Source organism: Oncorhynchus mykiss, chromosome 5 (genome assembly GCF_057628025.1).
Source record: "Oncorhynchus mykiss isolate SJ-2025 chromosome 5, ASM5762802v1, whole genome shotgun sequence".
NCBI classification, from domain to species: domain Eukaryota; kingdom Metazoa; phylum Chordata; class Actinopteri; order Salmoniformes; family Salmonidae; genus Oncorhynchus; species Oncorhynchus mykiss.
The window spans coordinates 9,988,422-10,060,510 of NC_143026.1; the positions used below are offsets into that span (position 1 = coordinate 9,988,422).

General features: G+C 42.0%; 3 protein-coding genes and 2 non-coding genes across 6 annotated transcripts in view; all 5 read left to right on the top strand.

Moving 5' to 3' along the window:
* Positions 1–5,568, top strand: part of st8sia4 (ST8 alpha-N-acetyl-neuraminide alpha-2,8-sialyltransferase 4) — a 17,676-nt gene extending 12,108 nt beyond the window's left edge. Inside the window, 2 exon segments of the mRNA NM_001124216.1 lie at positions 1,263–1,556; positions 5,289–5,568. Of these exon segments, the coding sequence (NP_001117688.1) occupies positions 1,263–1,556; positions 5,289–5,568 (574 nt within the window).
* A 12,964-nt stretch (positions 5,569–18,532) lies between these two features.
* LOC110522837 (transmembrane protein 217) lies at positions 18,533–20,344 on the top strand. Its single transcript, XM_021601309.3, has 2 exons — positions 18,533–18,675; positions 19,204–20,344. Exon 2 carries the CDS (start codon positions 19,494–19,496, stop codon positions 20,058–20,060), a length of 567 nt encoding a protein of 188 aa, XP_021456984.1. The 5' UTR covers positions 18,533–18,675; positions 19,204–19,493; the 3' UTR covers positions 20,061–20,344.
* Positions 20,345–22,153: 1,809 nt separating this feature from the next.
* On the top strand, positions 22,154–59,181 carry chd1 (chromodomain helicase DNA binding protein 1). 2 transcript variants are annotated; one of them, XM_036976723.2, is made up of 37 exons: positions 22,154–22,521; positions 24,098–24,232; positions 30,402–30,585; positions 30,963–31,070; positions 31,336–31,388; positions 31,498–31,644; positions 32,208–32,482; positions 33,243–33,468; positions 33,650–33,750; positions 33,958–34,136; positions 34,899–35,023; positions 35,414–35,630; positions 36,340–36,429; positions 37,025–37,215; positions 38,034–38,222; positions 40,483–40,645; positions 41,956–42,108; positions 42,589–42,660; positions 42,889–43,038; positions 44,940–45,088; positions 45,757–45,853; positions 46,282–46,377; positions 46,712–46,888; positions 47,177–47,337; positions 47,552–47,593; positions 47,690–47,823; positions 48,383–48,521; positions 49,539–49,689; positions 51,057–51,179; positions 53,126–53,263; positions 53,697–53,948; positions 54,822–54,950; positions 55,057–55,235; positions 56,339–56,438; positions 56,616–56,667; positions 56,863–57,103; positions 57,356–59,181. In XM_036976723.2, exons 2-37 carry the CDS (start codon positions 24,180–24,182, stop codon positions 57,720–57,722), a joined length of 5,403 nt encoding a protein of 1,800 aa, XP_036832618.1. In that variant the 5' UTR covers positions 22,154–22,521; positions 24,098–24,179; the 3' UTR covers positions 57,723–59,181. The 2 variants fall into 2 exon arrangements, with proteins under 2 accessions (XP_036832618.1, XP_090089793.1); XM_090233667.1 differs by having other exon boundaries at positions 22,198–23,862.
* Positions 39,811–40,029, top strand: LOC118964774 (small nucleolar RNA SNORA53). The gene has a single exon (XR_005051967.1). It is a non-coding gene; the product is annotated as a small nucleolar RNA SNORA53 (small nucleolar RNA).
* LOC118964779 (small nucleolar RNA ACA64) lies at positions 53,494–53,621 on the top strand. Its single transcript, XR_005051972.1, has one exon. It is a non-coding gene; the product is annotated as a small nucleolar RNA ACA64 (small nucleolar RNA).
* Positions 59,182–72,089: the final 12,908 nt, after the last annotated feature.

The window sequence follows — 72,089 nt, forward strand, 5'->3', positions numbered from 1 at the left end:
TGTGGTTAACACCTCCAGAATGTATATATGTTCATAGAAAACACTCAAGGTAATGACAATATTAGCTGTCATTATCTGATGGATAGAAGTCACATATTGGATCAACACTTAAGGAGATTGGCTCTTAGCCAGAAGCTTGGTCAATTTATTCCCCCGTCTGCATTTAATGAGGGGTTCTTGGGTTTATGTGCCCATGCGGGCCACATTAAATTAAATCAGAAAAATAGCATCACTCTTCTCTTGTCTCGTGTTTGGCTTTGCCTACAGCGTAGTGATGCTTACATAAAAAAATGACTAGATGATACGAATTTAAATTACCTGAGTATTTATAACAGTTAGGTTCATATGTCATATTGCATGACATGACATTGATAAGAAGATTGTTATGTTGTGAATATTAAATAGACAAAGCCAGAAGCACATACTGTCAGTGTGGATCAAATATGCTACTTCTGAATAGTCTGACTCATGATACGATACCACAACCTGTTGTGTGAGAAAAGCACAGTAAAGAGGAAGGAAATACCTTCCACCAATATTTCCATTGTGCCATCAGCCCAGTTCAGACATAATGATGTCGTCCCAAATGGAGCCCTATCCCTGACAGTGCCCTACCAAGCAAAAAAGACAGTACCGGTAACTGCTCAATTGGTCTAAAATGAGTTAATGTCATTTTTGCTACATTAAATACATGCTTAATCATGTGGACAAGAATCCTGCCTCTATTGTGTTTTGGAGAAAATGGGGGTCATGTTAGCAGTAACTGTATAAAGTTACTGTGAATCAAAGATAAATAAAAGCATTTTTTTTTCTCAGTTCCACATTCTGAGCAGTTACTGTCTTTTTGCTTGGTAGGGTAGTAACAGTAGTGCACTACTTTCGACCAGGGCCCAAAGCTATTGTCTGCAGAGTATTGAGTGGTGTACAATCCTAGCCTCTCTAGAACATTACTCTTCATTCCTGGTCCTGGAAAGCTACAGGGTGTACACAAGGTTTTGTTTCAGCCCAGCACTAACACGCCTGATACAAATAATAATATAAATAAATCATATAAATAAATAAGGTTAGCGTGTAAGTGCAGGGCTGGGACAAAAACTAGAATTAACACTTAGCTTCTCCAGGACCCAGGAGTGAAGACTGAAGTTTGACCGCCCTTACAAAGAACAACATTTATTCCCCCTCTCTTTAAGCTTATTGGTATTGTGAAAGATCCACGCTGTTCGAGGTTGTACCCTTTCTCAAATGACTCGTTGTTGATTTAGCTGTAACCTGCCGCCGCTGTCCGAGTTCGCCGAGGACGTTGGGCTGCGGTCCGACTTCACCACCATGAACCCCTCTGTCATCCAGAGGGCGTATGGCGGCCTGAAGAACGCCACGGACACGGAGAGGTTTGTCCAGCGCCTGCGGGGGCTCAACGACAGCGTTCTGTGGATCCCGGCCTTCATGGTGAAGGGAGGAGAGAGGCACGTGGAGAGTGTCAACGAGCTAATCGTCAAGAGGAAGCTGAGGGTGAGGACGGCCTACCCGTCACTGAGGCTCATCCACGTGGTGAGAGGGTGAGTTGAGTTTTGCCACACGTGTACTACACTACTGGTCAAAAGTTTTAGAACACTCCAGGGTTTTTCTTTATTTTTACTATTTTCTACATTGTAGAATAATAGTGAAGACATCAAAACTATGAAATAACACACATGGAATCATGTAGTAACCAAAACACTTGTAGGTTTTCTAAAACATTTGACTGGTAGTGTATATGCATGCACACATTGACACACATTCTCACATACGGTATACACTACAGTGTGTTCACACACACACACACACACATACCCAAACACACAGTCAGGTAGCTGTTTATAAAGATATGTGGGCCATTAAATGCTTGCCTATTATACAATTGGTTGCATCTTACAGCAGTATAAAGTAAGCCATGCACACCCTATTCCCTGGTCAAAAGTAGTGCACTATGTAAGGAATAGGGGACCAGCCCTGGTCTAAAGTAGTGCACTATGTAAGGAATAGGGGACCAGCCCTGGTCTAAAGTAGTGCACTATGTAAGGAATAGGGGACCAGCCCTGGTCTAAAGTAGTGCACTATGTAAGGAATAGGGGACCAGCCCTGGTCTAAAGTAGTGCACTATGTAAGGAATAGGGGACCAGCCCTGGTCTAAAGTAGTGCACTATGTAAGGAATAGGGGACCAGCCCTGGTCTAAAGTAGTGCACTATGTAAGGAATAGGGGACCAGCCCTGGTCTAAAGTAGTGCACTATGTAGGGAATAAGGGACTATATGGGAAGAACCCTAGAGGTCTGAGGTCTGGAGGATTAATGCATTCTATCAATGTGTCATTAATTGCAAATTATGTTGGGAGAGAACCATTTTAAATTGTTGCCTGATCCCAGGTCTGTTTGTGCTGTATTACAAAAACACCTATGGTCACTGTCACACATGTTGTCATGACAGTTGGCAAGACGGCACAAACAGATTGTAGACCAGACTAGACTGAAGTACTGCCCCTCTAAATCTTTAACATTACACCTAGAGAAAGACCAGTGATGTCATTCTCTGTTTGTTTTTATCTCATTGGAACCCACATTTTTCCAAAGGGAAATATTAATGAATTTCAATCTGATGTCCAAATCCCCATGAATCTGGTGTTCAAATCCCCATGAATCTGGTGTTCAAATCCCCATGAATCTGGTGTCCAAATCCCCATGAATCTGGTGTCCAAATCCCCATGAATCTGGTGTTCAAATCCCCATGAATCTGGTGTCCAAATCCCCATGAATCTGGTGTCCAAATCCCCATGATACTGGTGTCCTAAACCCCATGAATCTGGCCGTACTGCCTAGAAAGGGAGGCTACTTCCCAAATGTCACCTTATTCCCTATATAGTGCACTACTTTTGACCAGGGCTGGTCCCCTATTCCTTACATAGTGCACTACTTTTGACCAGGGGCCATTGGGGTGACTACATAGAAACTGCCCACCAATGCTGACATCCAGCATCAAAGGGGGTGTAGAGCTAGGAGGAGCTACCTGCAGTGACCTCTAAAGGGAGCGTGGAGCTAGGAGCTAGCTACCTGGGGTGACCTCTAAAGGGGGCGTGGAGCTAGGAGCTAGCTACCTGCGGTGACCTCTAAAGGGGGCGTGGAGCTAGGAGCTAGCTACCTGGGGTGACCTCTAAAGGGGGCATGGAGCTAGTTACCTGTGGTGCGTTGTGTTAGTGTGTGCCGCTTCACGCAGCATGGTATAGTGATCGGCGGGTTGCCCGGTTACATCTCCCCATGCCACAATCAGCATGCCATTCCACATGCCTTCTCGGCAGGCTACATTTTCATCTGTGCTCATGTCTTCATACGCAGATAGATTGCTAGGTATAAGACAATGTCAAATAGGATTGGCTTCAATTCAATTCCAATTTAGAACTCTGCGAGCCGTGGAGGAAAGGATAGAGGCAGTGAAAGAAGTGATGAGAAAAACGTCTTTGAATGGAGAAAGTGTGTGAGACCTTATTATGGAAAAACGTCTTTGAAAGGAGAAAGTGTGTGAGACCTTATTATGAAAAAAAGTATTTGATAGGAGAACGTGTGTGAGACCTTATTTTGAAACATTGTTATTATCATGAACATACGGCTTATGAGCTCGAGCTTCTCCATAGGAGTTAAAGAGAGGGTCATTGTGATGCTTGTCATTTCCCCCCAGGACAAATTCACAGCAGTGTATTAATTGTCCAATTGACTGGCTGATTAGTTAATTGTTTTGTGGGTTGATCGTTAGCTGTGGGTTGATCGTTAGTTCCCCCAGGGGCACGGGTTGTGACTGTCTGATTTTATGGGCACATTCGATGTCCTTGTGAGTTGCCATAGCAGCCAAGCACTGTGTTCTTTCTGTTCTGTCTATCTGCTGCCCTGCCTCGCTGCTAAATATAGTTTGGTTGAAGGAGGGACATGGCTAACAGGTCCATGGGACAGACCAATCTCAGTAGTCTTCATTTGAAGGCCCAACCTGTCGTAGGTACAGCCATTTTTGATTGTTTAAATCAATGACATATATACTATGTGTATATACACTGAGTGATTCTAGAAGAATATTACTTATGGATTTTTATAGTTCAATTGTGTCTATCATGACACAAAACAATAAGGTTATTTTTCTCAATTGTCTATGTAAACAAATAATGTGTATAGCTTCAAAATGTGGTTTAATAAACTATCATGTTGACCTCATGGACTGTCCGTTACATTTCTCAAGCCGCATCTCCCAGCTTTATAGCAAACCCAGTCTATAGCAGACTGCCGTTGACTGAAAAATAAAGATTGTGCAAAACAAATATATACGTTTAGGATGGCACTGGCCTTTATTATTACCATTATCGGTGATCATTTGGGTGGGATCAAGTGTTAGCCACTCAGATAGCACACAAACCTCAACGTAGGTACGACGTGTACAGGATACATCAGGAATATGTTGTTTTGACATCTTTTTAACACTGGCAAGAGTATTGGCGATGTATTTCAAATGTCTACGTTCTAAAATCTATTTTAATATCTCTGTGATGTCTCTCCAATGTGCAAACGCTCTCCACATTACGTATGTCAGCTGAGCCAGACGTGTACATGTTTACTGGGCACTGACACACTGCAAATAATATTGTTATCCTGTACACTTCAGGCTCAATATTCAGTTAACTGGACAGTGCATTGTGTTATTGTAAAAATATCAAATGCAGAGGCAAATAATAATCTAGGTAAGTCGGTTTATTTGGTCTATAGTAATAAGGACTTGGATTTGTTTCCCCAGCATGAGAACGTGCTATTTTTTTTCATCCAATCCAAATGATCATTCTCCTCGACACACACATCTGTCTTGGGAATTGAAAACTGTCGGTTGTTCTTTAATTCATCAGTCGTTGGGAGTCTCTCCCCCCAAATTTCCCTTTTCTGTTTCGAATCCATTGATGTGTTGAAGCCTCCGAGGATGCAGCCCATAAGCCTTCGACGTGAATATAACTTGGAGTACGGAGGAGCTGTCATTCCATTCAATTAGTAGTCTGAGCTGTTATTCTATCACAAAACAACATTGCCGCCAGCATTATTTAGGCTACTGCAGAGAATTGGGTCCATTTTGAGTGTTTTAGGGAATACGTACCTGACACTCTGCTGTTGTATGGTGGATTACTAGAGATAATAGCAGTGAGATGTTTGAAGCCATCTGTATCAGTGATGGAATCATGTTTACTGTAAGTCTGAGCGAGGCTTAGTAAAACAATTTGTTCTTGTTTTCCAGGTACTGGCTGACAAACAAGATCAATATCAAACGGCCCAGCACCGGATTGTTGATGTACACTTTGGCCACGCGCTTCTGCGACGAGATTCACCTGTATGGATTCTGGCCCTTTCCGCGGGACGCACATGGAAATATGGTGAAGTACCATTACTACGACATGCTCAAGTATCGATACTTCTCCAACGCAGGCCCTCACAGGATGCCACTTGAGTTCAAAACGCTGAAAATGCTGCACAGCAAAGGAGCTCTGAAGCTGACGACTTCGAAGTGCGAATCTTAAAGTGCTCTTCCTCGACAGAGTGCCAGTTCGTGACATACACTGACACTTTGTTTGCGTTGCTAGAAAGCACACCAGGTTGTAAGACTGCTGAGTTGATTATGAATCATTGCAAAAGTAGGAAGTAAAAGTGAGCGTGCCTTTTTTTAAACTAACGATGTAAAGGTACAAAACAAAGAATGTAATTGAAAAATGATTAGTCTATCTAAATGTCAGGTTTGGCATTGTAAGCATCATGGCTGAGAAATCAGGAAATCAATCCTTTGGATGGAGCATCAGAGACAACCAGATTGATTACAATTCCATGGATTTCTACATTGGTCATTACAGTAGTTGTCTAGTAGACAAAGCACAAAGACCAACTGCTAAAAGCAGCGATGGACGCAGTGTGTTAGCGATCACCTGCTGGGTGTCGACCAATGGTGGGGATTCAACATGCGGAATCGTCAGAAAATGACAGTCCAAGGGGATATTCTGGTCAGAGGCAATAGGACGGCCCCCAGCAAACATTAAACCCATTGGCCCCATGTGGGTATTCGATGGGCAAGCCCACATCGGCCCGAAACGGGCTAGCCCACAACAAGTCCAACACAGGCTACCCCACACAAAGCCCACATCAGCTCAACACAGGCCAGCCCAACGCAGGGCTTTCCCACACCAGCCCAACGCAGGACTAGCCCATACCAGTCTACCTGATCTTGGACACTGCCAATGAGCAAGTTTTAAAATAAAAACTTAAATGAGTGACATGAGAAACTTGTGTTTCTGATGTAATGTAGCAAGTTCCCTAAATACCTTTTTAAGGCTTGAAATTGATCAAATGTATGCATTGAGTTGAATTGTAATAAATATATAATACAATAATAATAATAATGAACATTTAAATAATAGAATAAACTGATAAATTGGCATAGGACCAATACCATGAGCTCATAATGGGCAGCTGATCCAAAGGGAATGCTTATTTCAGGCTAAGTGAGGGTTGCCTTCACCAGATGTGGTCTGCCCGTAATGGGCCACACTGGGCCAATGCCTTGGGAGCCAGCAAAGGTGTATCGGCCCAATGTGGGCAGCCAACATGGGGCCAATATTTTTGCCCACATCATGCCAATGTGGGTATGGTCGCTGGGCCACCGCTGGTTTCAACCGTTTTCGTCGTCATGGCGTGTTTTGTCAGTAGGAAAAAGCAGAGAATACAGGTTATGCTCAGTAAATTAGATTTTGGGATATAAAAAAATATAAAAAAGAATGTGCCCAGAGAAGTTGATTCCAAAGATCCCATGCCAATTTATTTGCCCTCACTACAAAACAAGGTTATGTTCTTCACAGCTGAACTTTCTAGGAATTAGAAGCCTCAGGGCAAAATTATTTTTATATTTGTCTAGATGTCAGATTAATTTATACATTTTAAATATGTATGCTGTTTCTAAGTGATTCATCTCATGTTATCTGAACACACCTTTTGTAAACTTGCATGTTAAAGGGGAGTGGAAACGTACCTTGAGTTAGGCCTTTTTAGACAATTGTTATTCATTTGTATGCATTATTGGACTGTATACAACAGGTGGGTCTAATCCTGAATGCTGATTGATTGAAACCGCATTCCAGTCGGTGTCTTTTCCACAAATTATCACCGGCTAAATCTATGACGTTAAAATGCCTATTTATTCTGTTCCATCTGACTGCGCAATCCACTGTCTCATCAGCCCAGCCAGGCAATTTATAACCTTGATCTCCACTATAAAAAGCATCTAGACATTGTCTCACATTTCTTGTAGACTAACATTTAGTTTTCAACAAAGGCAATTTGTATAAACCTCGCTGTCTGTGTCTTCGACATTTGCAACATTGTTTCAGTATTCATATTCGATCTCCAGCTGTCCAAAAGTAATGAACGTGTCGGGAGTCGATTCAAGAAAGACAGGCAGCGTTTCTCAGCCAGTCGATATCTTGAATAAGCTGGCATAATTTTCATGGATTTATATACAAAGAAATGTAAATTGAAAAAAGGTCAAACGAAAGGAAGTGCAGCTAGTTTGCAGTCTTTCCAGCTTCAGTTTGAAGTGATTGTGTTAGCTGTGTTGTTGGCTAGCTCCTCTGAACAACAGTGTCCTGACAAGTGAGCACATTTTCTGTGCCAGGTGAAATCGCGCCTCATTTGCTCATTGTTATGGATGTATCCAAATAAATGTCACTAGAAAACAGTTAAACAAATGCAATTGCTGCTACTTTGCTGTTATTCTGGCTGCACTGTTTGACGTGACTGTAAGTTAGCCGTAGTTGGCTAGCTAGCAAGCAAGGGATAAGAACATTACCAGCCAGTATGGCAATGGAACATTTAGAACGATTGTCCATAGATAGAGAACAAAAAGACTGAACGACTGGGTCGCGTCTCTGGCAACCGATAGAACGAACAACCAGCCGGCCTGGGTAGCAACCCCTAGATTTGTGTCGGGACTATTTCTTGTAAAAGGATGAAATAGTATGAATAAATCAATCAAAATAATGTTTTTAATGAAAATATGTTAAATCATTATTTGAATATGTTGGTAACCTGTTGTATAAAAGTGATAATGCCCTCGAAGCCGGTGTTTGGAGGATATATTGAAGAAGTCTCGGGCGTAACAGCACCCGTGCCAATATATCCTCCAAACACTGGCTTCTCTGACATTATCACTTAAGCAAAGTATTGCACCTTGGTGGATTGTGAGGTTACAATGCGGTGGCTGAGCCTCTACAGAGGACCCCCGGGGGAGTATAAATAGCCACTGACTGATTCATCTGATCCAGTTCATTAAACGTTACCATTCCCCTTTAAACAGCTGAATGTAAACACAGCCTAATACCATTGGAATTAATTGGTCTATGTAGCCACTGCAAATCTAAAAATGTATAAGAAAAAAAGATGACAGGAAAGATGTGGAGGTATGGAATGTTATGTTACACTATGAATTATTCATTAGCAATCAGATCTTTCTGTGATTGTTCTTAGTAACAGGATTGTTCTTAGTAACAGGATTCAACATCAGTCTGTTTCACTGTTGAATCTCTTTCATATCTCACACAGAAGTACCTCTTAGATATTTGATATATTTGAACTGCTGCATGCTCATGCTATCCTGTACTAACTTCAACTTCCTGTATTTACATAATGTCAAGACACCCTACCCTTTTTCAGTTTCTTTAATAGGCTTGAATGTAAATGCATTTATCTCACAATATGGATGATGTCATGCAACTGCTAACGAATGTTCAAAAATATCTGCCTCGAGGAGACATTGTATGCTCAAGGAATTCTTAATTACATTTTCTTTACATACCAATTTAATTTTTTAGTTTTTTTTAGTTTTTTACTCTCAGTATTAAGAAAGTCCAGTTGCTTACAGCTAAAAGATTGTATGTATCTAAGGGGCCTATATATGAAAGTCTGGGACCGTGTTCATAAATCTTCCCACAGAAGTCGTGCTAGTCTGGGACCAAACTGATCCTAGATCAGCACTCCTACTCTGAGCTGCTTTATGAATAGAGGCCCTGGACACCAGTGGAGACTGGAGCCCATCCTCCTAACTTCTCCTTCCACCAGCCTCCACTGTAAGACACCAACTTCTGGTATATGGTGGCATAAATTATGTAAAATGTCCAAAAAAACGTTGCTTTGTAATGAATAATACTGATGTAATTGGGTTTGTGGCAGGTCATTTGTAAATGATCCACTGTCAATGACGACCTAGATAGAATATGGAAATGTACATACATGGTAACATTGAATAAGGAGAACAATGAATGTTAATTAATATATGGTAGGCTAACCATTATAACGAGACATAAGGTTGAATAACTTTTTTCAATACTGCCACAAGCCTTTGAAATGACTGAAATTGTTATGTCTCGTTTGCTTTGTTACACCATGTGTCTGTTTTTGACCGTTCATAACTCTGTAATTTATACAATTCTTGTTTGATGTTCAATATGTAACACCTGTAGTTTGAGTCAATCCGATCAGGTGCTGAATGTCGTGGTAGATTTTCATCCTTTTTTGGTAAAATTTGATACCATTTTGTTTTACAGCTTCTTTTTTTATGTCAGTTTTCTATGTTTGTGAAAATGCGTTTTAGAAAAGTTAATAAACTTGTAAATTGAAGTAATCATTTGATAGGTTAATTATTCATGGGTGTTTAATCATCCATCTAGGGCCCTGTGTTTTGGCCTATCATGTCACATGACCTAGATTTTAAACTTTATTTTAATCCTTTTCAAGAAATTAGAATTACACCAAGAATGAAAGCAATTGACTGAGGATGGTGCTAGACCACTTGACATAAAAAGAAAAGAGGACAGTTTTGATGAAAAAGCTTTAAATAAAGGTTACAATTCAGGTCAAGTGACATGATTGTCCAAATCACAAGGCCATAATAACAAATGCCTTATACACAAAGATGATAGCCACAGTCTCTAACATTACCAGTGTAACCCAGTGTATGTGGGCGTTGCCCTGCCTCTGCCCAGAGACCGGCACGGTTCAAGTCCCTGTTGCAGCTCCCTTTCTCCTGCTACACTGATGGCAGTGGTGGGCTCACTCCAGTGGTCTCACGTGGAGTTGGGAAAGCGTGCTCTCTCTCTCTCTCTCTCTTTCTCTACGCTTTTGTGGCTTGGTGAGGATGCTGCTTGAGAGAAAGAGAATACTGTAACACTGCATTTGTCAGCATTGCAATGTCTGTCCTAAGGCCTGTGCTTTTGTGGCAGTCTGTTTGACGCTCGTCTATGCACGGTAGGAGCCACAGTTTGATCCCCCGTTGCAGCTCTGCCTTTCTCAATTACACCAGTAATTTCTATTAGTCAAAATTACACCCAGATTGTAACCAATTAGTTTTAAGGCAATAGCCTAATAACCTGCAACATATTACCTGATTATTAAACAAAAATATAATGTAGATTCTAATTATTAAAAAAAAAAATAGGCCCTAATGTAATGTTGTTTTTTATGGAATGTAATTCCTAGAGCACTAAGCCTACCATTAGAAATCAATGGGATGTAGGCTACACTTCCTTCAATGTTGTTTAGCCTACCTTTGTTGGTGGTCCACTCTTTGATGGTAAGAACATTATAGAGTATATAATTGACTCATTAAGATAAATGAATATTTTACATACTCAGGAGGAAGAAGTAGGTACATGCACAGTGATCAGGTGCAATGTCCTTGAAGGCGCAGACTTAGTGATTTGGAGGCCCCAGGTAGAGGCCAGTATTTTTAATGTGTTATATAGTAAAGATGTCATTTAACTTTACAAATGTATTACCTTTTAATGTGCCATGAACACGACCAATCATTATGTTTTTATCTGATTGTCAAACAAATCACTTAAAAAAGTAGGTTACCTTCGCATATTCATCCAAAAATAATTGCAGCATCTGAACAGTGCACTGTGCACCTGCCAACTTTCCTTAAATTCATAAGTGGCTGAAACTATCTCACCAGAGAAAGCATCTGAGCGAGCGAAACAGCTCCCCTCTGTCTTACTATATGTAGATAATGTATCTGATGCTGTCTGGCCAAAAAGAGTATGACATGCCATACTCTTTTTGGCCAGACAGCATCAGGCACATGGGCTACACATACATGTCCTCTGTCTCCACGACGTTGGCAGTATTAAAAACAGTATTGTATTCCCATAGAGCCTAAGGGTCCGGGGCTGGGTTTCTACTAAGCTAGCCTCGTTCGAGGACCAGGCTTCCCTAATACGGTAAGCCTGGGGAAGTTAATGGCAGAAAAATAGCTTGATATCAAATCAAAGTTTATTTGTCACTTGTGATGACTACAACAGGTGTTTAGATGTTTACTTACAGGCTCTAACGAACAGTGCAATTTCTAAGTTAAAAAAAAGTTATTAGGTGAACAATAGATAAGTAAAGAAATAAAAACAGTGAAAAAGACAGTGAAAAATAACAGTAGCGAGGCCATATACAGGCTATAACAGTAGAGATGCTATATACAGGCTATAACAATAGCGAGGCTATATACAGGCTATAACAGTAGCAAGGCTATATACAGGCTATAACAGTAGCAATGCCATATACAGGCTATAACAGTAGCGAGGCTATATACAGGCTATAACAGTAGCAATGCCATATACAGGCTATAACAGTAGCGAGGCTATATACAGGCTATAACAGTAGCGAGGCTATATACAGGCTATAACAGTAGCGAGGCTATATACAGGCTATAACAGTAGCGATGCTATATACAGGCTATAACAGTAGCGAGGCTATATACAGGCTATAACAGTAGCGAGGCTATATACAGGCTATAACAGCAGAGAGGCTATATACAGGCTATAACAGTAGCGAGGCTATATACAGGCTATAACAGTAGCGAGGCTATATACAGGCTATAACAGCAGCGAGGCTATATACAGGCTATAATAGTAGCGAGGCTATATACAGGCACTGGTTAGTCAGGGTGATTGAGAGGGTATGTACATGTAGGTATGGTTAAAGTGACAATGCATATACACTGCTCAAAAAAATAAAGGGAACACTTAAACAACACAATGTAACTCCAAGTCAATCACACTTCTGTGAAATCAAACTGTCCACTTAGGAAGCAACACTGATTGACAATAAATTTCACATGGTGTTGTGCAAATGGAATAGACAACAGGTGGAAATTATAGGCAATTAGCAAGACACCCTCAATAAAGGAGTGGTTCTACATGTGGTGACCACAGACCACTTCTCAGTTCCTATGCTTCCTGGCTGATGTTTTGGTCTCTTTTGAATGCTGGCGGTGCTTTCACTCTAGTGGTAGCATGAGACGGAGTCTACAACCCACACAAGTGGCTCAGGTAGTGCAGCTCATCCAGGATGGCACATCAATGCGAGCTGTGGCAAGAAGGTTTGCTGTGCCTGTCAGCGTAGTGTCCAGAGCATGGAGGTGCTACCAGGAGACAGGCCAGTACATCAGGAGACGTGGAGGAGGCCGTAGGAGGGCAACAACCCAGCAGCAGGAGGAGCAGGAGGAGCACTGCCAGAGCCCTGAAAAATGACCTCCAGCAGGCCACAAATGTGCATGTGTCTGCTCATACGGTCAGAAACAGACTCCATGAGGGTGGTATGAGGGCCCGACGTCCACAGGTGGGGGTTGTGCTTACAGCCTAACACCGTGCAGGACGTTTGGCATTTGCCAGAGAACACCAAGGTTGGCAAATTCGCCACTGGCGCCCTGTGCTCTTCACAGATGAAAGCAGGTTCACACTGAACACGTGACAGACGTGACAGAGTCTGGAGACGCCGTGGGGAACGTTCTGCTGCCTGCAACATCCTCCAGCGTGACCGGTTTGGCGGTGGGTCAGTCATAGTGTGGGGTGGCATTTCTTTGGGGGGCCGCACAGCCCTCCATGTGCTCGCCAGAGGTAGCCTGACTGCCATTAGGTACCGAGATGAGATCCTCAGACCCCTTGTGAGACCATACGCTGGTGCGGTTGACCCTGGGTTCCTCCTAATGCAAGACAATGCTAGACCTCATGTGGCTGGAGTGTGTCAGCAGTTCCTGCAAGAGGAAGGCATTGATGCTATGGACTGGCCCGCCCGTTCCCCAGACCTGAATCCAATTGAGCACATCTGGGACATCATGTCTCGCTCCATCCACCAACGCCACGTTGCACCACAGACTGTCCAGGAGTTGGCGGATGCTTTAGTCCAGGTCTGGGAGGAGATCCCTCAGGAGACCATACGCCCCACCTCATCAGGAGCATGCCCAGGCGATGTAAGGAGGTCATACAGGCACATGGAGGCCACACACACTACTGAGCCTCATTTTGACTTGTTTTTAAGGACATTACATCAAAGTTGGATCAGCCTGTAGTTTTCCACTTTAATTTTGAGTGTGACTCCAAATCCAGACCTCCATGGGTTGATACATTTGATTTCCATTGATAATTTGTGTGTGATTTTGTTGTCAGCACATTCAACTATGTAAAAAAAAAAAATTTAATAAGAATATTTAATTCCTTCAGATCTAGGATGTGTTATTTTAGTGTTCCCTTTATTTTTTAGAGCACTGTATGATAAAGAGAGAGTAGCAGTAGCTTAAAAGAAGGGTAGGCGGGTGGCGGGACACCGGTTGGTAGGGCTAATTGAGGTAGTATGCACATGGATGTATAGTTAAAGTGACTATGCATATATGATAAACCGAGAGTAGCAGCATAAAAGAGGGGTTGGGTTGGAGGGGGCACAATACAAATAGTCCGGGTAGCCATTTGATTGCCTGTACAGGAAGGAGTCTTATGGCTTGGGGGTAAAAATTGTTGAGAAGCCTTTTGGTCCTAGACTTGGTACTCTGGTACCCCTTGCCATGCGGTAGTAGAGCAAACAGTCTATGACTAGGGTGGCTGGTGTCTTTGACAATTTTTAGGGCCTTCCTCTGACACGGACTGGTGTAGAGGTCCTGGATGGCAGGCAGCTTAGCTCCAGTGATGTACTGGGCCGTACGCACTATCCTCTGTAGTGCCTTGCAGTCGGAGGCCGAGCAGTTGCCGTAACAGGCAGTGATGCAACCAGTCAGTCAGAGGCTCTCGATGGTGCAGCTGTAGAACCTTTTGAGGAATTGAGGACCAATGCCAAATATTTTTTGTTTCCTGAGGGGGAATAGGCTTTGTCGTGCCCTCTTCACGACTGTCTTGGTCTGTTTGGACCATTCTAGTTTGTTGCTGATGTGGACACCAAGGAACTTGAAGCTCTCCATCTGCTCCACTACAGCCCCGTCATTGAGATTGGAGGCTTGCTCGGTCCTCCTTTTCCTGTAGTCCACAATCATCTCCTTAGTCTTGGTTACGTTGAGGGATAGGTTGTTATTCTGGCACCACCCGGCCAGGTCTCTAACCTCCTCCAACGTCTCGTTGTTGTCGGTGATCAGGTCTACCACTGTTGTGTCGTCTGCGAACTTAATGATGGTGTTGGAGGCGTGCCTGGCCATGCAGTCGTGGGTGATTGGGGAATACAGGAGGGGACTGAGCACGCACCCCTGAGGGGCTCCAGTGTTGAGGATCAGAGTGGCAGATCTGTTGCTACCTACCCTCACCACCTGGGGGGCGGCCCGTCAGGAAGTCCAGGATCCAGTTGCAGAGGGAGGTGTTTAGTCCCAGGATCCTTAGCTTAGTGATGAGCTTTGAGGGTACTATGGTGTTGAACGCTGAGCTGTAGTCAATGAATAGCCTTCTCACATAAGTGTTCCTTTTGTCCAGGTGGCAAAAGGCAGTGTGGAGTGCAATGGAGATTGCATCATCTGTGGATCTGTTTGGGCGGTAAGCAAATTGGAGTGGGTCTAGGGTTTCTGGGATAATGGTGTTGATGTGAGCCATTACCAATCATTCGAAGCACTTCATGGCTACGGACGTGAGTGCTACCGTTTAGTCATTTAGGCAGGTTGCCTTAATAGGGGTGGAGACCACTTGTAAATCAGTGACGACTTGCTACACGTCAAACCAATCAAATGCCTGGCTTTGGCGGAGCTCCAATAGGGCTTTCTAGATTAGTGTTGTGGGTGCAACAGTGCGTGACTATTCTTTTTAGATCTGGGTAAGGGTACCAAAACATTTCTGCATCATTGAAGGTCCCCAAGAACACAGTGGCCTCCATGATTTTTAAATGTAAGAAGTTTGGAACCAACAAGGCTCTTCCTAGAGCTGGCTGCCTGGCCAAACTGAGCAATCGGGGGAGAAGGGCCTGGTCAGGGAGGTGGCCAAGAACCTGATGGTCACTCTGACAGAGCTCTAGAGTTCCTCTGTGGAGATGGAAGAAACTTCCAGAAGGACAACCATCTCTACAGCACTCCACCAATCAGGCCTTTATGGTAGCCTGTCCAGATGGAAGCCACTCCTCAGTAAAAGGCACATCTGGAGGAAACCTGGCACCATCCTTACGGAGCTGGTGGTGGCATCATCATGCTGTGGGGATGTTTTTCAGCGGCAGGGACTGGGAGACTAGTCAGGATCGAGCCAAAGATGAACGGAGCAAAATACAGAGAGTTCCTTGATGAAAACCTACTCCAAAGTGCTCAGGACCTCAGACTGGGGGCGAGGTTCACCTTCCAACAGGACAACGACCCATGGCATACAGCCAAGACAACGCAAGGCTGGCTTCGGGACAAGTCTCTGAATGTCCTTGAGTGGCCCAGCAAGAGCTTGGACTTCAACCCGATCGAACATCTCTGGAGAGACCTGAAAATAGCTGTGCAGGAAGAGGATCTGCAGAGAAGAATGGGAGAAACTTCACAAATACAGGTGTGCCAAGCTTGTAGCGTCATACCCAAGAAGACTCAATGCTGTAATCCCTGCCAAAGGTGCTTCAACAAAGTACTGAGTAAAGGGTCTGAATATTTACGTAAATGTGATATTTCCATTTTTTTATTGTAATAAATTTGCAAAAATGATTTGTCATTATGGGGTATGTGTGTGTAGATTGATGAGGATTGATGAGATTGTGTAGATTGATGAGGAAAAATAACAATTTCATAAATTTATAATAGGGGTCAGAATACTTTCCAAAGGCACTATATACAGTACCATTCAAAAGTTTGGACACACCTACCCATTCAAAGGTTTTTCTTTATTTGTACTATTTTCTACATTGTAGAATAATAGTGAAGACATCAAAACCATGAAATAACACATATGGAATCATGTAGTAACCAAAAAAGTGTTAAATAACTCAAAATATATTTTATATTGAGATTCTTCAAAGTAGCCACCCTTTGCCTTGATGACAGCTTTCCACACTCTTGGCATTATCTCAACCAGCGTCATGAGGTAGTCACCTGGAATGCACCTGGAATGCATTTCAATGAACAATTCCTTTGAGCCAATCAGTTGTGTTGTGACACGGTAGGGTTAGTATAGAGAGATAGACCTTTTTGGTAAAAGACCAAGTCCATATTATGGCAAGAACAACTCAAATAAGTATAGAGAAATGACAGTCCATCATTACTTTAAGACATGAAGGTCAGTCAATCTGGAAAATGTCAAGAACTTTTAAAGTTTATTCAAGTATAGTCGCAAAAACATCAAGCTCTATGATAAAACTGGCTCTCATGTGGACCACCACAGGAAAGGATGACCTCTGCTGCAGAGGACAAGTTCATTAGAGTTACCAGCCTCAGAAATTGAAGCCCAAATAAATGCTTCACAGAGTTCATGTAAAAGACACATCTTATCACCAACTGTTCAGATGAGATTGTGTGAATCAAACCTTCATTGTCGAATTGCTGCAAAGAACCACTACTAAAGGACACCAATAAGAAGAGGAGACTTGCTTGTGCCAAGAAACACGAGCAATGGACATTAGACTGTTGGAAATCTGTCCTTTGGTCTGATGAGTCCAAATTTGAGATTTTTGCTTCTAACTGCCTTTTCTTTGTGAGACGCAGAGTAGGTGAACAGATGATCTCTGCATCTGTGGTTCCCACCCTGAAGCATGGAGGAGATGGTGTGGGAGTGCTTTGCTGGTGACAGTGTTAGTGATTTATTTAGAATTCAAGTCACACTTAACCAGCATGGCTACCACAGCATTCTGCAGTGATACGCCATCCCATCTGGTTTGCGCTTAATGGGACTATCATTTGTTTTTCAACACCTCCAGGCTGTGTAAAGGCTATTTGACCAAGAAGGAGAGTGATGGAGTGCTGCATGAGATGACCTCAACACAATTGAGATTGTTTGGGATGAGTTGGACCACAGAGTGAAGGAAAAGCAGCCAAAAAGTGCTCAGCATATGTGGAAACTCCTTCAAGACTGTTGGAAAAGCATTCCAGGTGAAGCTGGTTGAGAGAATGCCAAGAGTGTGCAAAGAGGTCATCAATGCAAAGGGTGGCTACTTTGAAGAATCTAAAACCTAAAATGTATTTTGGTTACTACATGATTGCACATGTGCTATTTCATAGTTTTGTTTTTACTATGTAGAAAATAGTAAAAAATAAAGAACAACCCTTGAATGAGTAGGTTTGTCCAAACTTTTGACTGGTACTGTATATAAAAACATTATTTGATATAACATTTAATTTGGACTTCTATTTGCCCATAGGAACACATTGAATAACAGATTCATACATGGAAAAACAGTCAAACATTTAATCAAAAGGTAGATATAAGAAAGCTCACGTTACCTTCAGACCAGTCCTGTGACACTGGTATGGGGCTGTAGAGCAAAACGGAGAACACTGTGTCCGTGAGAGTCTCATCTTTCCATAGAGGGGTCATATTAGTTTGAAGGCCAAGATGCCAGTGGTGTAAAGTACCCTAAGTAAAAAATACTTGAAAGTACTACTTGAGTAGTGTTTTGGGGTATCTGTACTTTACTATTTCTATTTTTGACAACTTTGATACTTAAGTATATTTTAGCAATTACATTTACTTTTGATAATTAAGTTTATTTAAAACCAAATACTGTTAGACTTTTACTCAAGTAGTTTTTTACTGGGTGACTTTCACTTTTAATTGAGTCATTTTCTATTAAGGTATCTTTACTTTTACTCAAGTAGGACTATTGGGTACTATTGGGTATTAGGTCCACTGTCGGACGCTACAGAAGTTTTCGTGAGAAGACCGATTTTCGAGACGTATCCTGGTCTGCCAAACACCGTTGTAGCTCTGCTCTCGTTGTGCTCTCAATGGTGGATTGAGACGCATGCAGAAAAATATATTTTACAGACAGATTTTGATGGGGATTTTTTAAATGTATATATTGTATTTATTATGGCTCAAGCGGAGAAAGAGTTGTAATATGTTGTATTAATTTTTAATGTATTAATGTATTTTTGCTCAGCTCATGAGGCTGTGAGGCCAAGACAAAGAATTGTAATATGTTGTATTTATTTATTTTTGCTCAGCTCATGAGACCATGATAAAGAATTGCAATATGTTGTATTTATTTATTTGTCGTGCGCGCGCGGCTTCACTAGGGGGTTTCAACGGTTGCTGGCCTCGCGCTCATCACCTGGACCGCAACGCCAACGGATGAACCTGTTAATTGCTCTACTAACTAGCAATTTTTTAGTGTGAAAAAATAACAAGAAGGTGTGAATACAAAGTGCCCAATTCCAACAAATGTCCCGCCAGCAAGTGAGTCGAGCCACACAGCTAATATTTATGGTTGTGAAAAATATATATATTTTCGCGTCACCTTTGTTAGAAAGCAGTGTATATATATCGACTGATGTAACATTAGAAACGAACTTATTATTAACGTTAAATTAGCTAATGTTACTGTAGTTAACGTTAGCTGGGCCTGGGCTGTTTGTGATTTTTAGTTTTTTTTCTGTTGACGTTGACACATTCATCACATATTTTTATACAGTTGGATAAAATATTGGTCTCTATGTGTTATCAGATAGCAAGATAACATTACAGACCGTTTTCAATTTAATAACAGACAGGCCTTTCTTAAACACAGTCATCCTCATGACAGCTGATTTCTCTCCCAGCAGTTTTCAATTACAGTTTTATCCTGTAGCTACAGTAGCTACTGTTACCTGTCCTATGTTTGGTGTCAGTGTGAGATCAGTTTTATTGCAATAATAATCTATTATCATACCAGTCTCCAATATTTTGTTTTCAAACATAATGCAGTCTTCTGATTCTTCCCTTCAGGTGCTGTTGTGGATTTCCCTCTCTTCCAGGAGTGAACAGATTGTTCTGCATAGTCTCAGCCGTCCACTGTGAATATTAAGCGAGAAGAGTTCTGACCTCTTTCAGTGAGACATTGTGATGGAATGATAACAAATCTGACTGACTCTTCGCCGCTGTGTTTTTAAATATTTATTTTCCAATTCTGCCTCTCAACCACTACAACTCCTTTACCCTTTCACCATCTGTCTCCTTGTTTTCATCTATTCTCTCCATCTCACTCTCCTCTGTCCCATTGGACTGTGATTGTCACCATGAAGCTACTTCTGTCTTCAGGCCTGTGTGGCATGACCCCTTACCAGGGCTCCATAGTAGGAGGACTCTATTTTTTGATGGTGGGCGTCATGCAAATGGTCTTTGAGTTTGGCCATCTGCGCACAGCCAAGGAAAGCACAAACAACACCACAGGCTCCCAGCTTCTGCCCCAGGTGTGCTTTGGTTACTACTACTCTCTGCTTATCCTGGGTGGCATCACCCTACTGCTGACCCTGTGCATGCTCGGAGCAGTTTGGGCCCACCAGCATGTGGGCATCCTGGGCTTTGCAGTCTGGCTGACGCTGTACGACGTGATTCTGTTGGTGGTCACTTGCCTGCTCCAGAGGCAGATGCAGGCACTGGGCTTGGAGCTGAGTGTACTGGAGTGGTACGGAGTGATATGCAGGGTCATGGGAGACCCCTTCTGGCTGGCCCTCGTAATCACACACGGTTTGGAAGTGCAGATTGAGAGGCATCGGCTTGGGACACGACAACGCAAAGGCGGGATTCCAAAGGAGGGGACGCAGCTCAAACTGAAATTTAAGGCCTTTGACAGTAGTGTTTGAAATGGAGACCCTAATAGACACCGGTATGTGAACATGACCAACTGACTTGTTACAGTGCTTCCAGATGCTGGTTTATATTTCAGTCTTAATTAACGTCATTTATTATTTTTGTTTCTCACAGGTCTCTTCAGATACGAAAATAAAAACGTTTTTTGGATTTTTACTTACACGCAGAAAGTATAATATGAGTATTTTTAATGTTGTTTTTTTTTGTTTTACTTTGATGTTCTCTGTGTTACGTATGTATCCTCCAAATCTAAAATTATACAGTTTTTTCATTGCAATAATGCGTCTGTTCAGTCATTAATGTTTACTGTCTACTTTTTGTTTTGATTACATAATGATTACACAGTAATAAGAATTTGTAGCTTCTTCTAGCGTAAAATAATAATTGAACATATGGCTGGCTACCACTGGTCAAGTGAATATATGTTTATGGTATTTTATCACCCAAATGTGTTAAAGGTACTGTGTTCAGAAACCTAAGTAGACAGTTTTGGAAATTCAACAACATCTCTGCATACTTCCCTTTGAAAAGAGAACTGCTTTATTCATAAAAGCATTAGCTTCATGTTGATGTATTTGCATTACCAAAATGTAGCATTAAAACTCAACTTAATGTCTTGGAGGCCATTGTAGCACTGTGCTGCTTTGTGTGTGGGGCTTAACTCCCTGGTTCAATCAACCTACATCTGTGTACACTTCAAATATGGAAACTCTAGTCAATGCCAAAGTTCAGTGAATGTATTAGCAATTCCCCAAAAGTACCAGACCTACCTGTTACTCCATATTGATGACTAGAACATGAAAGTAATTCAAAACTAAATGGACTTTCTAAAGATTCCCCCAGAGGGCAATACACAAAAGCCGCTACAGACATCCAACTAAAGGGGAGCTGAGGGAGCACTAAGAAATCTAGGTCATGTCACGTGACCTGTTGTCTGAATAACAATAGTGGATGGAGGCCCCAAGATAATATGCCCCACAGTTGTGCTGATCATCTTTGTTCGTTAATTTTCCTCTATCGTTTTAGTTACCGCCAGACCTAAATTAGGTTTGACAGCCATTGGGCCTAGCCTTTTAGTCCTTTAGGTCCGTATAGAAGCACACCAGTTGTATTACCACTAGTGATGGGAGGGGGGTTCAATACAGTTACATATCGTGATATTATTTTTGACGATATATCGTAATCGCTTTGACAATATCCCAAGACTCATTTTGCACTAGTTGGTACCTAGACCAAAACTCCAGTATTTTTCCTTCATAGCTTGTTCTCCATCTTCTTTTTAAATAGGGAGTCAATTTGTTTTCAGCACTTTTATTTCCATGACTGATCAAAACTTGTTTTATCATGGCACTCTTTTGTCCCTCTGCAGCTGACATGGTGAGCAATATGTTTGGACCATGGAATCGCAATAAAATCACTGTATTGAATCGCAATACATATAGAATCGTGAGAATCACAAAACATATCGTATCTGCACCGAAGTATCGTGATAATATCGTAACGTGAGGTCCCTGGCAACCCCCCCCCCCCCCCCCCTAATAACCACCACAGTTGAATTTTTACCACCTATCTCATGTTACTCTGCTAGATATCCCTGACCATAACCTGTTGAAATCGGCACTCATTTAAATTCCATAACCATTCAATATATAGAAATTTTTACTTTGTGCTGACAAATTGTTAGTTTGCATTTGTCATTTTTATTGAGATTCAGGAGGCTTGATTTACCAAATAATATATTTATCCTCTGGCAGAGGGAGTTCTAGAAACAGTTACATCATCTACATAAAACATGTGGTGATGAGGACCATTATAAGAGATGTAGAGGGTAATTTTAAGTATTTGTCCAAATAGATAAATTGGGATTCAATTATTTGAAGCAGGTTAATGATTGGTCGAAGCAAGCATTGCAGTGAAGGGTGTCAAAATAACCAGCACTCAACCAAATGCTATTTAATTCTCACGTGGACTACTAGCTACCTATTTTATAATTACAACTATATTTCACATAATAGGTCGACGACTACCATCACCTTTCGTCTGTTGTAGTTTGCAGTTGTAAGAGACTGCAAAAAACATCTTCGTTACGTCACTACCCGGGGTTTCCACACTCAACATCGCTAATGTTACAGAGTGAACTCGACGGCGTCATGGCGGAGACCGGCTGTAGTAGGACCCGCAGCTGAAATGTTATCTACAATCGCTGTCAATTAAATCATATATTGTTTCGAATTCAAAACGGAAAATTAAAAGTGAAACATATTTTTACACTTCTGGAGGAAGAAATCAAGAAACTTGGCTCGAATTCTAGTAAGATCCGTTGGGGCTGCTCACCCCGGCCCGGGAGCTAGCTAGCTGTCTTTAGCTGCTAGTTCGCTAGCCAAAGAAAATAAGAAAAAAGGACCACTGAAGTCGGACGGCAGAATCAGACTGGCAGTTCGCCGTAGCTTCAAGGTAGCCTAAAATACTAAACAAACCCCGATTGATTTTTTTTTGCGTTTATATGGTGTTATTGCTTAGTTTAGTTAAATAACTCCATAGTAAGCAAGGAGCCTGTCACCTAGCTATATTTTTTTGGGAAGTAAGCGACCTGATAAACACTCTTGTTAGCTATTAGCAACGAGGGAGCTAGCTTAGGAGTGCGGGAAAAGGGTGATTATAAAACGTGATGAGTATGTGAATGTGTTTGAGGTCATGGGAATTTGCATATATTGATTAGAGCACTGTTAGAAACAATGGTACAATCACAATTGGCTACAAGTTTTATGTAGTAAACCTACCTAACACTTTCCCCATGACCTGGTTTGTTAGATTAGCTAACTTGTCAGCTAAGCTACAGTACCTAGCTAGTTTGTTTGCTAAAATGTGACTGTTAAGCTAGCTAGTAAGCTAACTAGGTCATTCAGATGTCCACATATGAAAAAATAAAGGATAACTGGGTAAATAATTGCCACAAGTGGAAAATATTTTGTTAAACGTCCATAACTTACTATTGTTAGCTAAATATTGTTTCACGTGGCTTAAGGTTAGTTGCTTTTTCCTCTTTCAAGGCCAGTGTGCTAGCTAGTTAATGGTCTTGAGTTCAGTTTACTGTTTAGCTAGAACATCAGCTAGCAACTAGCTAGGTTAGCAAACAACTTTTCAGAGCTAGAGGAAAAAATGTGGATTTAAATGTAGTACGCTTATAGACGGATTGCTATATATTAGTTTATAGCTGGGCAGTTAGCATCAGTGTAATTCCGCCAAAAGCTAGCAGCTGAAATGATGCGTTTAATGCTAAACATCTCAGAAATAAATCTGTCTTCTGCACACAGCCAGAGCTTGGTTTGCCATTGCTAGTTTTCTGGCTTGCTGCGCAACTCTGTTTTGTCGATGTATGCGAGAGAAGAATACTGTAGGCGTGGTACTATCTTGCTTCGGGCCTCCTGCGAAAGAGATCTGGAGTGCGGCGCATTGTCCAGGACAGTGCGCGAAACTCACATGCTGTGCAGGCCTCACAACAGGCCTGTGCGGTCGGAAAAGCGCTGGCTTGGTAACTTACCGCTATCGTTTGCATTCAGACGTAATGTGACAGGGATGAAAACAAACCAGCAGGCTTTGTGTGTTAGCTAATTTGCTCTATAGTTCAATGTAGCTAGCTACTAACTAGCTAACGTCATATAAGGCTAAACAAGTTTAGAATAGCTAGATGGCTATAAACAACACACCGGGTTTATAGAATACTGTTTTCTTGTAGCTATCTTACATGGGAAGCAGTGCAGGGCAAACACTAGGAAGCAGTCAAACCATAATCAGGTAACGTTTATATTAATATAAGGATAAAACAATGAATGTGTTTGTTTAGCAAATTACTTGTTTCTCAGTTTGTACAAGGTTATGAATCTAGAACAGTCACGGTTGTGAACCTAAAACACATGCAGCTATTAAAAGTTAGACTATTGACAAAATGCCTATCTCGTTTAAATACACTGAATGTACATAATTCAAAATTGTATTTTATTTTTTATTTTTGTGGCTTTTGATTTTACAGGTGAACTGCATCCAACACGTAAACCAGGGCAGCTTGGATTATAACATTTTCTCAGAAGCTCATATATCTGGGACTCTAAGAGATGGCTGGAAGAAGTGAAGATGAGGGTGTGAGCAACAGCAGTGGAGAGTCAAGGTAATGTGTCTCCATCTGTTTGGGGAATATGACAGTGATGTGACCACCAACTGGTCCAGGGTGTATTCATTAGTGCAAACCATAGCTAAACAATTTGCAATGGAAACAAAAGTTTCTTATTGGACACGTTCAGGTAGATCCGAGTCCCAGTCCCATTTCAGCCCGCTTGCTTCTGTTTGGTTCCTATAGAATAGAGAACATCCCTTGTTTGATCTTCATTGAGGACAAACTTTTACATTGGAGCTTGCTAATTGATGATTATGTGTTTACGCTTTTATTATATATATATATATATAACACAACAGTTACAGTTCAAATAAGGAAATCAAGAAATTAGGTTCCATTCTATAGATTTCGCATGACTGGGCACGGGCGCAGCCATGGGTGGGCCTGGGAGGGCATAGGATCTTTTATTTCAGCTCACGAAACATGGGAGCAACACTACATGTTGCGTTTTATATTTTTGTTCTGTATATATACTGGATGCAAAGGTGTGTGTGTGTGTGGACTAGCCGATATGTTGATGACAAGTTAGCGACAAAACAATCACTCTACTGGATGCTCCAAGTGAATAAGCAAGTTGTTTCGTATCCTTGTTGAAATGAACATAAAATGAGACCACTATGTGCTTATAGATAATACCTGGAAGTTGGCAAACCATAGTTGTGTTTGTCATTTTTAATGCTGGCACTATATTACATTTGAAATTTAACCATTGTTTGACCAGGCAAGTCAATTAAGAACAATTTCTTATTTATAATGAGGGCAAATGCCTCCTGTGGGGAGGGGGCTGGGTTAAAAACAATGCAAGACAAATCGGATAACACAGATAAGACATTGGCAAAAGCACAAATACAACAGCAAACAGTTTGTGTGTGTGACGTAAAACAACATGCTTCCTTATGACATAGCTTTTGAGTCGTCATGCTTTTCTTGTTTCACATCGTCAGTGTCAATCCATTGGCTACCACTGTCTTCTAATGAATGTTTTTCTGTTTTGTTGTGATATCTCACACCCTGATGTTTGATGAGTTTTACTGCACAACGCAGTCACTAAAGCCAAAGTAATGAAGAAATATTTGATAGGATTTATATATACTACTGAACAAAAATAAACGCAACATGTAAAGTGTTGGTCCCATTTTTCATGAGCTGAAAAAAAAGGTCCCAGAAATGTTCCATACGCTCAGAAATATTATTTCTCTCAAATGTTGTGCACAAATTAGTTTACATCCCTGTTAGTGAGAATTTCTCCTTTGCCAAGATTATCCATCCACCTGACAGGCGTGGCATATCAAGAAGCTATTTAAACAGCTTGATCATTACACAGGTGCTCCTTGTGCTGGGGACGAGGCCATTCTAAAATGAGCAGTTTTGCCACAACACAATGCTGCAGATGTCTCAAGTTTTGAGGGAGCGTGCAATTGGCATGGTGACTGCAAGAATGTCCACCAGAGCTGTTGCCAGATAATTTTAACGTTAATTTCTCTACCATAAGCCGCTTCCAATGTTTTAGAGAATTTGGCAGTACGTCCAACCGACCTCACAACCGCACACCATGTGTATGGTGTCGTATGGGCAAGCGGTTTGCTGATGTCAATGTTGTGAACAGTGCCCTATGATGGGGATCTGGTATGGCATAAGCTTTGAACACAATTGCATTTTATTGATGTCAATTTGAATGCACTAATATACCGTGACGAGATCCTGAGGCCCATTGTCGTGCCGTTCATCTGATGCAGTCACCTCATGTTTCAGCATGATAATGCACAGCCCAATGTCGCAAGGATCTGTACAGAATTCCTGGAAGCTGAAAATGTCCCGGTTCTTCCATGGTCTTCATACTCACCAGACATGGGATGCTCTGGATCAACGTGTATGACCGCGTCTTCCAGTTTCCGCCAATATCCACGGCATTTAATCATGGCAAGGTGACTGGGAATATGGCAGAATACAAACAGTGTAGTTATTCCCTCCGCAAGGCAATCAAACAGGCAAAGTGTAGTCGCAATTCAACGGATCAGACACGAGACATATGTGGCAGGGTCAACAGATAATCACGGACTACAAAAGGAAAACCAGCCATGACGCGGACACCGTCTTGCTTCCGGACAAGCTAAACACCTTCGCCCGCTTTGAGGATAACACAGTGCCACCGACGCGGCCTGGTATCAAGGACTGTGGCCTCTCCTCCTCCGTGGCCAACGTGAGTAAGACATTTTAAGCACGTTAACCCTCGCAAGGCTGCCGGCCAAGACGGCATCCCAAGCTGCATCCTTAGCATGCACAGACTAGCTGGCTGGTGTGTTTACGGACATATTCAATCTCACCCTATCCCAGTCAGCTGTCCCTACATGCTTCAAGATGGCCACCATTGTTCCTTTACCCAAGAAAGCAAAGGGAACTGGACTAAATGACTATCGCCCTGTAGCACTCACTTCTGTCGTCATGAAGTGCTTTGAGAGACTACTCAAGGATCATATATCACCTCTACCCTTGTCTGTCACCCTAGACCCACTTCAATTTGCTTGCTGCGCCAATAGGTCCACGGACAATGCAATCACCATCACACTGCCCTATCCCATCTGGAGAAGAGGAATACCTGTGTAAGAATGCTGTTCATTGACTATAGCTCAGCATTCAACTCTGAGCTCAACATTAAGTTCGAGGCCCTGGGTCTGAACCCCGCCCTGTGAAACTTGGTCCTGAACTTCCTGACAGCCGCCCCTAGGTGCTGAAGGTAGGAAACAACACCTCCACTTCGCTGATCCTCAACATGTGGGTCCAACAAGGGTGTGTGCTCAGCCCCCTCTACTCCCGGTTCACCCATGACTGTGTGACCAAGAACGCCACCAACTCAATCATCAAGTTTGCAGACGACACAACAGTAGTAGGCTTGATTACCAACAATGACAAGACAGCCTACATTGAGGAGGTAAGGGCTCTTGGAGTGGTGCCAGGAAAATAACCTCTCACTCAACATCGTCAAAACAAAGGAGATGATTGTGGACTTCAGGAAACAGCAGAGGGAACACCCCACTATCCACATCGACGGGACCGCAGTGGAGAAGGTGGAAAGTTTTAAGTTCCTCGGCATACACATCACTGACAAACTGAAATAGTCCACCCACACAGACAGTGTGGTGAAGGCGCAATAGTGCCTGTTCAACCTCAGGAGGCTGAATAAATGTGTCTTGGCACCTAAAACCCTCACAAACTTTTAAAGGTGCACAATTGAGAGCATCCTGTCGGGCTATATCACTGACTGGTACGACAACTGCACCGCCTGCAACCGCAGGGCTTTCCAGAGGGTGGTGTGGTCTGTCCAACGCATCACCAGGGGCATACTACCTGTCCTCCAGGACACCTACAGGACCCGATGTTACAGGAAGGCCAAAAATATCATCAAGGACATCAATCACCTGAGCCACTACCTGTTCACCCTGCTATCATCCAGAAGGCATGCTCAGTACAGGTGCATCAAAGCTGGGACTGAGGGACTGAAAAACAGCTTCTATCTCAAGGCCATCAGACTGCTATAGCGGTCGACTGATTTAATTGTTATGGCCGATTTCAAGTTTTCATAACAATCGGTAATTGCCATTTTTGGAGGCCGATTACATTGCAATCCACAAGGAGACCGTGTGCAGGCTGATCACCTGTTACACGAGTGCAGCAAGGAGCCAAGGTAAGTTGCTAGCTAGCATTAAACTTATCTCATAAAAAAACAATCAATCTTAACATAATCACTAGTTAACTACACTTGGTTGATATTACTAGGTGAACTAGCTTGTCCTGCGTTGCATATAATCATTGCGGTGCCTGTTAATTTATCATCGAATCACAGCCTACTTCGCCAAACAGGTGATGATTTAACAAAAGCTAATTCGGGGGAAAAAAGCACAATTGTTGCACCAATGTACCTAACCATGAACATCAATGCCTTTCTTTAAATCAACACACAAGTGTGTATATATGTTTTAACGTGTATATTTAGTTAAAATAAATGCATGTTAGCAGGCAATATTAACTAAGGAAATTGTGTTGCTTCTCTTGCGTTCAGTGCAAGCAGAGTCAGGGTATATGCTGCAGTTTGGGCTGCCTAGCTTGTGAACTGTGTGAAGATAATTTCTTCCTAACAAAGACCATAATTAAGTTGCCAGAATTTTACATAATTATGACATAACTTTGAAGGTTGTGCAATGTAACAGCAATATTTAGACTTAGGGTTGCCGCCCATTCAGTAAAATATGGAATGGTTCCATATTTCCCTGAAAGAATAAACGTGTTGTTTTCGAAATGATCGTTTCCGGATTTGACCATATTAATGAACTAAGGCTTGTATTTCTGTGTGTTTATTATATTATAATTAAGTCTATGATTTGATAGAGCAGTCTGACTGAGCGGAGGTAGACAGCAGCAGGCCCGTAAACATTCATTCAAACAGCACTTTCCTGCGTTTGCCAGCAGCACTTCGCAATGCTTGAAGCACAGATCTGTTTATGACTTCAAGCCTATCGACTCCTGAGATTTGGCTGACAATACTATAGAGTCTATAAGAACATCCAATAGTCAAAGGTATATTAAATAGTCCTATGATAACTACAACCTAAAACTTCATAACTGGGAATATTGAAGACTCATGTTTAAAAGGAACTACCAGCTTTTATATGTTCTCATGTTCTGAGCAAGGAACTTAAACGGTAGCTTTTTTTACATGGCACATATTGCACTTTTACTTTCTTCTCCAACACTGTGTGTTTGCATTATTTAAATATTACATATTTTATATATATAGTCCTCCAATAATTGGTGTTGAAAAATCATAATCGGTTGACCCCTAGACTGTTAATTAGCCATCGCTAGCACATTAGAGGATGTTGCCTGTGTACATTGTCTTGAAATCACTGGCCACTTTAATAATGGAACACTAGCCACTTTAATAATGTTTACATATCTTGCTTTACTCATCTCTTATGTATATACTGTTTTCTATACTATTCTACTGTATCTTAGTCTGCCACTCTGACATTGCTCATCCATATATATATTTATATATATTATTAATTACATTCCTTTACTTAGATTTGTGTGTATTGGGTATATGTTGTGAAATTGTTAGTCTATTTTTTTAAAAATTGAACCTTAAATTAACTTGGCAAGTCAGTTAAGAACAAATTCTTATTTACAATGACGGCCTGCCCTGGCCAAACCCGGACAACACTGGGCCAAAAGGTTGGATAATACTGCACTGTCGGAGTTATAAACACGCATTTCACTACACCCGCAATAACATCTGCTGAACACGTGTATGTGACCAATAAAATTGGATTTGACTTCAGACGGTCATTGAAGAGGAGTGGGGCAACATTCCACAGGTCACAATCAACAGCCTGATCAACTCTATGTGAAGATGTGTCGCGCTTCATGGGGCAAATGGTGGTCAAATGTAAAAACATTTTTTTTTTTACATATCTGACCAACAGATGCATATCTGTATTCCCAGTCATGTGAAATCCATAGATTAATGCCAAATTAATTTATTTCAATTGACTGATTTTCTTATTTGAACTGTAACTCAGTGAAATCCTTGAAATTGTTGCATTTATATTTTTGTTCAGCACAGTATTGTTTTTGTTTACCAAAATATGGCATATTGGTTTATTTACATGTTCATGTAGATAGTACAGATATGTTGTGCATCACCATTAACATGTTATTTAGCTTGTACCTAAGTCCTTACCAGCGGCCTCCATACTCAAGTTTAGCCGTGTTGTTTGAAGAGCTGGAGCACCACATATGCTTTCTGTTGTTGTTTTGAGGCAGAGTGAGATATGCACATTCGCACGCAGGAGGGAATGTGTGCTCACAACTGACTCATCTAAAATGAAACCTTTTTAGACATGGCTCTAGGATTTCCTAAGAGTTCTGTGTGTTTAGTTATCAGTGCTCGACTTGGGCAGGAACACACCTAGATTTTTCTACTGCTTAAGTACGGGCACCTCTTAGAAGGCACACATAAAAAAAAAACATTGCAGAGTTCTGGCACCTAAATGTAAATGGTACCGGCATCCAAAATGACTACAGAGTCCAGACACCTATTTCAGTCCACTTCAAATATAGGTTATTGTGTTGATCTTAGTCTAAGAAATAATTTGTTTGCTTGCAGCAACTCGGACGATGAGTCCGGGTCGGGCTCTGGATCGGGCTCCAGCTCCAGTTCCAGTTCCAGTAGCAGCTCAGGAAGCGGCTCAGGAAGCGGCTCAGACTCCGGCAGCCAGTCCGATTCCGACTCTGGGAAATCCAAGGAGAAGAACGAACCAGAAAACAAAGCCAAGATCGACGGAGCCGAGGTAGGAACACCGACATTCAGCTAAAACTACGTGAAATGTAATTTTGAGATTGATTCACTGTTGTTAGCACACCATGATCTTGTCAGGTTGAAGTGAAAGAGTAGAGGTTGGATAGTTCAAACAATATAAGAGATCTAATCAAAAGATAATGAGTTCTGGGGCTGTATGTGTCAAGCATCTCAGAGTAAAAGAGCTGATTCAGTATCAAGTCTCTCCTTACCATGTCACATTATTCATTGCAATCTAAAAGGCTGCATTGAACCTAAATCAGACCATTGATACATACGACCCTGGTCAACAGCCCCATTTTGTACAACTGTGTTGTCCACGGGGGAACTGTACTTGACTTGTAGCTGACGCTCCTATCTTTATCTCAGTTCTGGAAGTCCAACCCCAGTATCCTAGCAGTTCAAAGGTCAGCTATGCTCAGGAAACAGCAACTCCAGCAGCAGCAACAACAACAGAGCTCTTCAAACAGTGGATCGGTGGGTGGCGTTATTAATCATTCTAATTCCAGCGTTATTCAAAGTGTGTTCTAAGGCTCAAATTCAGTGAAGACGGGAGATTTTTAATCTTTAAAATTTGAATAACATTTCACTCAGATTTATAGCCTGGTGTTTGGTGGTAGTTAGTTCTGTCATTCGTTGATTTGGTGATATATGTTATAACTTACAACATTACACCCAGGTAGGCTAGAAAATGTTATTTGGAACTTCTTTTCTAATCTGTTTTCCATTTGATGTTTTTTAGGATTCGTCGAGCAGTGAGGATTCGGATGACGACTCGAGTGGAAAGAGAAGAAAGTGAGTTGTACTCCCTGACACCGTTCAGCAGTGATATCAAACACACTTACTGTGGGCTATACTGTGGGCTATTCTGTGGGCTATACTGTTGGTATAATGCTCCCTCTAGATCGGGTTCAGGATCGTCCTCCGGGTCTGGATCGGGTTCTGGAAGTGGTTCCGGTTCTGACTCGTCAGCACAGGAACAGGAGCACAGTGAAGAGTCGGATGATTACGAGCCCAGTCACAAAGTCAAAAGCAGGAAGCTTCCAACCAAGTAAGTTTTTTTCCTCCCTCGAAAGCTGTTGTATGCCAACAGATTACTATTTATCTCATCGAGACTCCTCATTTTTGCCCTTTCACTGTGGAAATAGTTCATTTTCAAAGTTTATACCTATTAGGTCCATTGATCCCATAGATCAGTTTGATTTTAGCCCCAGTATCAGCATGGTAACAGTTTCTGGATCCAAACCAATCCTTTTAGAATGGATGCTCAGCCACCACAATTCATCAATTGACGGTCAATGCACTCTGGCTATAAATATGTGCTGTATTGTTGAGGCAGCTAGCACGTAAGCAGTTCACTGCACCTTTTACACCTGCTGTAATCTGTGTATGTGATAAATATAATTTGATTTGAAGATCAAATTACCTTTAAGGGTCAAGGAGAGGAAACACCCTTTCAGTCATTGACTAGAACTCTCACAGAATGACATTTCTGCTCATATGTTGGGTCCATATGTTGCAGCACCACTGCCTGGTACTTTGCAACTCTCCTGTTCTCAAAGCAGTTGTCCAGAACTCACCGTAACGTGTCTGGTCTGCTCTCTCTCCCTTCAGGGCCAACGCCAGAAACGGCAAGAAGAGCAATGTGCAGAGGAAAAAACCCTCTGCGGGCTCATCCTCGGACGACGACTACGACGGCAAGAAGTCGTCGTCGAACCAGGGGCCCAGGCGCCAGGCCACGCAGAACGTCAGCTACAAGGAGGACGAGGAGCAGAAGACTGACTCTGACGACCTGGTGGAGGTGTGCGGGGAGGATGTGCCTCCGCCGGACGAGGATGAGTTTGAGACCCTGGAGCGCGTGATGGAGACGCGGATAGGGAGGAGAGGAGGTAAAGGGGGAAAAACCAGAAGAGTCAGTGTACCCATTCAACTAAGTTGATAGTTGCCATGACGCCCTGGTAGCAACCTAGACTGGGGTCTTGTATGTTTTTACATATTTAGTTAATTAGTGTTCTTTTCATTGTTTTGTATCTTTTTTTATTGGGTTTTTGTTGCATGTATCTGCCGTTTTTGAGCCACGGATTTGCAGATTGACTAACCGGTCAACTCTTTGTCTTGGCTGGCTAGGTAGAACATGTTTTTGTTTAGAAAATGCATCTGAACAGAGTACCTCAGAGTACCTGAATACCTGCTTTTTTAATTTCACCTGGCTGCTTGTAGCGTGAGAGGAACGGGAGAAAGTGGTGAGGCAGAGTGCTCGTAGTGAGGTTGACCGGCTACTACTCTAAGCTTTGTGTGGTGAGCTTTCTGGCGCCCAGAGCTGCTGAGGCATCTCTCAAGTGGGTGCATCAGAGTAGAAGAGAAGTCCAGTGACTATAAGACTCAGGCTGGTACCCAGACTTGCCCTGTGCCAGATCATCCGAGTAATTTACTATCCTCTGACCTGCTCCCTACGCTGACACCATGAACTAACCCTCTCCACCTGCAGAGGATGCAGCTTTCAAAGACATGGTCTCTTTTAGTTGACCTGACCTGGCATTATATATTGCTTGCTTGTTTGTTAGTTAGTTAGTTTTTCGGTTTGAGATTTTTAATAAATTAGTATTATTTCCATACTAAACACCGGTTGTTATTTTTTTCCCCCCACAGCGACTGGAGGCACCACCACAGTGTACGCAGTGGAGGCGGACGGAGACCCCAACGCCAACTTCAACCCCAACAAGGAGGCGGGCGAGCAGCAGTACCTGTTCAAGTGGAAAGGCTGGTCCCATATCCACAACACCTGGGAGACGGAGGAGACGCTGAAGCTGCAGAACGTCAAGGGCATGAAGAAACTAGACAACTTCAAGAAGAAGGAATCGGACAAGAAGAAATGGTAAGATAATTAATCCGTGAGGGGAAATTGGTTTGTCAATCAGTCAAAAAGATAAACTATCAATAATTAAAAATATATTACAAAACAGATGTGTACATTTCAATTGTAATGTGGCCTTGGATATTGGTTGGAAGAGGTGTTTTTGAGTTCTGGGTTTTTTCACTATGTTTTCCTTCTCCAGGATAAAATGTTCTTCACCAGAGGATGTGGAATACTTCAACTGTCAACAGGAACTCATGGACGACTTACACTCACAATATCAGCTGGTGGAGAGGATCATTGGTGAGATGTCCTAACTGCCGAGGCGTTCCTTCCATTGTTTATGGTTTGGGGCTGGGACATAGGATTGAGATGTATAGGGCAGGCTACACTACTTTATGCAGAGTCAGTCTTGTGGTAGTTCTATAAATAACATTCTTAAAGTATTGCCTAAACATTTTTTGTTTTGATCTGGAATTGTAACGTGTATTCTGTTTTAATGTCACCCAGGGCATTCAAATCAGAAGTCAGCGGCCGGTTTTCCGGACTACCTGTGCAAGTGGCAGGGCCTGTCGTACTCCGAGTGCAGCTGGGAGGACGGAGCCCTCATCTCCAGAAAGTACCAGAAGAGCATAGATGACTATATGCGCAGAAACCAGTCCAAGACCATTCCCTCCAGAGACTGCAAGGTAAAGAGTAGGGTGATATTGCCCCTAGACCAGGTATAGGCGACTAGATTCAGTCGGAGCGGATGTTGTTCGGGGGCTGGAACATAAACTATAATAATTTCTACACTGCAAATTGACCACAACTAAGCCCCAAAATAGATTGTACTTCGAAGAAAACAATTTCATACACAGCCGATAATCATATATATATATATTATATATATATATATTATATATATATATATTATATATATTATATATATTATATATATATATTATTTATATATATATATATATATATATATATATATATATATATATATATATATATATATATATATATATATATATATATATATATATATATATATATATATATATATATATATATATATATATATATATATATATATATATATATTGATCTGTTCTTGAGTACAATTTCCTTTTAGCCTAATTCCTGGTTGTTTGTCTTTTATTTAACGTAACCCATTTCCTCCACTTAAAGCCCCTCGTGGTCTGTCCTTTCGTAACACATTGGATTGGAGAGGGGAAGTCTTTTTCTGTTTCCTCTCCATTCCCTTTAAAAACTGAGGACCTGGCAAGGACCCAGTTGTAGAGACTTGGGATCGTTTTAGGAACCGGGCCGTAGTTTGAGTAGTTGACTTAGAGCGGTCATCCCTTTTTTTTGGAATGACAGAGAACTGGCGGACTCCGTTGCAATGACTTGTTTTAATTTTGAACTTCAAACTCACTCACGCTCTCTCCTGTCTCCCCCGTCAGGTGTTGAAACAGAGGCCGAGATTTATTCCCATGAAGAAACAGCCGTCCTATATCGGTGGAGAAGGACTGCAGCTCCGAGACTACCAGTTAGACAGCTTGAACTGGATGGCTCACTCATGGTGCAAGTACGTCATAGTCTTCTTGAGCTTCCGTTGTTGTTGTCACCATGGTTGTTGTATTCCAATTTTTTGCAGAATAATTTGTAAAAAAAAATATTTATTTTTTTGGCTCAACTCAGCATTTGGGTGTTCCGTAATTCATATTAAATATCACTGTTCGAAGCCCAGGCATCCTGAATTTGATTTCGATTTAACTTTTCACCATCTGAAACCAGACAATAAAATCACTTAGATTAACTTTACTGAAGATAAAAAATACCTTAAAAAAAATAAAATAAGGACCGATACATTTTTTTGTATAATTCTTAAATAAAAAATAACAAAAATATTATATATAGTTTGCATAATCCTGTCGGTGCTCCTAACACTTTTCTCACCATCCTCTTCTCTTCCCAGGGGGAACAGTTGCATCCTGGCAGATGAGATGGGCCTGGGAAAAACCATCCAGACCATCTCCTTCCTCAACTACCAGTTCCATGAACACCAGCTGTACGGACCATTCCTGCTGGTGGTGCCCCTGTCCACGCTCGTCTCCTGGCAGAGAGAGATCCAACTGTGGGCCCCGCTCATGAACGTGGTGGTCTACCTGGGTGACATTAGCAGCCGGGGCATGGTAGGCTACAGCCGTAGTGATGGATATGATGGATGACATGGTAGTTATGGGTATGATGGATGGAATGGTAGTTATGGATACGATGGATGACATGGTAGTTATGGATATGATGGGGGGGGCGGGGGACGGACGAGGGAATGAACATCTACCTCCCAAGCATAACATATTGATTTGGCCTTCTCAGATAAACCTATTTTTTGCCTCTGATTTGCATTGGAGTTTGTGTTATTGAGAATAGCATACGTTTCTAACAATATGATGGATGACATGATAGGCCACATCCTCAGTGATGGATATGATGGGGGTATACAATAATATTCCCCATTTAGATTATTTATGATTCAGAACAGATGAGAGGGTTTTTCAAACTGCTGATATTGCATAGGGTCTCTTGAGTGGTGCAGCGGTCTAAGACCACTTTAATTAATTAATTAAACCGTATCACAACCAGCCGTGATTGGGGTCCCATAGGGCGGCACACAATTGGCCCAGCGTTGTCCGGTTTAGGGTTTGGCCGGGGTGGGCCGTCATTGTAAATAAGAAGTTATTAACTGACTTGATTAGTAAAATAAAGGCTAAATAATAGGGGTTTCTGGTACTTGATATTTGAGGAGTGTTTTACTATGAAGTATACTATTTAAAGATTGAGACACCTTTTCTTGAGTTGAGGCGGCATTTAATTATGAATTCTTCCTTTGTTACTTTTTAGATCAGAACACATGAATGGATGCACGTTCAGAACAAGAGACTCAAGTTTAACATCCTGCTAACAACATATGAAATTCTCCTAAAAGATAAGGTAAGATCACGTTTCTTAGATCTTTGTGAGTTGAAAGATTTTTCAAGAGCAAAAAAAGTCATTAATCAATTAATTATTTACACAATAATACCTGAGCTAAACTGCACACAGATGACAAAACTTGTATCCATGAGTTCATCTGACTCTGGGTCATTTTATTAAGGGCCTCATCTGACTCTGGGTCAGTAGCTAAAGGGCCTCATCGTCAGTAGATCAAGTGCTTCTTTGCCAAAATCATGAAGTATCCCTTTTATTAATTTATTTGTATTTTTTTAACCTTTATTTAACTAGGCAAGTCAATTAAGAACAAATTCTTATTTTCAATGACGGCCTAGGAACAGTGGGTTAACTGCCTGTTCAAGGTCCGAACGACAGATTTGTACCTTGTCAGATCGGGGATTTGAACTTGCAACTAGTCCAACGCTCTAACCACTAGGCTACCCTGCCGCCCCGTAGTCATTTAGCTTTTGCCCAAGTGATTTACTTGTCAACATTAACATGGAAGACCCAACCCTGGTGTGGCCATCACCATGTGCTAACCCAGTGAGCCATTGGCACCACATTGTATAACTGCCACTTTGTGTCCACTATGCAGGGATTCCTGGGGAATGTGCCATGGGCCTTCATCGGCGTGGATGAGGCCCACCGGCTGAAGAACGACGACTCGCTCCTTTATAAGACCATGATGGACTTCAAGTCCAACCACCGGCTGCTCATCACCGGCACGCCGCTGCAGAACTCACTCAAAGAGCTCTGGTCCCTGCTGCACTTCATCATGCCCGAAAAGTAGGTCACCTAGCCGGTGTGTATGTGGCGGGGGGGGGGGGGGGGGGTGTTGACTGTCCTATTTTGATTTAATTGTGTGTGTGTGTGTGTGAGAAGACTAGCTGTCCTATATGAGTTAACGGCTGCATATCTGATGGTGCTCTTTTAGTAGAGTTAGATCAAAGCTGAATGTCTCTGAAAATATATCACACTGATCACAGTATTCTACATAACAGAACCGTGTATATAATAGCATAGAATAACGTTACTGGAAAACGACAACAACACAGCATTTTTATTTCATGTGGCCAAAACTCAACTGCAAACTGCACTTAGCAAGCAACACTGTAGGCTCATTCCAAGCAACACTGTAGGCTCATTCCAAGCAACACTGTAGGCTCATTCCAAGCAACACTGTAGGCTCATTCCAAGCAACACTGTAGGCTCCTTCCAAGCAACACTGTAGGCTCCTTCCAAGCAACACTGTAGGCTCCTTCCAAGCAACACTGTCCAGCGCCCCTGGAGCAATTGGGATTAAGTGCCTTGCACTTACGGTCACATCGACAGATTTGGCACCTTTTGGGCTCTGTGATTCGAACCAGTGACCTTTCGGTTACTGGCCCAACCCTCTGTGTAAAGACTAACTGTCCTATATAAGTTAATTGTGTGTATCAGAGAACTGTGTCCTCTATAATATTATGGGGTGACTTGGAATCAAGGTACCAAGCTGGTTGAAATATGTTCTGTTTCATTGTCCTTGTTCTGGAGCTTTTGGTCCTCTTGAGTATTGCTGATGTCTGGCCTTCTGCCCATGTTTGTGTGTATGTCTGTGTTTTCAGGTTCCACTCGTGGGAGATATTTGAGGAGGAACATGGGAAGGGTAGGGACTCTGGCTACACCAGTCTACACAAGGAGCTGGAGCCCTTCCTGCTGCGTAGAGTCAAGAAGGATGTGGAGAAGTCTCTTCCTGCTAAAGTGGAGCAGATCCTCAGAGTGGAGATGAGCGCCATTCAGAAACAGTACTACAAGTAAGAGCAGACGAATACTACTCATTCAGAAACAGTACTACAAGTAAGAGCAGACGAATACTACTCATTCAGAAACAGTACTACAAGTAAGAGCAGACGAATACTACTCATTCAGAAACAGTACTAGAACTAAGGACAGATAAATACTACTCATTCAGAAACCGTACTATAAGTCAGAACAGATACTACTAGGGTTGGGCACAGTTAAGCAAATATCTGAATATATTCGTTAACTTGAGTGGGTAAAATTGAGAATCAAAATGTAGGCCTATTTTAACAAAAAAAAAGCTGTAAATTTAAATTACTACTTATTCAGAAACGGTACTACAAGTAAGAACATATGGATATTAGAGTTTGTAAATTGAACAAAATTCCAAATTGGGCAAATATATATTTTTTGCGATTACGCTATACCATTCTTGGGAGGGATGCTAGAGCTGGGCGATGTGGACCAAAATACATACTGTGACTAATGGAACTATTTTGTTCGATAACAACATACATTTTACTTTACACTAGACCATATTTTTTTCTTCTGTGTAAAATAACATAATTTAGATGGTAGACTGATTTTTTTTTAAAACTATTTTATCCAACATATACAGGAAGCATGATTTGATATTTTTTTAAGTGCAACTTGTCAAAATGGGGATCCAGAATGATCCGATTTTATTTGTCTCTTGAGAGAATTTCCAGACATCTTTGTGCACATTGTCCTACAGGCTATATTATTCACCACATGAGGAAGTGGGAACTCAAAACACTTAGCTGGATTGCTAACTCTAAATGTGATATTGTTGCTAGATAGCCATGTAGGCTTATTGATTAATTTATTAGTAAATGTAGGCTAATGTCCTACACTAGGGCTAGGTTACTTGATGTAGGCCTGTTCACTGCAAATGGAGCGCTGCGCTCCCTGGCCACACCTACTCCGGTTGTAAAGTTGTCACAAACTCAATATTTAAAGGTGAGAAACAAGCTGTGACTCTCCCCTCTGTAACTACAACAGTAGCGTCTTTGAAAACGGTATTTTTCCCCGCAATTTTTGGGAATGGTCGTACTCTTCTGATTTGCTTCTCTCCTTCCTCCGTGCGCACAGTGGAAGTCGGTAGCCGATAGCGAAACGGGGGGACAGGCGGACACTTTCATAGCCTGTACATCATGTTGATTCCTGCTATTACTGTTGACCAAATAATGGTTCTAGAACAGTCTACAGGAACGTTGTGTAGAAAAACCACAAAGTTATCGACATAAAGCAAAATGCTTGGGTAAGAGGAAGGAGACGTCGTCGTCTGTAAGTTTTGGTTTATCGTTCCACTAGATAGTACTCATTCTGAACAGAACTACAAGTAACGTCATAACTCAACTCTCTGCATCATTGCCCTCTGCCATATCCTGCAATGCAAATTACCAGAAGCATGAAACCAATAGAAACTACCATGGGAGCAGACTAGGTCGATGTTTATGCACATCAAGGACATCTCCAGTAATTCAGTTCCACAGCTTAGACCCAGTTGGCCTCATTTAACACAATATATTGATCAATTACATCAAAGGAATCTCTCTGGTATAACATTTTAGGAAGATTTGAACACTTAGATCCACCTCTGGAGGGTGTGCCTGTACTGGTGGTGTTGTCTCCGAGTGCTGCAGCTTCAGCCCAGAGGCTCTCAGCAGCTTTCTGGCTGTGCAGTCGGAGGTGTTTTAGTCATTGGTGTTGTAGAGCAGTCTACCTGCCTCCCCAGCCCTCCTTCTGTACTGGCAACTCTGTTGTCAACCAGTGCAGCTTGGCTGGGGGGTGGACAACACACCCCCTTGTAGTTCCACTGGGACTTTGGGGGCTTCATAAGGAGTGTGCAATGTTCTAAAAGATATCAAAGATGTACTTCACCTTTTATATTAAAAAAACAGTCAGTCACCTCACCTCAATATACTTGTAAACAGTTATATGGCTCCATAACATAGAGGGGCTGTTTCCCGGACAGAAATGAAGCCTTATCTTGGACTAATTTGCACTTTTAAACTGGACAGAGGAAAATTGAACTTCCCAAACCTAGTATAAACTAGTCTAGGTATTTAAGTGCGGGTATAAACTAAACCTAGGATGTAGGTGTAACTTCAGGTTTCCTGTTTCCTGCTCCTTTTCCAAACGAGTTAATCCAGAAATGAATACAAATTGTATTAAATACATTACAAATGGTAGTAATCACGCTGTATTGGGGTATTTTTTTAACTACTAAGCCTGTGTTGGGTCAAACAGGTGGATTTTGACGAGGAACTACAAGGCCCTGAGTAAAGGTACCAAAGGTAGCACGTCTGGCTTCCTTAACATCATGATGGAGCTGAAGAAGTGCTGCAATCACTGCTATCTCATCAAGCCCCCGGAGGACAGCGAGTTCTACAACAAACAGGAGGCCTTACAGGTGAGTGGGGGTGGAAGTAAATGTACATGCAAACTAACTTTTTTACTCACTCAATTGTCAAACCTTGGCATTAAGGCATTCTGGGGGGGGCGGGAGCACGTCCACTGACTTGAAGCCTAAATTGAGTTTTAAACGTGGGAAAGTAGCTGCATTTCAGTCTTGGGTTTTGAAAAATTATATTTTGCTAGCATATTCATTACTTAACAACTGCTGGACATTCCATTAACACTACGTCACGTTTTCCTAACAACACTAGCAACGCAGGGAGCAGGCCAGCCCTGCAAGTGTGTGTGTGTGTGAGGGGGGGGGGGGGGGGGTTGCCTAGCAGCACGTGCCTCTGAGGGAGTTGACATCTGCATTATGCGATTTGAAAATATATATTTTAATAATCTGTTCAGGCTGAACAGCTAGCACGACAGCTAAAATGGCTTTGAAAAAATATGATTTCAGCTAATAGGGACAAAAATCTAACAAAATATCTACATTCACTAATCATAAACTATTTTCATATTATAGAAATGTAGGCACATTTGTGGACTACTTTTTACATTGCCTTAAATAGTGAGAACTGTAAACATCAACCCTAAAAAAAATGCTGAATGTGTGTGTTTCAGCCACAAGCCACTCATCCGCGTTAGTTGACATGTTTTGGCTGTTACACTGGTGCTACTCTTGGTTACACCACTCTTTCATAAGTTTGCTCACGGAATGTGGTGAAGTTAGAGGCCTATGTTTAGTTACTGTTGGCCTCTTTAATAAGAAGGTGATGCTGGGTTTTGTCCAATATCCATATATCAGGATATTTATTATTAACATTGAATTCTTTCCAGAGTTCGCATGGACGCACACTAATCTCTCCCCCTGCCCCCCTCACCCTTTCCCCCTGCCCCCCTCGCCCTTTCCCCCTGCCCCCCTCGCCCTTTCCCCCTGCCCCCCTCGCCCTTTCCCCCTGCCCCCCTCGCCCTTTCCCCCTGCCCCCTCGCCCTTTCCCCCTGCCCCCCTCGCCCTTTCCCCCTGCCCCCCTCGCCCTTTCCCCCTGCCCCCCTCGCCCTTTCCCCCTGCCCCCCTCGCCCTTTCCCCCTGCCCCCCTCGCCCTTTCCCCCTGCCCCCCTCGCCCTTTCCCCCTGCCCCCCTCGCCCTTTTCCCCTGCCCCCCTCGCCCTCTCCCCCTGCCCCCCTCGCCCTCTCCCCCTGCCCCCCTCGCCCTCTCCCCCTGCCCCCCTCGCCAATTGCTCCCCTGCCACTCACCCTTTCCCCCTGGCACTCGCCCCCTGCCCCTCGCCCTTTCCCCCTGCCCCTCTCCCCCTGCAGCACCTAATCCGGAGCAGTGGGAAGCTGGTGCTGCTGGACAAGCTGCTGCTGCGTCTGCGGGAGCGTGGCCACCGTGTGCTCATCTTCTCCCAAATGGTCCGGATGCTGGACATCCTGGCCGAGTACCTGAAGAGCCGCCAGTTCCTCTTCCAGGTCAGCAGCTCTCTGGCGCCTTATGTACAGATCTAGGATCAGCTTCTCATCTCCTAATCCTAAACTTAACCCATTAGCGAGAGAAATTGTAAACTGACGCAAGATCAGTGTTTAAGGGCGACTTCACCACATTCGTCTTCCTATCCCCTTCCCATATACTGGTGTATCGTAGATCTCCAAGAAGAAGTTTGGGCTTTAAGGAATTTGTAGGTTGAATACTCCCTAAAGAAGTCTGTTCAACATTTAAATTTTTTTAGCAAATCTTGTATTGGCTTAAGGCACAATGGCTTACTAAAAATGGTAAATAAGGTGCTTTCCTAGTCAGGATTCAGCTCAGTGGTTATCTAAGCAAAGTACCTAGAAGGTCCTAAAGTTACTATACTTAAACCCCAAAAGATAAGCAAAATACAAAAACATTTAAACGTTGAAGAACATTGAGAGTTTGCTGGGACGAGGACTAAATGTGTCTTATCTTTGTAGAGATTGGACGGCTCCATCAAGGGAGAGATGAGGAAACAGGCGCTGGATCATTTCAACGCTGAGGGCTCTGAGGTAAGTGTGGAATGAATGCTCCATAATATCTACTACTACGCTAACAGCCAGGGTTGGGGACAAATCAGATTACTTCCTGAATCGACTGAGTTGAAAACCCCAACCTTGCTAATTTTACTCAATAGTTTTACTCAATAATTCACTGATGGGGCGAATATATAATTGGAAATCTACTGTAATGAACCATCTTACACCACACGTTATTACATCTCACTTCCTCCCATCCAGGATTTCTGCTTCTTGTTGTCAACGCGGGCGGGCGGTCTGGGCATCAACCTGGCGTCGGCCGACACGGTGGTCATCTTTGACTCTGACTGGAACCCACAGAATGACCTGCAGGCCCAGGCCAGAGCCCACAGGATTGGCCAGAAGAGACAGGTATGCAACCAATTACTTTGTGAAGTTGACTTGCGGTCAAGTTCAACGTCAAGTTTTTGTTACCCAATGACAAAGCGGTTAAGAAACCAAAATAGAGTTGATTAATACAGGTTTTTAGAGCTATGTGCTATTGGTCATTGGTCTCTCTTACCATCTATCTGTATAGTGATGTGTAGTGTAGAGGTCTGTATGGAGGGCTGTTTGTATTAGAGGTCGACCGATTATGATTTTAACACAGATTCCGATTTATTGGAGGACCAAAAAAAACTGATACCGATTTATTGGAGGACCAAAAAAAGCTGATACCGATTTAAATTGGCTGATAAAAAAATAAAAAAGATGTATGTGTGTAATAATGACAATTACACCAATACTGAATGAACACTTATTTTAACTTAAACTAAATTGATTTTATTAATGTATTATAATAAGTTCCTTGCTCAGAACATATGAAAGCTGGTGGTTCAATTTTCCCAGTTCTTCAATATTCCCACTTAAGAAGTTTTAGGTTGTAGTTATAGGAATTATAGGACTATTTCTCTCTATACCGTTTGTATTTCATATACCTTTGGATGTTCTTATAGGCATTATAGTATTGCCAGCCTAATCTCGGGAGTTGATGGGCTTGAAGTCATGAACAGCTCTGTGCTTCAAGCATTGCGAAGAGCTGCTGGCAAACGCAGGAAAGTGCTGTTTGAATGAATGCTTTACGAGTCTGCTGCTGTCTACCACAGCTCAGTCAGACTGCTCTATCAAATTATAGACTTAATTATAATATAATAAACACACAGAAACACGAGCCGTGTCATTAATATGGTCAAATCCGGAAACGATCATCTCGAAAACAAAACATTTATTATTTCAGTGAAATACGGAACCGTTCCATATTTTATCTAACGGGTGGCATCCCTACGTCGTAAGTATTGCTGTTACATTGCACAACCTTCAATGTTATGTCATAATTATGTCAAATTCTTTCAAATTAATTACGGTCCTCACACAGTTCGCAACGAGCCAGGCGGCCCAAACTGCTGCATATACCCTGACACTGCTTGCACTGAACGCAAGAGAAGTGACACAATTTCCCTAGTTAATATTGCCTGCTAACATGCATTTATTTTAACTAAATATGCAGGTTTAAAAAATGTACTTGTGTATTGATTTAAAGAAAGGCATTGATGTTTATTGTTAGGTACATTGGTGCACCGATTGTGCTTTTTTTCCCCCTCTAATGCTCCTTTGTTAATTCATCACCCGTTTGGCGAAGTAGGCTGTGATTTGATGATAAATTAACAGGCACCGCATTGATTATTTTCAACGCAGGACAAGCTATTTAACCTAGTAATATCATCAATCATGTGTAATTTGATGTTTTTTTTACAAGATAAGTTTAATGCTAGCTAGCAACTTACCTTGGCTCCTTGCTGCTCTCGCGTAACAGGTGGTCAGCCTGCAGCGCAGTTTCCTCGTGGATTGCAATGTAATTGGCCATAATTGGCGTCAAAAAATGCCGATTACCAATTATGAAAACTTGAAATCGGCCCTGCCGATTAATCGGCCGACATGTAGTGTATATTGATGTATACAGGGCTCATCTGTAAAATAGACCTTGGTCTCAGCATGACTCACTGTGAAAAGAAAATAATTATAATAGAAAACAGGCCGTTGTTCGCACAACACGCATTGTCAAGTTCTATTGATACCCAATGACCGCAGGCACTAGACCAAGATACATGGTCATATGAGTCCATGTTGTATTGAGTAGTTTTGTAAAGCTATTGCTGTTAATCTCCTCTGATTTTTGTCATTCACCCTATATCCTGAACAAACATGCTTTCCCCGTCTATAATAAAGCATTACATAGTTGTGAACATCCAACATGAGACCTGTATGTCTCCCAGGTGAACATCTACCGCCTGGTGACTAAGAGCTCGGTGGAGGAGGAGATCATTGAGCGGGCCAAGAAGAAGATGGTGCTGGACCATCTAGTCATCCAGAGGATGGACACCACGGGCAAGACGGTCCTCCACACCGGCACCGCCCCCTCCAGGTACACAAATACACACTGAAAACACACTCGCATCTCTAGGTGCTTACACACAGGCAAGAGCCCACAAACTCACGCGAGAACACATGCAAGCGCACTTACTCTTTACACATTTTTTAATTTTTAGTTATTTAGCACTCTTTTATCCAGAGCGACTTACAGGAGCAATTGGGGTTAAGTGCCTTGCTCAAGGGAACGTCAACATAAATTTCACATAGTCGGCTTGGGGATTCAAACCGACGACCTCTCGGTTACTGGCCCAACGCTCTTAACCACTAGGCTACATGCTGCTTTATACGCACATAGCCAGTTACACCTTACACTCTCAACTACATCAACAAAACGCATACTTCCTCAGTGTGCTTAGTCTCTTACAAACACACACCCTATAGCTACCCTCTAGATGCTTACTCACAAACACACACCCTATAGCTACCCTCTAGATGCTTACTCACAAACACACACCCTATAGCTACCCTCTAGATGCTTACTCACAAACACACACCCTATAGCTACCCTCTAGATGCTTACTCACAAACACACACCCTATAGCTACCTTCTAGATGCTTACTCACAAATACACACACCATCCTTCTGAGGTGTTCACGGTCATGCACACACATCCCTGCAAGGTTTTTTGTGTTCTCATTTGGAACTTCCATCACTTGCAGTGCCACTCCGTTCAACAAGGAGGAGCTGTCGGCCATTTTGAAGTTTGGTGCCGAGGAGCTGTTCAAGGAGCAGGAGGGGGAGGAGCAGGAGCCTCAGGTTTGTCACTCACCTCATCACTATCACGATACTATGTTACACATTTTTTTGTGACAAAAAAGGACACAAAGCAGACTAAACTTTAAAAACCTGCTTAATTTAAAATAGTTATATAATGGGGGAGGGGTAAACAAATGTGACTGGATGGAAAAATAAGGCTGTTTGTTTTCAACAAGATATGAATTCTGCTTCATGTTTTGTTTACTTGCCATGATACTGATATCCTGACAACCCTAATCCTTATCATTGTAGGTCCAAACTGTGGTACTTTGCAGTTCCTATTAATCTTTCATGTTGCATTTGTTCTGATGTAGACCTATATTGTCCCTGTGTGTCTGATGTTGGTTGACAAATTCAGGTTCCCCTCTGTGGATCGGTGAAGTTAATACATTTTTCATAAACTGACTTTTCGGGTTTCACTTTGGCAGGATATGGACATCGACGATATCCTGAAGAGAGCCGAGACCAGAGAGAATGACCCCGGCCCCTCCACTGTTGGAGAGGAGCTGCTCTCACAGTTCAAGGTATTTATCAAGTTCAACGCAAGTAAAGGCTTTTAAAAAAATAACCACTAATGGAAAGAAAGGCACTAGTAAGAATTAAAATAAGTACAATAGTGTGTTTAATTTTTTTATTATGTAAACGTAAAGGGCAAAATTTCTGGACATCGATTAAGTTTAGTCCTGGACCAAAAAATATTTATGAATATTCTCCATTTACCATGCTATTTCTAGTCCAGGACTAGGCTAAATCGGTGTCCGGGAAACGGGCCCTAATAAGAGTAAAACAAATCAAATGATAAGTCAATCCGCTGAGCCTCTGTGACCTCTCGACCTAACTCTGACCCCTCCCTGCCAGGTGGCCAACTTCTCCATGATGGAGGAGGAGGAGATCGTCATGGATTCTGAGCGCCACCATCGGGGCTGGGATGACATCATCCCCGAGGAGCAGCGGCGGCGGATGGAGGAGGAGGAGAGGCAGAAAGAGCTGGAGGAGATCTACCTGCTGCCCCGCATGAGGAACTGTGCCAAACAGGTTAGCTTGGGGGCACTCCCTCCTCTCTCACACGCACACACAGCAGTACTCTCCAATGCAGAGTTTGGGTTTATCAATGAATCATAACAGTAATGCCAGATTTTTTTTCTAAATGCTTCCGTCTTAGAATTGTAATAGACTGGTAGCTTTCTTTGTCTTCTGAACTAATATGTTGTGCCGAACAGTTCCGCCCCTGTCAGTGGAGGATGTGCTGCGGGTTCCATTGAAACCCTCAGAGAACATGGTTCTCATTCTAATAATACATTGTTGTTTGATATGTGGTTCCAGGTCAACTTTAACGGCAGTGAGAGCCGGCGTAGTAGAAACAGACGGTATTCCGGCTCCGACAGCGACTCCGTCTCGGATCGCAAGAGGCCCAAGAAACGAGGACGACCTCGGACCATTCCACGAGAAAACATCAAGGGCTTCAGCGATGCTGAGATACGAAGGTAAGCACTACACATGAGATGCATCCCAAATGGCACCCGATTCCCTTAGTAGCACTATAGGGATTTGGGGAACATTTTGGGATACACGTGATGTTGTTAAATGTCATCTATCCTGTGGGAAAAGTCCCCCCCCCAATACCTTTTGGGGATGTAGAAAATGCACTCACTTCCATTACCTCGACTTTGCCTCACAACTTTCTCTTTTCCTACATAGATTTATCAAAAGCTACAAAAAGTTTGGTGGACCACTTGAAAGGTAACTGCAGGCAAAAACTACGAAATGTGGTTTAAGTTATTTGACAACTTTTGTCAACATGCTATTTGACCAACCAAAAAAATCAACCTCTTTCAGACTGGATGCTATTGCCCGTGATGCCGAACTAGTGGACAAGTCTGAACATGACCTGAAGCGTCTGGCGGAGACGGTTCACAACGGCTGTCTGAAGACTCTCCGGGAGAACCCCTGTGGACCAGAGAAGACGTCAGGTACTTCAGTGTTTGACTTGTACTGAAATAGGTGCCGATACTCATTTTGGGTGTTTTATATTTAGGTGCAGCAGCTCCACAATACATTTGAGCTAATATTCTATAAAAGGAACAGGGGCTCAAACAGTTTAGAATTTGAGGTGCTGGTACTCAGCTCCGGTTAGCACCTGCCCAAGTCGAACACTGGGTACTTTCCACTTGTCTTTTGTCTGTCTGTCTCTATCCATCCTTCCCTCCCAATATATTCATCTCTCTTTCCAGTCCATCTCTATCCATCCTTCCATCCCAATATATTCATCTCTTTCCAGTCCATCTCTATCCATCCTTCCATCCCAATATATTCATCTCTTTCCAGTCCATCTCTATCCATCCTTCCATCCCAATATATTCATCTCTTTCCAGTCCATCTCTATCCATCCCAATATATTCATCTCTCTTTCCAGTCCATCTCTATCCATCCATCTCTCTCCTGCTAATCCAAACAATGTCAAAATCCACTGTTAAGTTGCTCAATAAGTGTCTGTCACTGGTTTTAAACCTCTCTCTGCCTCACCACCAGGAGGCAGAAGAGGGAAAGTGAAAGGCCCTACGTTCAGGATCTCGGGAGTCCAGGTGAACGCCAAGCTGGTGATCTCCCACGAGGAGGAGCTGGCGCCGCTCCACAAAGCCATTCCTGCCGACCCCGATGAGAGGAAGAGGTCTGTCTACATTCGGTCTCATACCTCAAACTTGGGTTACGTCCCAAATGGCTCCCTTAATTCCCTATTTAGTGCACTACTTTTGACCAGGGTCCATTTGGAACAAAGCCATGCTGCTTTTACTCAACTCCTCCATCACACAACAGTTAATTGTTTCAAGTTTTACACTCTCATAGCAGCCAATACAAACAGAAATCCCTTGGCATAACAAATAGCATAGGCCCATCTAAATCCACACCATGTATTAAATAGCATAGGCCCATCTAAATCCACACCGTGTATTAAATAGCATAGACCCATCTAAATCCACACCATGTATTAAATAGCATAGGCCCATCTAAATCCACACCGTGTATTAAATAGCATAGGCCCATCTAAATCCACACCATGTATTAAATAGCATAGGCCCATCTAAATCCACACCATGTATTATATAGCATAGGGCAGGGGTCTTCAACATTTTCTTGCCCAGGGACCCACTTCCTGGCAAACTGGTGACCCAGGAACCCCCATCATACATTAGCAAAAAATAGCCTATTGACTGTTTTTTTCCCAAAGCGTTCTATATTTCATGTTCTCCAGTGAGTCTAATTGGCTTCAATTAGTATAATTTGCTCAATATTAGGAGTTGACGTCATTAGAAATAACATTCTCCTCTTTTCTAATGCAGGTATGTAATAAAATAAAAACAATTAAAGGTGGTTTATTCTGTTGCTAACACTATTCATGAACATTTCAATACAAATAAGAAATCTTATTTTATATTTTTGCGGACCCCCTGCAGTACCTAGGTGTCTGCGAATCCCCGGTTGAAAACCCCTGGCATAGGCCTATCTAAATCCACAACATTTATTTATTCATTAAAGGGCAGACATGACTTTCACAATGTTGTAAGAACTATGAAACCAATCTGTACTTACAATGTAAATATGATTGTTGCATACCTAGTTTTAGGACCAATTAATATAAAATGAAACTTTCTACTCTTACTGAATCCAAACCCTTCTCTTTTCTTAGGTACACAATTCCATGCCACTCCAAGGCAGCACACTTTGACATTGATTGGGGCAAGGAGGACGACTCTAGCCTGCTCATAGGAATCTACGAGTATGGTTACGGCAGCTGGGAAATGATTAAAATGGACCCTGACCTCAACCTGACACATAAGGTGAGTCTGAATAAATTACATGTATGTGCACCACAGTTTTTATATTACTATAACTACTACTACTACCACTACAACTACTACTACTACTACTACCACTACTACCACTACTAACATCACTACCACTACCACTACTACTACCATCACTACTACCATCACTACTACTACTACCACTACTAACGTCACTACTACTACTACTACTACTACTACTACTACTACTACTACTACTACTACTACTACTACTACCACTACTACCACTATAACTACTACTACTACCACTACTACCACTACAACTACTACTACTACTACCACTACTAACATCACTACCACTACCACTACTACTACTACTACTATACTACTACTACTACTACTACTACTACTACCATCACTACTACTACCACTACTACCACAACTACTACTACCACTACTAACACAACTACTACTACCACTACTACTACTACTACTACTACTACCATCACCACTACTACTACTACTACTACCACTACTACCACTATAACTACTACTACTACCACTACTACCACTATAACTACTACTACTACCACTACTACCACTACAACTACTACTACTACTACCATCACTACCACTACCACTACTACTACCATCACTACTACTACCACTACTACTACTACTACCACTATAACTACTACTACTACCACTACTACCACTACAACTACTACTACTACTACCATCACTACCACTACCACTACTACTACCATCACTACTACTACAACTACTACTACTACTAACATCACTACCACTACCACTACTACTACCACCACTACTACTACTACTACTACTACTACTACTACTACTACTACTACTACCATCACTACTACTACCACTACTACTACTACTACTACTACCATCACCACTACTACTACTACTACTACCACTACTACCACTATAACTACTACTACTACCACTACTACCACTACAACTACTACTACTACTACCACCATCACTACCACTACCACTACTACTACCATCACTACTACTACCACTACTACTACCATCACTACTACTACCACTACTACCATCACTACTACTACTACCACTACTAACGTCACTACTACTACTACTACCATCACTACTACTATACCTACTACCACAACTACTACTACCACTACTAACGTCACTACTACTACTACCACTACTACTACTACCATCACTACTACTACCATCACTACTACTATACCTACTACCACAACTACTACTACCATCACTACTACTACTACTACCATCACTACTACTACTACAACTACTACTACCATCAGTACTACTACTACTAGGTAAGAGCTTTTGTGTTATAGTTGTATTCATTTACACATCTGTTCCTTTGTGTGAACCAGCTCCTACCAGACGACCCTGACAAGAAGCCGCAGGCCAAGCAACTGCAGACGAGAGCAGACTATCTTATCAAATTACTGAGCAAGGACCTGGCCAAAAAGGAAGCACAGAGGCAAGCAGGGACGGTACGTGTCCATAACTGGCTGGATCACACTCTTCACACACTATTATGTTGCCACGCCCACTTGACCCAATTCCTGATCTAACGTAATTGTATTCCTCCTCCCAGCCCATTCACGAACAAGAAAATATGAATTACTTTTGTCAAAACTATTTAAATAATGTGCCCAAAAAATTGAAAGTTGTGTTAGTTCTTTCTAGAGGAAAATAATTGAAAAAAACGTATGCTTGTTTTTACTTAGTATAAGCACTCGGAAGCCCACGTTCGTTAGCATTCTCATAGCTTTTGACTGGCGTCATTGGCTAGTTAGCATATTAGACTGTATCAAATGGTCGTAAGGCTGTATCCCTTTTTTTAATCAAAGTTCAATGCATAAAATGGTAAATGTTAGACAACATCCATTTTTTATTATTATTATTTTTTTTACCTTTATTTAACTAGGCAAGTCAGTTAAGAACAAATTCTTATTTTCAATGACGGCCTAGGAACAGTGGGTTAACTGCCTGTTCAAGGGCAGAACGACAGAGTAGTATAAGCTCGGGGATTTGAACTTGCAACCTTTCGGTTACTAGTCCAACACTCTAACCACTAGGCTACCCTGCCGCCCCGAATCAATGACCGAAACCACGCCGAGAACATTTTATGGAGATAACATTAGGATAAATGCTAGCTGTTGTGCCACAAAGCTAACAACGCCAGTCAAAGCCAAAGAGAATGTGGGCTTCCGGAGTGCTTATACTGCATAAAAACAAACTTGTTCAATATTTTCCTCAACATAGAACAAACATACCTTTCATGTTATGTGCACGGTATTTAAGTTTTTGGCAAATTTTATTTAATTTTTAACAATATTTTGCTTGTTTGAATGGACCCGGAAAGGAGGAAAACAATTGCAACAAATTGGATGTGCCCTTGTTGTTGCCAGGCGTCATAAGGTGAATACACAGTCTGTGTGCTTTAGTACATCTCCTTTTCCATTGGCAGTTCCTCTGCAATAAGATGATGAATTCCTCTGTCTGCATTCCTAGCTATATGCAGGTGAGGTGTTGTGTAGTGTTTCATTTAGTCTCAAATTTACACCTTAAGAAGTCCACAGTTCAAGTTAGTCTGGGATTCTCAAAACAAAGCGGCAGCCTTGCCACTTGTTTTGGTAAGCAGATGGGGGATGAAAGCGAGGGAATTGAAGCTTTTTAAATTCATAGACCATGCTCAAGATACAATAACTGACAGTCCAGTCCAACGAGCTGCACGATACAAGACTGCGGTCTCCAACGGAGTACCTGCGCTTATGCTCTGGTGCCCTTCACTCTGCAGCAATGTGATAGCTGCAAGACAAACAGTGGAGAAGTGTAGCCTTGTGCTTCACGTTCTTAGTTGTTGCGGAAGTCGGACAATATTCTGTTTTAACTTTGCATCGCTGACTATCAAGTCCAAAAATGTATGTACCAATCCCAGACCAGCTTTAAGGAATGTTGTTGATCTCGTGGGTGCTGCCATTTGATCAGAGCAGAGCAGAGACCTCTTTTGGTCTCTTTGTCATGTCTGGTCTGTATGACAGAGTGTCAGTTCCTCCTAATAACGTGAAGAGTTGAGTGGTTTTAGTTGGTGTCAAAAACAAGAAGTTAGTCATGACAAACTGTCTGCAGTTTTATCGTCAACAACGTGTCAAGTGTCTCTGAAAAGGCTATGGTGGGAGAAAAAAATATATTATATAAATAGTATTACATATTTTATATATGTATGGACCAATGATTGAGCTTGCTTTGGCCATCAGAGAATCCAAATCCAAGTGTGGCAAATATAATCACCAGGAGGATGATTAATTACTCATTTTAAACATCCAATTGTGACATTGACAAGTCCAAAACCCAGCACACATTCTATTTCAAGGGCCCATGTGTTTTTTCAATTTGTTGTAAAGAATGATTAAGTCCCTTTTTGTTGTTGTAGGCCAATTGGAGGAAGAGGAAACCGAGGAGTAAGAAGACCAAAGCTGTGAAGCCAGCCAAGGTGGACGAAGTGGTGAAGAGTCCGTCCTCTACGCCCCACTCAGACAAGTCCTCCGAGGACGAGATTGAGGAGGAAAAGGTATGTGGAATGATCAGCTTCCTCTCCCCCAATCCTAACCTTAGCCATTAGTGGGGAAAATGCCAAACTGAACCGAGATCGGCATCTAGGGGCAACTTTACCCTATTCCAATTATGATCGGAGACTCCTTATGGCTCTGGATAGTAGACAAGGGATCCCTTAATTAAATAACAACGAGTAACAGATCAAATTAACCCCAGTAATCAGTCAGCTAAACTCAATGTATGGGCCCAGTCTGAAAATAACCTTGGATATATCAGTTGTCAAGGGAGAGAGAACTGGGCCGACAGTACTGTGGTACGTTAAGCTTATTGCCTGCTCTGTATAGCAGTGTGATTAAACCCATGTGCCCACAAGCATACGTATAGAATTCAGTTAAGGTAATCTTGCATCGAGGCTGTCAAGCTATTCTAACCATCTCTCCACCTCCCAGGAGGTGGTCCCGGTAAAGCTGCCACCCAGAAGGGGTCGAACGGAGCGCGTGGTGGTGAAGGAGGAGCCTGAGCCAGAGGAGGAGCCTGAGCCAGAGGAGGAGAAGGAGCCCAAAGAAAGGGAGATGAAGAAAGAGGTTAAAAAGGAGAAGAAAGAAGAGAGCCGCGAGGTGAAAGAGAAGGACCTGAAAGAGAAGAAAGAAACCAAGCCCGTGGATCCAGTACATGAACAGGAAGAGGTCACAGGGGAGAAGGTAAGATAGTTTTGACTAGATGGGATACAGCTTCTGTAAGATTGTTTGTAGCTGGTTAGGAAAATTGATTTAAGGTTTGGAAGGGGTTTGGGCTTAGATAAAATGCATTTGATGTTCATTTGACAGTGTTTCCTCTAGGTTTTTTTTTTCAGTGGCGGTGGCTAAGGGTGGGGTAGTGGGCGTGGCCAATTTTAAAAATGTTGACGCCCTACTCTTGACTGCATAGACACTGTTGCTGTTTAAAGCAAATGTCCTGCAATTCTACACATGTTGTCATAGCCTTTGACATGTTTGCTATCTGAGTGACTCAAACATATTACAATAAAAATCAATGGGGGGGGGACACCTGTCACCTGTCACATTTATGTACTCCCTGACTCTCTAGTTTTTATTTTGGTGATTGTTAATTCTCAAAGATGATCTTATTTAAAAATGTATATATATAACTCCATTATCTTTTCTATTTACTTTATCTGGTTTTGGTCATTTTAAGTCAAAAATAAATATTTAAGTAAAATATATATATATTGGAGTGGCGGCAACAATTTAACAGTCTGCTGCTGCTAAATGAATATAGAGGAAACACTGACAAAGCTGTATCCCTTCTAGACAAGACCAGGTAAGACCTCACCACATTGTGAATAGTTGAAGTGCAGTTCGTTGCACTGCAAATATGATAAATGTATTAGCACTAAAGTCAAGGTTGGTCACTTGTATTTTTTCCGTGTGTGGTGTTAACACATTTTTGTGCCCTATTAGTCATTTATTGTGCTTTATTGTGTTAAGCATGTAGGATCTTTGGTGTCTTATTTCCAAGGTTTATAATGTCTCTGCGTGGCATCTTATTAATTGTGACTGTTTTCTTTCCTACAGCCGAGCGAGGTGAAGACTGAGGTACGGGAGAAGGTGAAGAAAACTTGTGACACTCCGGTCCACATCACAGCAGGGGGAGAGAACATCTCGGAGGAGTCGGAGGAACTGGACCAGAAGACCTTCAGTGTGGTAAGTCACACACAAGTCTGCTCAGTGAGTCGGGACGGTAACAAAATACTGTCTTACCAATTTTTGGCCCTCCATTAACCGTGTATATCCTGTCTGTGTCCCTCAGTGTAAGGAGAGGATGCGACCGGTCAAGGCGGCCCTGAAGCAGCTGGACCGTCCGGAGAAGGGCCTGTCGGAACGCGAGCAGCTGGAGCACACGCGCCAGTGCCTCATCAAGATCGGAGACCACATCACCGAGTGTCTGAAGGAGTACTCCAACCCCGAGCAGATCAAACAGTGGAGAAAGTAATGCGCCTGATATTTTTTCACATTCAGCGTTTTGTTACAATCAATTTGCGGATTTTAAGATCCAGCTCTCTGAAATACGTGGTACTGTTATTTACCCGTGGTAAATGTAAGCAATAAGGCACGGGGGGGTGTGGTATATGGCTGTTCCTGGATACAGCCCTTAGCCGTGGTATATTAACCATATACCACAAACCCCAGAGGTGCCTTATTGCTATTATAAACTGGTTACCAACGTAATTTGAGCAGTAAAAATACATGCTCCGTCATACCCGCAGTATACAGTCTGATATACCATGTCTGTCAGCCAATCAGCATTCAGGGCAACAACCACCCAGTTTATAATGTCTGATATACCATGATTGTTGAATACTCGTTCTGATTGGCTTGAAGGGCATTCTAGAGGGTGCATTATTTCCCTATGACACACAGTATATTTACACGGTACAATTCAATGGCTGTAGTTCATTCTTACATGTTTCAGCTGCTTTTGAACACAAAAGTCGAATTGAAAACATTATTGGCATTGTGGAATTTGATTTGGCAAACTAGGACTGATTTGGTCTGTTTGGTTACCAAGGCAACTCCTGTAGCTGTCTAGTGAACTTGTTAGCTACTTCAGTGGATGTTGAACACATTTTTACCTGCAAATGAACACATTTCAGCGGTAATTGTGTTAAATTATAGCCAAAAAGGGATAATTAACTTGGGGCTCTATGCGTTCTAGCGTGTTGTGGAACAAACCTTCCACGTTGTGCATTATTTTCCAGAAAACGCATAGCCCCTCGTTGATTGTCCTTTACAGATTCACACAGGCTGGAATGCTTTTTTATAAATACAAACAACATTGAAGATCATCCCATCCTTGGGGATGGCCTTGGCAAACTGACAGAATGTTAATTTCCTGATTAGAAGTTTTGTAACGTTTCATAACACTGGGGTTATGGAAACAGAGCTCAGGGCATGTGGATTTATGTCCTTTACCAATCCAACTGAGCTGGTTATGTACCTTTGACTGCATTCATACCGTTACTTTGTTATGGGGCTCGTTGTATCAATGACCAGTGTTGACTTAAATCACTTTTTCCCCCCCTTATCTCCAGAAACCTGTGGATATTTGTTTCAAAATTTACAGAATTTGATGCAAGAAAATTGCATAAACTGTATAAGCACGCAATCAAGAAAAGACAAGAGAACGCTCAGGTATGTATAAGCCCTGATGGAAGAGTTGCTGTTCCAGCATGTCGGGGATATGAAAATACAATTCAATCACTTCATAAAGGCTTAACTGGGCAATAAAGTGATACAAATATAGATTGCATTTCTTATCTTTCCAAATATAATTTTAATGGCAGTGTTTTATGCTGATCTGTTTTACAGGCAGCAGATGGGATCACTAGCACTGTAAATACCCATGGCTTTAAACATGCAGGTATGAACTCTCACCATTTTAGTCTGTTTGTTCACCATCTTGGACTAGTTTCTCTTTTTTTGGGGGGGGGTCGTCATCTTAATGACCACGTTAAATGAGGGATACATAAAACAAATATTAATGAACAATGAGAAAAGCAAGTGTGTGTGTGTGGCCTTATTAATCCCGGTTCTTCTTCCCGTCCTCTTGGCCCAGACATCGAGAGGCTGAAGGACAACTCTCACCACGACGACAGCAGCAGGGACAGCTACAGCTCTGAAAGGCATCACTCGGCGTCGCGCTACCATGAGGACCGCGACAGCCGGGACAGGCACACCTCCGACCCCTACAGTAGGATGTCGGGGAGCGGGGGGGACTCCAGGAAGAGACCCTACTCGGCCTTCAGCAATGGCAAAGACCACAGAGACCACTACAGGTCAGACCGGCAGGACAGCAGGTAAGACCAACTATATACTCTTAAAGGCTTCCCCCTATTTGTGGTAAATGGTTCTTTTCAAGTTTGTGCCAATTCAGGGCATTTTCATTATTGTTCTACTGATTAGGTTTTGGGGCGTTATTTCTAGAATCTAGTGCAACTCGATGCTTAATAAATTGGTCCCATTGTGGATCAAACAATTCTGTACCTAATAATTTCTGTATATTGGTTTTCTGTGCTGGTCAGTCTTGCTCACGGTGTCCTCTTCATCAGATACTACAGCGACAGTAAGCACAGGAAGGTGGACGAGCACCGGTCAGGCCGAGACGGACGGATGGACGGCAAGGAGCGCTCCCACTCAGACCACCGCTCCCATTCCGAACACCACTCGGGCTCCGACTACTCATCGGGCCACCACAAGTCGTCATCGCGAAGTGACTCCTACCGCTACCACGCAGACTGGCAGATGGACCAACGGGCATCGGCCAGCGGTCCCCGTTCGCCGCGTGACCAACGCTCGCCACGCGACCAGCGCTCGCCTTACGACGGACGCTCGCCGTTAGGCCATCGGTCGCCCTTCGAGTACTCGTCAGACCACAAGAGCACGCCGGAGCAGATCTGGAGCAGCCGCAAGACATAACCGCCAGCGTCGGCCTGGGCTGGAGGAGCTAGCCTAGCGGGGAGAGTATCAGCCATAGACATGCGTTGAACACAGGAAATGCCTTATGGGGACTGTGGAAGTAAACAAAGCTGTACTACGCACTGTATCTGTGGTGTCCTAACTCCAACGGTGGACCACGTCCCAGGAACGATGGCGGTGGGAGCGGGTTGGCAGACAAATTGCATATTTTTGTATTTAAGAGTTAAAAGCTGTGCCATCGGTGTCGCAGCATAGTTTCTTTTATTATTTTTATAAAATGGACGCCTTTTTTTACTCCAACGGACACAAATACCCTCGAGTGCTGTCTCACCAACCCACGACACTGGATCCTGCTATTGACTGTTTGTCTCTCTCACGTTTTAATGTGGTTTTCACGTTTATTTAAAGAAGTGTTTAAATCAAGAAGAAAAGTAACGTTTATGTATTTCTCTCATAATCATGCTAAGAGTGGATGTAAGGGTCTCGTCAAAAAGCAGTCTGAATGACTTGGGCTCACCTTCCAAAGTACCTCGTTTACAGTGTTTCTAGTGACCACCTTGACGATCTGTTTTTCTTTTTTGCATCATGCTTTAATTATTTAATTTCTGCCTCCGCTGTAAAATAACCAGGATTTTTTTTGTGAGCAATTTAAAATGTCCCTTTTCACGAATTATACTACTGTAAATTATTGTAAAATAGTAAATCAATGGGCTTTTTTCTTCTCAGGCTCTTTTGGGTTTGTTATTACAACTCTTACCTTTCCCCATCAACTCAGGCTTTTTTGTCCGTTTTAAATGTCAGTTTCGTACAACACTTAACTTTAATGATAAATGCTATTCAGAATAACTTTGGTAAACGGGGAAATATTCTATTAGTTCATTATTCCCCTAGAGCAGGGGTACTCAACTCTTCGCCTACCTAGGTCCAGAGCCTGCTGGCTTTCTGTTCTACCTGATAATTAATTGCACCCACCTGGTGTCCCAGGTCTAAATCAGTCCCTGATTAGAGGAGAAGAATGAAAAAAAGCAGTGAACTAGCTTGGAGGTCCAGAGTTGAGTTTGAGGGCTCTAGAGCAACTTCTTTGTTTATTTGTTTATTTTGTGAATTCTGTTGTGAATACATGTTGGAATAGACGAGTTGAAAGCTCAAGTTTTACTCAGACATGTCGTGGAAAACCAGGAGGGGTCTATCAAATACAATACGCCTGTAAGATCTCAAATAAACTAGTCTTTTTACAGAAATCATTTTTTCTTTTTTTTTTTAACATAGGCAATAATGTCAAATCTTCTATGCAGCCAAGTGTATTTCTGGTGAACAGCCGGAGTGAAGCTGCTGTTACAGTTCAGTTGTACATAGATTTTTTTCTCTATATTTCAAAATGAATTTACACTGAAAATGCATGGATTTTTAAGATCATTGTTTTATATAGTTTATAAAGTCATTAAACTCAATCACTGTACTCACTTGTAATCTGGAATGGTCTTCGTGTTGGTGCAGATGTCACAATACTGGAATTCTGGATTATGTCCTGTAACAGTGGTCCCCAGTTTTTTACAATGGATTAAACTATGACCCAGAATCCATCTTTCCCTCAACCGATTTAAGAGACAATATACCAGGACAGCATAAAAGCTGTGGTTATGCTATCTCTAGCTACAGGAGGCATGCCTGTAAGTTTTTTAAATAGCTCATTCACCCAAATAACAAATTACTTTTTTGGTAACTTACTATGAGAAAATACAATCCACAAGTTGGTTGTTTACCTAGCTACTGTCACCAACAGTTAACTTTTAGCATTTTCTAACTGATAAACAATAAGAGGTCAAAGTACCTGATATTAGCATGTTTCAATTTCATGCACAGGAGGTTGGTGGCACCTTAATTGGCGAGAACGGCATGGCTTCCAGATGTTTGATGCCATTTGCTCCGTTCCGGCCATTGAGCCGTTCTCCCCTCTGCAGCCTCCACTGTGTTGTCCTCCCATCCCGTTAAATGGATTACAGTGCGTTCGGAAAGTATTCAAACCTCTTCACTTCCATATTATGTTACGGCCTTAATCTAAAACGGATTACATTTTTTCCCCTCACCTCACACACACTACCTGATAACGACAAAGCAAAAACAGGTTTTTAGAATGTTGCATATGTATTAAACATTTTAAAAACATACCTTATTAGTATTCAGACCCTTTGGAGTTAACCTGTGGTGAATTCAATTGATTGGACATGATTTGGAAAGGCACACACCTGTCTATATAAGGTCCCACAATTGTTGGTGCATGTGCGGGCAAAAACCAAGGCATTGGGATGAAGGAATTGTCCGTAGAGCTCCGAGACAGAATTGTGTCGAGGCACGGATCTGGGGAAGGGTACAAACATTTCTGCAGCATTGAAGGTCCCCAAGAACACAGTGGCCTCCATCATTCTTAAATGGAAGAATTTTGGAACCACCAAGACTCTTCCTAGAGCTGGCTGCCCGGCCAAACTGAGCAATCGGAGAAGGGCCTTGTTCAGGTAGGTGACCAAGAACCCCGATGGTCACTGACAGAGCTCCAGAATTCCTTTGTGGAGATGGGAGAAACTTCCAGAAAGACGAACATCTCTGCAGCCCTCCACCAATCAGGCCTTTATGGTAGAGTGGCCAGAAGGAAGACACTCTTCAGTAAAAGGTACATGACAGCCCACAGAGTTTGCCAAAAGGCACCTAAAGGACTTTGACCATGAGAAACAAGATTCTTTGGTCTGATGAAACCAAGATTGAACTCTTTGGCCTGAATATCAAGCATCACGGTCTACGGTGAAGCATGGTGGTGGCAGCATCATGCTGTGAGGGTGTTTTTCAGAGGCAGGGACTGGGAGACTTCTCAGGATTGAGGGAAAGATGAACGGCGCAAAGTAGAAAGATCCTTGATGAAAACCTGCTCAGGACCTCAGACTGGGGCGAAGGTTGACCTTCCAACAGGACAACGACCCTAAATGCACAGCCAAGACAACGCAGGAGCGGCTTCGGGACAAGTGTCTTAATGTCCTTGAGTGGCCCAGCCAGGGCCCAAACTGCTTTAACAAAACAGTGACTCACTCAATATGGAAGGTGTCAGATGAAGCAGATTCTAAGCTACAGGACTGTTTAGCTAGCATAGACTGGAATTTGTTCCGGGATTTGTCCGATGGCATTGAGGAGTTTACCACAGCCGTCACCGGCTTCATTAATAAGTGCATCAACGTTCTCCCCACAGTGACTGTACGTACATATCCCAACCAGAAGCCGTGGATTACAGGCAACTGAGCAAAAGGCTAGAGCTGCCTCTTTCAAGGAGCGGGACACTAATCCGGACGCTTAAGAAATCCTGCTTCGACCTCTGACGAGCCATCAAATAGGCAAAGCGTCAACACAGGACTAAGATCAAATCCTAGAAATGATAGATTTGATGCTCTTCGGATGTGGAAGGGCTTGCAAACTATCACTGATTACAAAGGGAAACCCAGCTGCGAGTTTACCAGACTAGCTAAATGCCTTCTATGCCTGCTTCGAGGCAAGCAGCACTGAACCATGCATGAGTGCATTAGCTGTTCCGGACTGTGATCATGCTCACCATAGCCAATATAAGACCTTTTAAACAGGTTAACATTCACAAGGCACCAAGGCCAACCAGATTATCAGGAAGCGTACTCCGAGCATGCACTGACCAGCTGGAAAGTGTCTTCACTGACATTTGAAACCTCTCCCTGACCCTGTCTGTAATACCTACATGTTTCAAGCAGACCACCATAGTCCCTGTGCCCAAGAACGCCAAGGTAATCTGTCGAAACTGAACAAAAATATAAACACAACATGTAAAATGTTGGTCCCATGTTTCATGAGCTGAAAACAAAGATCCCAGAAATGTTTCATATGCACAAAAAAGCTTATTTCTCTAAAATGTTGTGCACAACTGTTTATATCCCTGCTAGTGAGCATTTCTCCTTTGCCAAGATAATCCATCCACCTGGCAGGTGTAGCATATCAATAAGTTGATTACACAGGTGCACCTTGTGCTGGGGACAATAAAAGGTCACACAACACAATGCCACAGATGTCACGTTTTTAGGGAGTGCAATTTTCATTCTGGCTGCAGGAATGTCCACCAGAGCTGTTGGCAGAGAATTGAATGTTAATTTCTCTACCATTAGCCTGGATCCTGGACTTTCTGACAGGCTGCCCCCAGGTGGTGATGTTAGGCAACAACACATCCACCATGCTGAGCCTCAACACGGAGACCCCTGAGAGGTGTGTGCTTACTCCCCTCCTATACTCCCTGTTCACCCACAACTGCGTGGCCACGCACAATTCCAACACCATCATCAAGTAGCTGACAACACGACGGTGGTTGGCCTGATCCGATGAGACAGCCTGTAGGGAGGTCAGTGACCTGGCATTGTGGTGCCATGACAACAACCTCAACATCAGCAAGACAAAGGAGCTGATCGTGGACTACAGGAAACACGCCCCCATTCACAGCGAAGGGGCTGTAGTGGAGTGAGAGTTCCTGTCCACATCACTAAGGATCGATCATGGTTCACACACACCAACAGTCTTGACGACAACACCTCTTACCCCGCTGAAACGATCATGGGCCCTCAGATCCTCAAAAAATTATAAAGCTGCACCACAGAGCATCTTGACTGGCTGCATCACCGCTTGGTATGGCAAATGCTTGGCATCTGACCGCAAGGCACTACAGAGGGTAGTGCGTACCAGTGGAGGCTGCTGAAGGGAGGATGGCTCACAATAATGGCTGGAATGGCATCGAAACCATGTGTTGAACAAATTTGATACCATTCCACTGATTCCACTCCAGTCATTACCATGAGCCCATCCTCCCCAATTAAGGTGCCAACAACCTCCTGTGGTGCGTACGGCCCAATACATAACTGGGGCGGAACTCCCTGCCAACTAGGACTTCTATATCAGGCAGTGTCAGAGGAAGGCCCTAAAAATTGTCAGACTCCAGCCACCCAAGTTATAGACTGTATACTCTGCTACCACACATCAAGTGGTACCGATGCATCAAGTCTGGAAACAACAGGATCCTGAACAGCTTCTACCCCCAAGCCATAAGACTGCTAAATAGTTAACCCTGACTATCAAATCAAATCAAGCTTTATTTATACAGCACATTTCAGACATGGAATGCAACGTAATGTGCTTCACAGGAAACAATAATAATAAAAACAATGGAAATAAAAACATATTTACTACTCAACAACCATAAGAGGATAAACATAAAAATAACAAAAACTGAACGACTAAAAGGAAAAGCAAAGCTAAGAAGGTCTGTTTTAAGATCTATTTGAAATATGTCTACAGTTTTGTCCCAGGTTCTCTGGCAGGCTGTTCCAGAGGCTGGAGGCATAGTAACTAAAGGCTGCTTCTCCATGCCTCTTGGTCCTAGGCTTTGGGATAGTTAAAAGGCCAGTGCCTGAGGAATCTACTGGGTACATAACTTAAAAGCATGTCTGACATGTATTGGGGTCCACAATCGAGAAAGGATTTAAAAACCAATAGAAGAATCTTCAAATGAATTGTAAAACTCCAGACAGCCAGTGCAGACCTTAAAACCAGAGTAATGTGTGCTCTCTGTCTGGTCTTGGTCAGTACTCGTGCTGCAGCATTCTGCTTTGCACTTGACTAATGGCGTTCTTGGATAGACCAGATGGGAGAGCATCAAAGTAGTCAAGCCTGCTTGTAATAAAAGCATGGATGAGTCTCTCTGTATCAGCCTGAGAGAGAAACGGCCGCACCTTGGCAATGTTCCTCAGGTGGTAAAAAGCTCTATTGGTCACATTCCTAATGTGTGATTCAAAATTGAGTTCAGAATCTAAAATAACAGCTAGGTTTTTTAACTTGGTGTTTTATCTTTATTGCCCGTGAATTCAAATGTTCCGTCAGATTTTTTTGTGTGCTTTGGCTCCAACAATAAGTACCTCTGCATTAACCCTTTAAAATTAAGCAGCATTTCTTTTTGACTCATCATATACGCTACTATTTATCTCTCCTGTTGCCTAGTCACTTTACCCCTAGTTATATGCATTCAGAAAGTATTCAGACCCCTTGACTTTTTCCACATTTTATGTTACAGCTTTATTCTAAAATGTATTAAATTCCTTGTCAATCTACACACAATACCCCATAATGAAAAGGAAAAACAGGTTTATATTTATATTTTTTATTTTATTTACATAGAGTACCAGTCAACAGTTTGGAAACACCTACTCATTCAAGGGTTTTTCTTAATTTTTTTTACTATTTTCTACATTCTAAAATAATAGTGAAGACATCGAAACTATGAAATAACGCATACGGAATCAGGTAGTAACCAAAAAAGTGTATATTTTTTATTTTAAATTCTTCAAAGTAGCCCCCCTTTGCCTTGATGACAGCTTTGCACACTCTTGGCATTCTCTCAACCAGCTTCACCGGGAATGTTTTCCAACAGTCTTGAAGGAGTTCCCACATATGCTGAGCACGTGGCTGCTTTTCCTTCACTCTGCGGTCCAACTCATCCCAAACCATATCAATTGGGTTGAGGTCGGGTGATTGTGGAGGCCAGGTCATCTGATGTAGCACTCCATCACTCTCCTTGGTCAAATAGCCCTTGCCCTGCCTGGTGGTGTGTTGGTTCACTGTCCTGTTGAAAAACAAATGATAGTCCCACTAAGCTCAAAACAGATGGGTATCGCTGCAGAATGATGTGGTAGCCATGCTGGTTAAGTGTGCCTTGAATTCAAAATAAATCACAGACAGTGTCACCATCAAAGCACCCCTCACACCTCCTCCTCCATGCTTCACGGTGGGAACCACACATGCAGAGATCATACGTTCACCAGCTCTGCGTATCACTTGACTCAGCGGTTGGAACCAAAGGACAGATTTCCACCGGTCTAATGTCCATTGCTCGTGTTTCTTGGCCCAAGCTAATATCTTCTTCTTATTGGTGTCCTTTAGTAGTGGTCTCTTGGCAGCAATTTGACCATGAAGGCCTGATTCACGCAGTCTCCTCTGAACAGTTGATGTTGAGTTGTGTCTGTTACTTAAACTCTGTGAAGCATTTATTTGGGCTGCAATTTATGAGGCTGGTAACTCTAATGAACTTATCCTCTGCAGCAGAGGTAACTCTGGGTCCTTTCCTGTGGTGGTCCTCATGAGAACTAGTTTCATCATAGCGCTTTATGGTTTTTGCGACTGCACTTGAAGATACTTTCAGTTCTTTAAATTTTCCAGATTGACTGACCTTCATGTCTTAAAGTCATGATGGACTGTTGTTTCTCTTTGCTTATTTGAGCTGTTCTTGCCATAATATGGACTTGGTCTTTTACCAAATAGGGCTATCTTCTGTATACCACCCCTACCTTGTCACAACACAACTGATTGGCTCAAACGCATTATTAAGAAGGAAATAAATTGCGGAGTGTACAAAGCAGTCAAGGCAAAGGGTGGCTACTTTGAAGAATCTCAAGTATAAAATATATTTTGATTTAAACACTTTTTTTGGTTACTACATAGTTTAAATGTCTTCACTATTATTCTACAATGTAAAAATTAAGAAAAATCTTGGAATGAGGTGTGTCCAACTGATACTGTATGTAAATGTGATATTTCAGCTTTTTATTTTTAATACATTTGCCCCAAAAAACCTTTTGCTTTGTCATTATGGGGTATTGTGTGTAGGTTGATGGAGGGGGATGAATCGGTTTTAGAATAATGCTGTAATGTGGAAAAAGTCAAGGGGTCTGAATACTTTCCAAATGTACTGTACATTACAGATGGATTCAATTGTAATTGTTTTTGCTAACGATCTAAACAAAATACTGTGTCATGGTGTCAGAAAAATTATATTTGTAAAACAATTAAGAAAAATAAAACACTAATTTACATAAGCATTCAACCCTGAGTCAATAGATTTTAGAATCACATTTGGCAACGATTACAGCTGTGAGTCTTTCTGAGAGCTTTCCACACCTGGATTGTGCAACATTTGCCCATTATTGTTTTTAAAATTATTCAAGCTCTGTCAAGTTGGTTGTTGATCATTGCTAGACAAACATTTTCAGGTCTTGCCATAGATTTTCAAGCAGATTTCAGTCAAAACTGTAACTCGGTCATTCAGGAACATTCACTGTCTTCTTGGTAATCAACTCCAGTGTAGATTTGGCCTTGTTTAAGGTTATTGTCCTGCTGAAAGGTGAATTCATCTCCCAGTGTCTGGTGGAAAGCAGACTGAACCAGGTTTTCCGCTAGGATTTTGCCTTTGCTTAGCTCCATTCTGTTTCCTTCTTATCCTGAAAAATGCCCATCATTAACGATTACAAGCATACCCATAACATGATGCAACCACCACTATGCTTGAAAATTTGCAGTATTACTTTGCCTTGCTGCACACATGATGCATATTTTGGAATATGTTTTATTCTGTACAGGCTTCTTTCTTTTCACTTTGTCAATTAGGTTAGTATTGTGGAGTAACTACAATGCTGTTGATCCATCCTCAGTTTTCTATCACAGCTATTGAACTCTGTAACAGTTTTAAAGTCACCGTTGTCCTCATGGTGAAATCCCTGAGCGGTTTCCTTCCTCTCCGGCAACTGAGTAAGGAAGAACGCTTGTATCTTTGTAGTGACGGTGTATTGATACACCATCCAAAGTGTAATTAATAACTTCACCATGCTCAAAGGGATATTCAATGTCAGCAATTTATATGACTTATTAAGAAGACTCAAGACATTTCAGCTTTTCATTTTTTATTAATTTATAAAAATTCCACTTTGACATTGGGGTATTGTGTGTAGGCCAGTGACAGAAAATTAACATTTAATCCATGAAAAAAATTCAGGCTGTACCACAATAAAAGATGGAAAAAGTCGAGGGGTGTGATACTTTCTGAAGTCACTGTACCTACCTCAATTACCTCGTACCCCTGCACATGGGCTCTGTACTGGTGCCTGTGTATTTAGGCAAGTTATCGTTACTCATTGTGTATTTATTTTTACTTTTATTATTATGTGTTATAACTTTTCTATTTTCTTTCTCTCTACATTGTTGGGAAGGGCCTGCAAGGAAGCATTTCACTGTTAGTCTACACCTGTTCATTACGAAGCATTTTGATAGAAATGTAAAAGTCATTTCCGATTGAGTCAACATATGCAGCGTTTACTGTGAATGCAGCCTCCACTAAAGCGAGAACACTTCCCTAAAATGTCAATCACGCTGTTAAGATCCATTTCTGCGACGCCGATTGAACAGAGCCCTTTTAATCTGTGGTCCGGAAGCGGCTCATCAATGTGTGAACTGTTTTTTGGAACGAGGGACGACGTGCTAGGATAGAGCTGCTATTCAATGGAAACATGACACACCCAGGATGTTTTGACACAGGTGGAGTAGCTCAGATCAAATGTAATATAACTTTACACTATTGAGCATTATGAACACGGAACATTGCCCTCACACGGTTATTGTATTTTTTGTTTTTGTAGAACAGGGTGCCTGCCACCACTTAGCATGGATCTCTTGTCCACAGATATAGCCAGGCCTAGTCTGTTGAATGGCATATGGTCATTTTCATACAGTACATTCTATATGGACAAGAATGACGCAACTTTTATACAAGCATCTCTCCATCACAGTATGAGACCAATAAAAACACAAGTGTGCGGACAGAAATTCCAGCGACATTGAACATCTATAGAAATGACTGATGCATAAATCTGTATGTATAAAATACTGACATGAAAATGTAAAAAGGCTTGTAAATATATACTTACCATCTACATGTGTATTTTATACAGACATTAAAACATATATAATGCCGTTAAATAGCAAAGTCCTGAAGCTTGCTGTTTGCAGCCAGTGAACCTGTGTAGCAAGCCTGTCCTGATCTCTAGGCTCCTGGTCCATATACATGTTGTAGTCATTTTTGGCACAACCGTTGGATAAACTTACACACAAATCTTTGGTCAGGATGTCTCCTCTTCCAGGCGTTCCACCAGGTTAAGGTCCTCTTTTTTTTAGGGCCTGGTAGAGCTGTTCCTGGGCACGAGGTCCCTTCCTCATAATCATGTCCAGAAGGGCCTCGTTCCTCTGGATCCGTGAACTTACGTTGTCAATCTTCTCAGCGCTCCACATCGTTCAGTATGTTACCGTCCTGAAGCTTGAGGAGTGTGGGCTGCAATTCCCCCATATGTTCCTCCAGTTTCACTCTGTGTTTTGTTATGAAGTCCCCTCCTGAGAGAGTAAGGGGATTGGCAGGAGGGGCTACAGGGCGAGGGCCGGACGCTGAGAGAGGGGAAAACACTATCTGTAAAATACAGTTTGGGATGATTAAATCAAGATGTATGCTAAACATCAAAGATAAATTATGACCTCAAGTCAATATTATTTTTACTACACAGGAGCAGCACTACGAATCAGATTTCTTTAATTCCATAATGTCTTTGTTTATCATTGTAATATCATTAAATTGTGATGTTTAAAATGGTAAATCTCAGTGGAATATCAAGTTACCTGTAGAGATGATTTCTGTTGGTGAAACTGCGAATGAGAAAAGAAGACCGTCTGATTAACGGTGATATAAGACTGTGTCCATTATAACCAAAACGTATGATGTAAAGATGTACTAATTCAATAACAACAACTGCAATACTAGTACAGCAACTTTATGTTACCTGGAAGCCAGACAAGTCTATCCCACACAGACTCTGCACCATCATTTTCTTTCAGGAGAAGATCAACTTGTTCAACAACAGTTTGTAAGAACAACTGAAATGTTGGGATGTAGTTTTCATAGGATTCAGAATCCACAAACGCTGCATCCTGGTGTAAAATACAGTTTGTCAGTGATATAATTTTAATGTGCAAATACATTCTCATATCAGATCCAATCACCTTTGGTCTTATTTGATGTTCATCTGTAAGATCAGTGGAGAGGGTGTATTCTTTGGGATTAGTTGGCAGTGAACGTTAGTTTCAATGTAGGTTTCTTCCTTCTCTTCCACTCCTCCTGTACCTTTGAATGTTTTCATAAAATTACATTTGGTTATCCAATGTTTAAACTATAACACATTATCCAAGTATTAATGTTACCAAAATATGCAAATTCCAGCCGAAGTATTGTTTGACGTCTCTAATCTATTTTACCTATCTCCCTGATCATAACATTTCTGGGAAGCAACAACACATTAAGGATGGACCTCTTCTTAGGAACAACTGGGAGATTGTAGAATAACAAGATAAGTGCACGTATAGGGACAGTGGGTGAGTCATCTTCCCTGACGATGCCATAAGCAGAGAATCCATTGATGTTTAATATGAACATGTTTTTCGGTTATCTGAACGTCACGGATAAACTCCAAACTGTCATCCATCACATGGGCTACAGACAGGAAGTCACATTCACCCTCTGGGAAAGAAAAATAACATGTGGAGCTTATTTCTCTGACTTGATTAGCAATGATGAGTAATGATAACAGCTAAATGATGAGCTATCAAACAATTATTACAATAGGCTCATTCGGAATGACAGTGGTCTTGAAGCACTATGTCTTTCATGAAATCGTCACTCACTAGAATGAAGCTCACAGTGTGGGAGTTGTAGTTGACAGATAGACCCTTTAAGGCACGTGAATTTGCACAGGGGTCCCGCAGGCCTCTTGCCTCTCTGTGCTAGAAGCCTCCTGTCCCAGGGGACTGTCCAATAGATCACTTCCCCCTCCCCATCCATCCCAAACCCAAGAACGGTTACACCACTTGGGAACAGACCTGCACTGGGGCACTTGAACCTGTTTAGAGCATATGACAATGACGTGGCATCATGATATGTTCATTTTACATTCTTTAAAAAAAGTATACATTTCAACAAGTTATCCTCTCATATAAATGGAAAAGAAGAACAAGTTACCGGTATGCTCCCCTGCTCTCCTCATATATCTCTGTTACCAAGTTATCAGGAGATGTCTAAAATGTAAAAACAATACCAGTAGATATTGAACCCATAGATAAAATATATGTATTATAACTTCTCTCTTTCTTTCTTGTCAGTGAGGATATTATATTACCTGGAGAGGGTCAGTCATACGCAAAGGTCGACCTTTCCTAATACGTTCCTTAATAATTGGTCCTTGGTATCAGTTAAGCTTTGAGACAGATTAACTTCGATATGTTCCTCGATCTCCTCTTCCTTTGATCGTTCGCTAAGATAAAGGTTGACAGATAAGATCCTACCTGGTTAAATAAAGGTGAAATAAAAATAAATAAGAACCTGCACTTACCTCTGCTGTTCTCTCTTTAATTCATCTGCAATATTATGCAGATTCATCTCCCTCAGGATCCTCAGTGTTATCTTCACAGCTCCCTCAGGGCTGAAGATCTGCACCATCTTATCAACTGTGACCTCTAAATTGGCGTACCTTAGCTGGCTGTCTGGGATTGGAGGAAAGCCGGGCAGCAGGCTTCCAGATAGGAAAAACGTACATTTACTCCACATTTCTATGCTCAGTTTCATCAGTGACCTGAAGCAGATCTGTAACAGTCAGCGTTGTGGGTCCCTTTATAAAAAAATAAAACAATTAAACAGAACAATTAAAAATATCTCACGTGGAGAGCACTCCAAAGAGCAAAGCCTAAATGCCAAGACCAAATGTCTTGGGATGGGGGGAAATATGGACAGCAGGCAGTGAGCCAGGTGACTCAAAAATCTCTTAAACTCTTCTGCGTTTAGCATCTCTAGAGTAGTGAGGAGAAGATCTGGAACAAATGGCATTGTGGGGCACATTTCAGTGGCTTTGCTGCTCAACCGCTTTTTGTCCGAGGCACTCAAAGAACTGCTAATCAAGCTGATGTATTCTCCTTTGTCACAGGAAACTCTGCTAGACGAGGATGGTGTTCTGACTTGAAGATTGTTTAATGAGAGACTGCGTTTCAGCATCCCTTTTAGTTGAGTTTGATATTGGGGTAAAGGCCATCTGTGAGCAAGAAAGAGAGTGAAAACAGGTTATCGTTTTGCAGTAGATGTTTTCTTCCTGAATAATCAGTGTTGAACTATTGTAGAGTTTAATTCCAAAAACGTTAGATATCCATTTTCAGTAATGTTGTTAAATTAGCTTTTATTGTTAAAATAAATGAATCTGTTCAATGACAGATTAAACAAATACATGTCTATCACTTGATGATTTCATTTCAGATAGACAAATAATCATGTTATTTAGCTAAATGCTACATATCTGCCTCACTCAGATAAATAAGTAGTTCTGCTGGGTTTTACACAGTCAAATGCAACAAATAACTAAACATTTTATAAAGAAATGTACAAATGATACATTGTGACACACAAATATTAATTAAATAATTCAAAACATTTACATTTTAGACACTTAGCAGATGCTCTTATCCAGAGCGAATTACAGTAAGTGCATTTATCTGAAGATAGCTATGTGAGACAACCACATCACAGTCAAATATACAGGATACAAACATTCCACAATGGATATATAGTGTTTTGCAACAACAACAAAAAATAATTTTCGCACACATCTAAAATCTCAATGAAAAATCTGAGAACAGTAATACTTTACACACACACGAAGACACCCATATGCAATCATTTCTGATTAAAAAAAATACATGTAATTGTGGATATAGCGTTTTGGAAATAAAGTTAAATTATTTGTCGTACTTTTTCAGCAGTTGAAAATAAAACTGAATGACAGACATAATTGTATGTTAACATAGATCTCATGCACTTCACCTGCTCTCTCAGGAAGTGGCGGTAATGTCTATGACATCACAGGTCTCATATTCTTCATCTTCTCCTTCAGGAATGGTTATGTGCCGTGGAGCTGAAGTGGCGGTAATGTCTATGACATCACAGGTCTCATATTCTTCATCTTCTCCTTCAGGAATGGTGGTGTGCCGTGGAGCTGAAGTGGCGGTAATGTCTATGACATCACAGGTCTCATATTCTTCAACTTCTCCTTCAGGAATGGTTATGTGCCGTGGAGCTGAAGTGGCGGTAATGTCTATGACATCACAGGTCTCATATTCTTCAACTTCTCCTTCAGGAATGGTTATGTGCCGTGGAGCTGAAGTGGCGGTAATGTCTATGACATCACAGGTCTCATATTCTTCATCTTCTCCTTCAGGAATGGTTATGTGCCGTGGAGCTGAAGTGGTGGTAATGTCTATGACATCACAGGTCTTCTCCTTCAGGAATGATTATGTGAGGTTGTGGTGACCCCCAAACTAGATCATCATAGCACACGACGACATATTCTTCACCTGCACCTTCTTCAATGTCATCATAGGTCTCCTGGTCTCCACTTGCTCCAGGGGAAGTCAGTA

Coding starts and splice junctions, on each gene's coding strand:
- chd1 (XM_036976723.2), top strand. CDS start 24,180: ATGGCTGGAAGAAGTGAAGATGAGGGTGTGAGCAACAGCAGTGGAGAG. Junction 45,854..46,281: donor GGGAGGAGCAGGAGCCTCAG/GTTTGTCACTCA, acceptor TCACTTTGGCAG/GATATGGACATCGACGATAT. Junction 49,690..51,056: donor ACCTCAACCTGACACATAAG/GTGAGTCTGAAT, acceptor TGTGTGAACCAG/CTCCTACCAGACGACCCTGA.
- LOC110522837 (XM_021601309.3), top strand. CDS start 19,494: ATGAAGCTACTTCTGTCTTCAGGCCTGTGTGGCATGACCCCTTACCAG.